Source organism: Falco biarmicus, chromosome 9, assembly GCF_023638135.1.
Source record: "Falco biarmicus isolate bFalBia1 chromosome 9, bFalBia1.pri, whole genome shotgun sequence".
Classification (NCBI taxonomy): Eukaryota; Metazoa; Chordata; class Aves; order Falconiformes; family Falconidae; genus Falco; species Falco biarmicus.
Genome location: NC_079296.1, coordinates 29,276,114 through 29,337,061, shown reverse-complemented (window position 1 = coordinate 29,337,061; position 60,948 = coordinate 29,276,114). Strand labels below are relative to the sequence as shown.

General features: G+C 37.0%; 2 protein-coding genes and 1 long non-coding RNA gene across 9 annotated transcripts in view; 1 reads left to right on the top strand and 2 right to left on the bottom strand.

Moving 5' to 3' along the window:
• Nucleotides 1-4,639: 4,639 nt before the first annotated feature.
• On the bottom strand, nucleotides 4,640-35,165 carry LOC130155025 (uncharacterized). 3 transcript variants are annotated; one of them, XM_056351902.1, is made up of 13 exons: nucleotides 29,232-35,165; nucleotides 28,535-28,729; nucleotides 28,244-28,320; nucleotides 17,827-17,902; nucleotides 14,033-14,164; nucleotides 13,051-13,174; nucleotides 10,645-10,705; nucleotides 10,498-10,544; nucleotides 9,973-10,048; nucleotides 8,925-9,026; nucleotides 7,469-8,392; nucleotides 6,526-6,636; nucleotides 4,640-5,370 (listed from the first exon to the last, which is right to left on the bottom strand). In XM_056351902.1, exons 3-13 carry the CDS (start codon nucleotides 28,270-28,272, stop codon nucleotides 5,058-5,060), a joined length of 1,995 nt encoding a protein of 664 aa, XP_056207877.1. In that variant the 5' UTR covers nucleotides 28,273-28,320; nucleotides 28,535-28,729; nucleotides 29,232-35,165; the 3' UTR covers nucleotides 4,640-5,057. The 3 variants fall into 3 exon arrangements, with proteins under 3 accessions (XP_056207877.1, XP_056207876.1, XP_056207878.1); XM_056351901.1 differs by lacking the exon at nucleotides 28,535-28,729; XM_056351903.1 differs by lacking the exons at nucleotides 28,244-28,320; nucleotides 29,232-35,165 and having other exon boundaries at nucleotides 28,535-29,215.
• A 12,418-nt stretch (nucleotides 35,166-47,583) lies between these two features.
• On the top strand, nucleotides 47,584-51,414 carry LOC130155420 (uncharacterized). Its single transcript, XR_008824070.1, has 2 exons — nucleotides 47,584-47,665; nucleotides 48,719-51,414. It is a non-coding gene; the product is annotated as an uncharacterized LOC130155420 (long non-coding RNA).
• Nucleotides 51,415-52,820: 1,406 nt separating this feature from the next.
• CCNJ (cyclin J) overlaps nucleotides 52,821-60,948 on the bottom strand; it is a 10,287-nt gene continuing 2,159 nt past the window's right edge. For all 5 annotated transcript variants that reach the window (XM_056352377.1, XM_056352381.1, XM_056352378.1 and 2 more), the window contains 4 exons: nucleotides 60,602-60,812; nucleotides 57,874-58,173; nucleotides 57,623-57,782; nucleotides 52,821-55,946 (listed from right to left, as the gene is read on the bottom strand). In XM_056352377.1, coding sequence (XP_056208352.1) covers nucleotides 55,535-55,946; nucleotides 57,623-57,782; nucleotides 57,874-58,173; nucleotides 60,602-60,812 — 1,083 coding nt within the window. In that variant the 3' untranslated portion in view covers nucleotides 52,821-55,534. The remainder of the gene's footprint in view (nucleotides 55,947-57,622; nucleotides 57,783-57,873; nucleotides 58,174-60,601; nucleotides 60,813-60,948) is intronic.

Below are 60,948 nucleotides of genomic sequence, written 5' to 3'. Positions count from 1 at the left end.
TTAATTTGTAAACACTGTTTCTCAGAATATAGTTTAGGCCTATTAAAGGTTTCTCATGTGTAGCTTTTGAAAAATCAGAATTTACCATTCACCATATACCAGAATTGCTATTAAAAGCTCCAACATGATGTAGGTACCAGGATATGGTGGTCCCATTTTTCGTCTGGGGTTCACAGACAAGGATGAATCAGCCATAGCATTCACTTGCCAAAACCAGTTTGTGTTTTCTTCTATGTACTAGGTGCAATCTCAAAGATGGATTGAGATGTGATTAACAAATATCAACAATAGCTTGTACTCTCTTGTCTTCTCCTTAAAGGGTTAATTTTACTGTATAGACTTTTGTTTGATAGTATGACTTGCAAAGTGAAAACTTCTGTTTACGTTGGAAGAGGTCCTTTGAAGAACTGCAGGAGGATCATCTTCATCTGTGCCAACCATTATCTGTCTTGGGGGGCTTTTTCATCTTCCTTCTTACAGAGGCAGTTACTTCAGATCTGTTTGTTACACTTTAATTAATTCATAACTGTTAGTTTTGCTTGATGGGTACAGTAACAGCAACATTATAGTGTGTTTTGATACTGTCCTGAAAGTGTGCAATAAGACAGGTATGTATCGATAATAAACAAATTGGATTTGATTCTCAGATTCCTCAAATGATGCGATTCCTGATACCCAGTAAAAACCTAGCTTGTTTTCAATGTGTGAAACTGATTTGCAGAGTAGTTTCTTCCTTGTCTGAAATTCTTGTTGGATTCTGGAGGGAATATCTTCAGGATATTATACTACACATAGACTAGATTTAAAGCTTAAAGGGAAGCCTTAATTAGTTTTAAGCTCCCACATGACTTTATTGCAGGATTAGAGGTCTGAGGGCTCCTGTATTTTTTTGATAATTGTTATTTACATCAGCATGGTGCTCACACAGAGCCGCAGGCACAGCTTAGAAAACCCAGATAAGAAGTTGCCAGGAGCTCCTCCTCTAGCATGTGCCCTCTTTTCATGCCCAGTAATCTTTCACCAGCTTTTTATACGTGCGTCTTTTGCGCCTTTCTTCCTTCACACTGATAACTCTCCCCCTGACATTTTAATTCTCCCTCCTCCATTTTTCTCTTTGAAAATACTTTTTTGCCTGTCCTCTCCCCTCAATCCTCCCCTTGTCTTCTCATCTCAGGAGGAAGGAGAATCAAGTTGCCTCCTCACTTGGTTCCTTTATGTCATCTGTTTTTTTCTGACTCCCCACAACAAGAAGGAAGGGATCTGCAGGTTTGGTAATTGCTGTCCACTGGAACCAGTAAAGCACGGTCCACTGGCAACTGGAACAATTTAAGAGTCATCCTGGTAAGGAAGCAAGCAGTAGTGGTTGATAAGAGCATGGAAGCTGTTGCTTTTTGTTTGCATGCACATTTTAAATAAGCTGCTGTTCAGCAAGGGGATATGAATCTCTGGCCACTTGTGAACCCCGGAGGGGGAACACATTTCTTCTTTCCCAACACTGTGCAGATTCTGAACCACACATGATCTTTGGGCATCTGCATTTCTGGATGCCTCATGTGAGACATCTTAAGAAGGAACTGATCTTCAGAAGATAGCGCTTGGGTCATTTAACTGCTGGTCCTGGCACACTGGTTGTAGTAGTGCACCCCAAATTCAAATTGTTAACACATCACTGATCACTTTTGCACCTGAAAAAGCCTGCAGGTTGCTAGCAGTTACTTTAGATGCAAAAAACCAGGGAAGGATCCTAATCGTACCTGTGGCTCCTTGTAGGTCATTTACTTTTTGCCCCAGCTGAGAGAAAAACAATCACTGGCAAACGTTTCTAGCCCTTTTTTAGCTAAGTGATTGAACTTGATTCTTCACATGCAAAACTAAATTGGCTGTACAGCTGCAGGTTTCTACACGTAAATTTAGTCATATACCTGTGTTCTGCTGGAACTGACCTCTCTTTTTCTCAAATCCGTCCTGGGAAATCAGCCTTCTGCATAGAGCTCATCCAAACCTTCTCCCAGCACTTTCCAGGAACCACCCCAATATTTCCTAACTCAGTATCATCATACCTCAGGGCAAGCTGGCCCCATGGCTTCACCACCGGGTAACGATCAGGCCTCCAATTAAATCATGACTTCAGGACAGCAACAGAAGAAGTCTTCTGTGAGTTCAGAGTTCAATAGTTGTATGTGTTAAAACTCTTACAACTCCATCAAATAATTTTGTACTGCCCCTGGATTTTCTGTATCCTTACACTTTTCTTCAAAATTTCACACTCATGGCAGTGGGAAACCAACACTGTCCATCCAAGTCTTGTTTTTTTATTGCTCTGTGACAGAACAGCATCTGTTTCTAGGTTTGCTGAGAACATACACAAAAAAGACCAAGAAGATTTGATGACGTTTTTGTAGAACTGTAAAATAAATAACAGAAAAAGTGTTGGGAGTTATTTTGTGTGATTTTTTTTTTTTGAGTGCAAGTGTAATACAATATTTGGCTAAAAAACAAGAAGCATTTTATTTTATTTCATTTCATTCTCTACCATGTGGATCAATTAGTAATTGAATACTACAGATGCAAATATGCAGTGATGACTCAGCTGTGGAATTTGAGATAAATGTCAGTAACAGTTTGTAATGTATTATGTAGGCTTAACTCTACATAATTCCATTAGGAACAATAGAGTGAAAAGCCTTATCCTAAAGCTAAAAAAAAAAATAAAAATAATCAAACCCAGCTTTGACTGTTTTCATATAGTAATCTCAAAGTCATTTGTGGAAACATTGTGTCTATTAATTTTGCTTGAAAAGATAAATCCAACAGTTATGAAAGGGATGTTTATTAACAGGAATTACACCATCTGCCTGACTGCATCTGAACCCCGCAAGGGTCCTGCAGGAACGGCCCAAGGACAGGTAACAGCTAGTGCCGACCCCAGCTCCTCTACAACCTTTCCCTCTGCGCTGAGCTCTCCGGTGCACCAGCTACTCAGCTCCGCAGGGAGCCCCAGCACCCCCAGCCTGAAGTAACAAAGGATTCACTGTAGGGTCACTGCAATCCTAAAAATTGTATTTCAAACCCCAGAACAAAAATATGAAGGGTAAATGTTTGCTCTTTATTCACTTCATGAATACTGCATACACTGTATAAAAAAACAAACAAACAACCAAATGCTTGTAATACCAGTCCCCACTTCTTAGCTCCCTGCTGAAGAATACCAGGGTTTTTTTTGTTGTCGTTTTTAAAAAGAATCTGGCAATATAGTAGCCCATGTTGCAAATTTTCCTTGCCTCCAAATAAGCCTAGATAAAGATTCTCATTACTCATTAAAAAAAAAAAAAAAAAAGTTAAGGAACAAATGCCTTTTCTTAACATTTAGCACTCAGTTCCACTGGTTTTGAGAGCTTCATTCCCAAGACCCCATGAATGAGGCTCGCAATCAAAGATTTAATGGGAAATACAATTGACTAGCTGCTGTGAAAACGAGAAAACTATTTTGTACAATGAACAAAGCCAAAGTTGTTCTACCAGTTGCAAAGGCAATGAAGCATTTGCAGTTTGAATTTATATCCACAGAATCTTTCAATTTTGGGAACTTTTTGCATGTGTTAAAAAACAACAGAATTGCCAGATGTTCCATGCTTTTCAAATCCAGTCCTCACCTAATGGTCATAGAACCATGAATTCAGAAGTCTGGGGTTTATGCTGCAGCTAAAAGGCAAAAAAGCTCTGTGGATTCTGGCTATGAACACTGCCTCCCCCCCAGGTTTTCCAGTGTGTATCTACACTCTCTTGCTTTATACTTTACAGCTATGGTGCTTTTGAGACAGTTTAACTGCATGACTTTATTATCTAGCATTCGTTTGTTTATTTTAATATCATGGTCTACCTTTATCCTTATTAACTGTGATGGCTTTTAAAATACTGATTTATTACACTGTAATAATAATGAAAAATGTAATTTTTAAAAATTTACCTAAGTATTACATTAATACTGTTTTCTATCCTATGAACTAAGATTTCTATCCTATGAACTAAGAAATAAACTATTGCTGCTACTGTGCAGCTGCTGGCAAGAATTTAGTTAGTTTGTTGTACTTCCTTCTTGAGACCCACTGAAGTGGCAGTTCAGAGGAGACTCTTCAATACATGACTCTTAAAAGTAACTTACCTGAAGAGGTTATTCTTCTGTTCTGATTACATTACTCTGTTGTGCTGTGAAAAGAACCTAGTAAACAACAGAAGCGGAGTGTAAGACAGATAGGGCTGACAAGCAAGGTGTAAGTACATAGGCATGGGTGACCCTGGCCAGGTGAGACAGGTAAGCTGATACGTGAACCACCTCATCTGGATGTGTTGCTGAGGCTATTCTGAAACATATACAACCTATGGGACCAGGACAAAATACACAGTCAGGATGGGATATTCGGATTACTGAAATAATACTCTGCCAGTTTGACAGAGTATTCGACCTCCATTTGCTTCCACGTTCTTAGCAATCTGGGAAAAATTCTGCTATGAAAAAAGAGTGCAACTAGGTAGTTCAGTTGATGGTACAGAAAATCTGGAATTCAACTGCAATGCTGCAGAGATTGTTAGAAATAATTCAAACTGCTACTTTCAAATTAAAGGATGAAGTGGACATAACTTTTCTTCATTCATTTCATAGTATATTTTTCTATAATCTCAATGCTAGTCTGCCTGATAGTGCAATATTTTATTTTGACTTTTGCATCCAGAAATTACATACATTTAAAAGAAATGAAAAACAAAAAACACAACTACAGTCACTCAGTTGTTTTAAGGTACAGGGTTCCAATTTCACTAAAAGGAAGGACTACTTTAATTCCATGTGTACTGAGACCTTGTCTCCAACTACACTTAACAAATACACCCTAATAAATTTAAAGAACCAAACATCAGTAGAAGCTAATCTTATGACAGAGACCAGTTCTCTACTACTGAAATTTGTATTTTCCTGCTTTGTTTAAAAAAAAAAAAATTGGTCCACAAACAAAGTAAAGTGGGCAAAAGTAAGTCTTAAGCTGAGCAAACATCCTTTTAATTCAGTTCCAGTTGTAGCGGTCTCTTGGAAGTAAATCGTAATGTGTTGTCTCTTCCTCTTCAGGTCCATAATCTAATGGCAGGCCATAATTGTAATCAACTGTGACAACTGGTAATCTTTTGCTTTGTTCCATCTCTCTGGTAGTTTCACCTTGAAAAGGTTTTCTTTCATAGTCTACTGAACTATCTTCTTGGTGTACAGATGAAGATGGATGCATTGTTCGTGAAGAATATGGTGCGAATCTGTTTTTTCCTCTGTTAAATTCATTTGAGGGATGCATTCTCCTGTTGTCTTCAGGACAATTTGATCGATTGCTGTAAGAAGAACAAACATGAACAATTAAATCCTTAGAGATAAAAACTGTTGATTTAGTGTTGGTGGCCACCATTAGAAATTAAACTTGAGTACCGTTGGGAGAAAAAAATTCAGAGCCTCATTCTTGTTTTTAAACTTTCTACTGTATGTTGCATATTTGTTTATATTAATGTTTCAATTCTAATGATTCAAATCACAGCTCTTTATAGTAAGTGATCTTACTAGAAGATGGTTTTTTTTTCAAGTGTTGTTTCTAATTAAAATTCCCTGTTTATTGAGGCTTTCTTTACCTAGGGACCATTTTTGTTCCTAAGCCCATGTTTTCATTTTTGTGAATAGTATGTAATAGTAGCCCTCTAGTACATAGTCTCAAGAGGCAGTAATATAATTTGGATTCATAGTTCCAAATACTTCAATTATTTATTCTTCTGCAATAGGAGGATCACTCTTCTACAAGATAATGAAGGATCTCAAAATGCATATATGATATATACTTTTTGTATTGGGTTCTCTTTACTCTCAAGTAACTTACTTTGTAAAATAGGTGGTGTATAAAGCCAATCCAGAAAAATCTTGGTAATTTTAGAACCTTCTCCCTCGCTGAACCAAAGACTAATTTAGAGTGGAAAGCATCTCTAGAAGCACCTAGGGCCACCTGCTCAAAGTAGGTCTAATCAGATGAGTTCTGCGGGGCCTCTATCTAGCTGAGTTCTGAATACTTCAAAGGATGGGGATTTCACAGCTGCTCTGTGCAACCCGTTTCAGTGTCTGTCCATCTCTCACAGCAAAACTCATCAGCTTGTTGTAGACAGCAGTTAAGAGTTAAATACAGCATCTGTATTTTGCTCTTTTGCTTATTGACAATAGCTTTTCATATTTTACAGCATGTTAGCTTGAACTGTGCTTGTCATGTCAATGACTTACATTGGGGATTCTCAAATCATTTCATAATCACACACAAACTCAATACAGATGGACCAAAAATTAGTCACATTATTTGCTTACTGTTCAGATTTAGTGGTTTAAATGGCATTTAAGCAAAAATATTAACATCAATTATACTGTGTAGTTTATTTGTATTTTTTAGCTGGGAAACTGGGGGAGTAACAGTGTAAAGGTAAGTCAGAAAAGAACACATGAAATCTGATATTTACCTATAAATTCTGTTAAATTCATCATTATCAGACCCGTAATCTCTGTGAAGTGAAGGAGATGAGGAGAAATGAGATTCTGGTACATTTTCATGAGATGAAAAAGATTGATTTCTGCAAACATTCAAAAGAATCACATGTTAAGAAGAGTACCAATGGTTGTAAGCTTTTGAAAAATATGCATTTATCAAATGATAAAAAAGATAAAAATCTTTTTACTTTTAATAAATTTTAATAAAAACTCTCATAATTGTATTTATTTAACACCTCAAAATGGTATGCTTCATTGTAATGATATCCTCTGTTTCAGCTGTGCAATGGAAGAAATTAAATTGAACTTTACTAGCCCGACAAGTATCTGAAACATGTTCTGAAATATTAAAAATATTTTGAAATATTATGCCAGAATCCAATAGTTTTACTAATAAATGATACATGTATTTTGGAGAATATGATACAAGTTCAGAAACAAAAGGATTTCTAACAAATTAACAACTCATGGAATAAACCAATGCAAGTCAAACTTCCTCGTAGTGTTACTGTCTATCTCTGTTTAGCTCAGGGCATAAATAAAATTTCATATCCTCTTCTGTCTTGATGATTGCTTTTTAAATGTAAGTTTCTATACAAAACAAAGGGGGACAAAGAGTTTTGTTTCAAGCTGACAGTAAAGAGGTCAAGGAAACGCATGAGCTTTAAAGAAGCACAACCTTATAATTCAGGAAACATTGTCTTTCAAAGCTGCAACACTCCAGCTTACAGCAAACCCTTCCATAAGTCAAAATAAAACCAAGTTAATTAACTGATAATTTGTACATTATTTAAGAAGGATGATTAACTGATTTCAATTTTTTAAAAAAATAACTAATTTGAAATTTAATTTAGAAGTGCTGAGGTTTATACTTTTGTTCTCTAATTCTGGTCTTACAGCTCAAGGATGCTTTACCTGTCTGCACACCATTGACGTGGCAAGTCATCATGACCTGGATGATCATGAAAAGGCCTTGGCCTTTGTCCATGCCCTTTATTAACATAATCAAAATCTTTTAACTGAGTCTGTTCCTGTAAGTCATCATAAGACTGATGGTCATGAAAAGGTCTGCGTCTTTGTCCAGGACCTTTATTATCATAGTCTTTTAGTTGCATCTCTGTTTGCAAGTCATTGCGAGGCTGGTGATCATTGAAAGGTCTCAACCTCTGCCCACGGCCCCTATTAACAAATTCAAAATCTCCCATTTGCCTCTGTGGCTGTAAGTCATCACGTGACTGATAGTCATGGAAAGATCTTAGTCTTTGGCCAGGACCTTTGCTGACACAATCTAACTCTTTGAACTGCATCTGAGTCTGAAATTCTTCACGAGATTGGTGGTCATGGAATGGTCTTCGGCTCTGGCCACGGCCCCTGCTACCAAAATCAAAATCCTTTGACTGTCTGCCTTCCTGCAAATCATTATGAGACGGATGGTCAGGAAAAGATCTCTGCCTTTGTCCACGGCCTCTGTTAAATTCAATGTCCCTTGGTTGTCTCTCTGCCTGTAAATCATCATGAAACTGGTGTCCATGAAAAGGTCTCAACCTTTGCCCAGGTCCCTTGTTACTGAAGTCTAGGTCCTTCAGCTGCATGTCTTCTTGATAATCATCATAAAACTCGTGATCAGGAAAGGGTCTTCGCCTCTGTCCTGGTCCCCTATTGTAGTCCCAATTTCTCATCTGCACTGGTGCTCTTAAATCATCCTGAGTCTGATGGTCATGAAATTGTCTTCGTCTTTGTCCAGGTCCCTTATTAATGAAATCAAAATCTCTCAATTGTATCTGTCCTTGCAAATCACTGTGAGAGTGGTCATCATAAATTCTTAATCTTTTCCCAGACCTGTAAAGAAGTTTTTGTCTTAAATAGAACATCATATTTATAAATGCTACAAGTCACTAATGAGAACAGGGGTTTTTTAACCATGAATTGATATGAAAGACATTGCAAATGTATCAAAGCTACTAAGAATCCAAACTGTAAGTAAGATAACAAAACTGTCAATGTCATAGTAGAAGCTGTGACAAACATTCAATTGTAATTCTATAGTGCTTGTTAAATAGGCCAAACTTCTGATTCCAAATTAATTAAAAATAACTGCAGATTACTGAAGAATAATAGAGAAGGACAGGTAAAGTAAAACTCTTAAGTTTTTTCCATGTAAACTAATTACTTAGGGACTTCTAATAGCACACATCCCTTTCTTTCCCTTATCTTTCCACTGTTTATCCAATTCTGTAAATATTTTGCATGAGTAGGCTATATTCATAAAATTTCTTTTAAATTAGAGTATCTATAGTATTTTCAAAAAGAAACAATTGTCTTTCCCTCCTGTGGTTTTCTTGGCTTTTAATTCCAGGTTTCAGCCTATTACCCCTGAAAATCTTCATTTGGGAACCGCTCTACAGGTCCTTCCACTGCATGTGGTGGCGGAACAGTATCTTCATCTGAATCCCATACATCCATTCCAAGGTTACTAAGAAGAATAAAAACATCTCACATAAGCTTCCTTTTTTAAAACATACTACTGAGAGAGAAAAAAACCCATTAAAATTCTTCAGTTCAGAATGACAGATATCTTTGCATGCTAAGTTAAATTTGCAGACATTCATAAGTTAGCAGATTTTAATCTTGTAAATTCATGTGGGGAAGGGCTGCAGGGAAAGCAAAAAGAATACCTAAACTTCATAAGCTTGAAACAACATCCTAAAGGATATGGAGACAAGCACCATGCCTATTCAAAATCTGACACGGGACTAAATCATGCACAGACTGTAAAACAATGATAGCAGTAAAACTAAGGGCATTCAAATAAACTAAAAAGACACGAATCAGGTATTAATTTTAGAATCAATTTACTGCTTCAAGGTATCACTGGCACAAGTAACTTAGGAATATCTAAAGGTTAGTTATCCTTAGGTGAATATGATAAGCATAACATTGAACATACCAGGGATACAACTACTATGAACAGAGGAATTGAGAACAATCTTCTACTTTCCCATGCCTTTTTATTCCTGTTTTACTGTTCTACTTTTTATTTTTTTTAAAAAATATCTGGTTCTACCATGCCAACAACAGCAGGCAGATCACAGAGCTTACAAAGATATCTTTGCAGATATTTCAGCTTATAATGTGAGAATACAGAATCAATACACTTGTCATAGTATGATAAAACCACACGAATGCTCAATAGCAGTTGTCAGATTAAAAAAATCTTTTGAACCACATAAATTCAAAAGATGAATGAAGTTTTCTGCACTTCATGTTATTCATATCAGAAGTCTTACAATATATGTGTAGTTGCATATTAAAGGTTTAATAGGGTACAATTTTGGCTTATAACTGGAAGTGAACTTATATAAAAATACCAGTAGACAGACTGGAAAATCTTAAGCATACAACTAAAAGCATTTGTTTACCTTCTCATTGGTTGTGTTCTGAGATCTGTGAGATAGACAAGACCATCCATGCGATGACCTCTAGCATCACCAAAAGCTAAAGAAAAAAGGTAAGTCTAAAGAAATGTGCTCAAACTGAGTCACAAAAATGTGAAAGGTAAGTTTCTGTTCACCATGAGATGCTGAATTTGAAACAATTCTAAGTTGCTATTAAATATTTTAGCAAGCTGTCATCATTGCGGCATATATATTTTTTTTTAATCAACTGAAACTAGTAGTGGTAGCAACTTTTGACTGGAAACCCTTCAAAGCAAATGAAAAAAAAGAAGAGATTTTAAGCAGTTGGAACATACTTGTACACTATCAATCTGCTAATGCTCAAGTCTTGCCTGGCATATAATCAACAGTCAGATAAAATCTTCTATGGAAGCCAGCACATGAAATAACTCTAAAAATACTAAAACAGAATTGTAGTATTTGTGAATATAATTGTAGGAAACATGAATTACAACCTGCCATGTGCCTTAATTCAAACTGTATAAATACCTTGAATTGCTGCCTCTGGATCCCAGCCTTCAACATCTATAAGATATCTAAAGAAAAACATGATTATATTATTGTCCCAAAGGGATTACAGAATATAAGGACACTATATTTTATGAAAAATGATTTCTGGTTTTATACAACCCTTACCTGCATATTAGGTAGCCAGTTCTATTAATTCCATTAGTACAGTGAACGCCAATGAGTTTCTCTATTAAAAGGAAAACAGTTTTCATAGTTCAGAAAGTGAAATTACTAAAAAATTAGTGAAGACAAAAAAAAAGCATTGTGCTTTTCTAGCTAAGTAATGATAAACAATTCTTGCTTTTTACAAAATTATACTGTCACGCCTGTAAAAGAACAGACACATCCCGACTCTGTCCTCTTCATGCTGGATCTCTAGCAGCAGTTAGCCCACTGTTTCCAAACCTGCAAAGACTGAGATTAACTCTGCAGAATGTCGGAAAAAAGAAAGAGGAGTGATGACAGGTAGAGCAGCTGGCCTCAACCAGAACTGCAGTAACAGGAGAAAAAAGAATAAAATATGATTTTGAAAGCAAATCTAAACAAGAAAATCTAAAACTTAGGAACTTACAGATTCTTATAAAACTTACAAAAAGGAGAAAGTACACATAATGTCCCTAGTGTCTAGGAGTATGAAATACATGTAGAAAAGAAGCCGTTGTAATGTCTAAAGAAATCTTGTCTTTATTGGAAAGGTTATACTATCAGCTAAAGGCTAAAAAGCAGAATAACTTACTATTACTAGGGTGTTTCAAATGAGGTGCTTCCAACAGAAGTAGAGAAACACTAATATGGTCGTGCAAGACTGATAAAACCTCATCCAGACTATCCCACACAATTCTATTTACTCATATTTAATGGGGAAAAAAGTCAAATCAATATATGTATAGAAAGGGCTACTATGACGGTCACAGAAGAAGTTTATGAGAAGGGACCTTGGAAGCTTGTCTTATTTAGTGTGTAAAATCAAATCTGAGGTGCTGACTATAGTAACGGGAATGGAGAACAACAATACTTCAGGGCAAAGTTGGCATAATATAAATGTATATATTAACCGATTGAGAGTTTTAGGCTAGATTTTAGAAGAAAAACTTTAATCATCACAAGAACGAAGTTGTGGCAGAGACAAAGTAGTGACAGATGGTCTTTGAAATGGGACTTTGATGAATTTTTCAATGAGATAAAACATAACAGTTTGCCACTGATCAGGACAGTTGCATTGCCATCTGAGCTTGTTATAAGTTGATGTCCTAACAATTCAGACACCAAAAAACCCCACCATCCCAAAAATTATCTGCAAGAAGAATCCTGAGAAATTTTAGAGATAATCTAAAACAAGAGGGCAAGTTACAACAAGTTAGTAAGCATAAAAACGAAAGTTCTCCCAACTCTGAAGTTACATAAACCCTGCCAAAATGGTCTTACTAGCTGGAACTGCAGGTCTTCATCCAGCAACAAATTAGCAATTGATTCTCTCAATTCTGAGAATCAGAAGTATTTAGATCCAAATACAGACTATTCTTTGTCACACAAAAAATCACTAGATCAAACCCAGAAGTAAACTAATAATCTCCAACTAATCTCCCTAAGCCAAAAAAGAACCAAGGAAGAACTTACACACTAACTTCCTGAGCAGGACAAAAGTTGCTTCTTAGACCTTTTAGTTTTCCCAGCGCTTCTAATTCAGGCTCTTATACCGGAGATTTAGGTAAGAGCTCTCTCACAAAACAGAGTTGACCATCCACAGCAAAATCACAGTTATGCTATACAAGAACTGTATGCACTTGGGAAATTAATATCACTACTTTCCCACAGAAAATGCCCAAGTAACCACAGCAAATAGCATGAAAAGCTTGAAAGAGTGGTCCTCCTGCCTACAAAGAATCACTAGCAAAAAAAGCGAGAAGGTAAAAGCTGCAAACAGGCTGTGGCAAAACACATGCATTTATTTCTGAAAAAAGCACCTTATGTCATCTCAGCAAGAATGGTACTATTGTATAAACACTAAAACAGCAGCAGAGCCACACTCTAGAAACATTGACACTGTGTCTGGAATATGATTTCTCAGAATTGCTAGGATATGACAGTAATAATGGACTCATCAATCAAAAAACTGCTACATCAGACTAAATGGACTTAAGTTGCTCATATGTATCGGTGCCCAGTGCCATCAGAGAAATACTGTGTTATTTAGAACATCCATAAAGGGCTGGCAGCCACAACACTAAGCTGATGGTAGACAATTTGGGTCAGACAGATTAAAGTCTTTGACAGTTATTTGACACATAATGCAAATATAATACTATTACAAAGGGCATTTAAGTTACTAGCTTTTTTTGAAAAAGGCATGTTTTGAATGCAAAAAAAAGATAACTAGTGGTTTACATAATGTATCTTAAGATAGTAAAGTCAAAGTGCTATGGAAAGTCTGAGATCCCTGGTGTCATAAATACCTAATGAAATCAATAAATGATACAGTTAGTATTGAAAAAATATTTTTGGGTTTTTACAGCCTAAGATGCCGATACGTACCATTTCCTGCATTCTCCCACAGGAATTTTCTGACCCATTTTTTGAACTGTAGGATAGTAGCATTATCGGGAACTTCAAGACCAACAGTATAAAGTTTCTTATACTGCACACTTTTTGGTAAATCCTAACAAGAAGGAAAAGAAAATGGTAATAATGATTGAAGTCTTGCTTCAATGAAAAACCTTAAGAAGAGTTAACCTTAAGCAACCTTAACCTAACATAATGCCAATGTGAAACAGTAGCTCAAATCCTGAGTAGAAATTGAAAACAATCTTGACATAATTCTATAGAGATACACTCTCAGAAACTACCATTTACATTTCCACTTTAAAGACCTGATCTCAAAGAACAGTTTCTACAAAAGACTTACTTATCCCTATTAAGGCAGCACATTATGTAAAGAGAGCAGATTCTTGTAATTCAATTTTAACCCATTATTAGCAATATTTGTCCCTCCCACTCACAATCATATATATACTCACATATTTACCCCCTCAAAGCTTACAGCCCACATATATTCAAAGATTAGCATTCAGTTATAATACTGCTATTTATTCTGCTTATCAAAAGGAGACTGATTAATCAAAATTCTTTAGACCATACTGGTAAAAGTTGGAAACTGATGAAGTAGTTCAAAAACTACAGTTTCTTAGTGGAATCTACTGAAGATCAGTAAAAAAAAGACATCAGGAATAAATGAGAATGTCTTCAGGACACAGACTAAGTTTTCTGCTCCCTTTCTGTGGTGCCTGGCACTGCAGTCTTTATCCATTACTCTGAGTTACCATAATACAAATAAGCCACAAATGAAACTAGCTGGGAGGAATTATTTCCTTTGTGATAAAACGTTTAGTTTCTATTGGAGACACAAAATAAGTCCAGATGGCTTACTTGTCTGTTCCAATTCAAGGTAAGCAAATGTGTAAATACTTTAACACAAAGATTGCACAAATTATTTTATTTTGCTACATGCTCATATTACCTTAACTTCATAGTATCGTGTGGTGTATGTTAAATCGATAACTAATCCAAGCTCCACATTTAGGGCTTTCATTGCAGCAATTAAGTCTTTTGGTGTAAACTTCTGGGTTGGCGTAAGCCTCTGGTTAATTGCCTACAATGAAAATGGAAAAGAAAGATTTTCTTTTTACGTTCTAGTAACAAGACATTTGTAATACTCAGCTATTTTAATTAGGACTAGGAGACATCAGTATTCAAAAGGGAATGTTTACAGTATCAGAACCACATCCACGTATTATATGAATAATAGGAACCAAATAAAAAGAAAGCAAGAATTTGTTGTGTATTCTATTCAGATGAAAATGCAAGAAAATGTGTGAGAATTTCCACTTTGTATAGTGTTAACAAACTTTACTAAAATAAGCACTAATTTGATAGACACAAAAATCCTGCAAAATGTAGCATAAATACACTGATTTTAAGTAACTAGACATCAGCAAAAAGTGAAACACCACAATTCACTTTCCCCCAAACATACTTTGTCTTGCACAGTAACACAAAATTAACAGTGTATTTCACATAAAACATTAGAAGTTGTGACGCAGGAGTTCATTTCTTCTAAAGGTTTTAACTTACTCCCCACAAATGTTTTGCAGACATTTTTATCCCTGCTTCATCTCTTGGCAGAGTGTACGTGCATGTCATTTAGCACCGGGAAATATTAAAGAAGACTAAAATACGGTGACTAAGAAAGCTACATGTTGGTGGGTGATGGATAATTAATTTCATTTTACAGAAACAGCAGGAAAAATTTTCACCCTATTGTAGCTGTGTTTTTTGAAATGCATTCTTCACTCTAGCTATGAAAATGCCTCATATACACAAGACTGGATTTTCTCCGAATAGTGCACATCCATTGTGAGAGCTTTTTGACACAGGCTCAGCCACAACCAATAAAGACAGTGGCAAAAGATGCAGCAACCTCAACCACCGCTCAGTTCCTTTGTCAACAAGAAATTCAAGCAGACTGAACTTAGACCTAATGGAAAGGAAGGCAGCCACAGACCACATACCTCTTAGAACCACAGATGCTATAGTGTAACTAACCAATCCTTCTTTTGACTGTGTGGATTATAATCTAAGATGCTAGCAAGCACTTATCTCGAGTCTGGAAACACAGACAGGAAACCAAATTAAAGAATAAACAGCAGGACAGTTCTATCAAAGCCAGTATATGATTAGGAAGCTTGAGATAAAAAGAGTAGGGTAGAAAGCATATAGAAGTATTCAGTCCTAAAAAAGAGTAGGGTAGAAAGCATATAGAAGTATTCAGTCCTATATATTTCAGATACCGGTGCAATACTAAAAATCAGTGGAGGTTGCTGAGGTTCAAACAAAATGAACACAAGTCACTTATCTTGCCATTATTCAGCAGTGACTTAGTAAAATCTGAAACTGAACTTACTAACTTTGAGGTGACAACAGTGAATCTGCAAAAGGTCTATGGTAGAATGTTAAAGAATTTTTCCTATTACTATACAAAATCACACAAACTGAGGTGGAATACAATTTTCAAAAATATTGCTTGACTGAGTAAACAGTTAAATGTGTTACAAAACACTGTTTTGAAAGACTTTTCAGGATTTTCTGAAAAACTCTTGTGGAGTATTCATTTTTTACGTGTTTAATTGGGCTTTGACAATGTAAGAAATCTGTTATCAATTCTAAATTCCTTCTAATGGCATGGGCAAGAACTTGCCCAGTCCTTACTATACTACAATGTTACTCTTAGCATTATAATGATCATCTGAAAGGACAGGAAATCCTTGCAAGTAAACCCATAATCTTGAAGCCTTTACTAGCAGTACATCTTCTGCTAAAACAATAACCCTTGAGTTTTGAAATACTGAAAATATGTTTTCTTCCTTTGGGTGAGGTCACCTATCATCAGTTTCCCAATAGGCAGCAAAGAAAGAAACTCCTGTATATTTAAGAGGCCTGTTCCACAAATCTAATAACAGGACTTCTGACAGACTATGGCCAATTAGGTCTCCAGCATTTCTGGACAGATTTACTGACCTCCACCATCTTTGCAAAGACACCACAGTTATGCATTTTATGTGTATTCTGCCACAAACTCCATGAGCTTCAAGCACAGAGTCTATGGCAGACTTGTCATTTCTCTATCTTGCACAGTTGAGACTGAACAAACTGGAGGGACAGAAATGTTAACAGATTTTGCTTTCTTGGGTACCAGATATTATATCTGTCCAAATTCAAAGACAGGGTCCCAGAACTGGGATCTATGCCCCAACGAGATCAGTAGAACTGAAAGTAAGCAACACACTGAGGTAGACTACCTACTTGTGATGCTGCTGGAAAGGTTCACTGACAGTGTCTGCCCTTTTTATGATCTCTGGTGGAGCTCCATATAATCACAGGAGTTACAAGGAAAGAGTAAAGTTAGCAACAAAGTATCTTCCTCAACAATGGAGTGACAGGGAACTAGAAAATGACACGCTAAACAAACAAAACCAGCACAGAATAGTGCATCTATGCAAAAAATTGTTGCTAACTCAAGTGGAATTATGGGAGCTGATGATACAAAAAATCCTCTCTCAAATATCCCAATAGCAAGGAAGATAATTATAAATCTACTGAATTTTGTATTCACTGCTAATTCTGTTCACTGGCAGTCTTGGTAGAACGAGACATGACTATTGTGGAATCAGTCAGTACCACGGAGAGCATGACCAATGTCACACCCCAGAACCTTGGTGTCAAAGGAACCAAACCATCATACTAAAGCTGCAAAAGCAGCTGCAGGAAGCAAACTCTACAAGCATTCCACTTCAGTCATTGCTGACAAAAGCAAACCGGATGGTGACTGAAAACACAATGGCCACTACTATACCTGAAGAAGCAAATCTTTTGTATATGAATACTATAGCACAATCTGTAGACAACTGCTTAGACAGAATTGCCAAGGTTATGTCTAGTCACTGAACTTTAGATGAGCTCAGAAACTTTTACTTCCTGTGTATCTGAAGCAAGGACTTGTAAGAGTTAATTTATACAACGTTTGTGTTATACAGAAGGGCAAATTTGCCCTGCTTGGCCCTATTTGCCCAAAATTTCCCTATGCATCAATCTACGAAAGAACAGAAGAGCCTAAAGAAGATAGCCTCCACATTTTGTATTGTCACAAAGAACTAAAAGATCTGACTCAGTAGAATAGATTAAGATGGCAGTCCATGTTAGTAAGGACCTAAAGGAAGAACTAACACATTAATAAAAGAAATATATGAAGACTTCTTTTATAAATATATTGAATGCCTCCAGATCACTGAAGCTTTTTGCTTATGAAATTAGTAATCTGAATCTATAATTTTAGAAGTACTGCAGTGGCTGGTATCCTTTAATGAGTGATTGATTTCCATAAAATTACATTTTGACTTAAATTGCCTAGATGTTACTCATACCATAACCCCTTCCATATGATTTTCTGACAATAGTCATGAAAAGATGTTATATTATATAATGAATTTAGGCCACTTAATAGTGATCACGTTAGAGATGTTATGATTTTTAAAACATAAATAAAAAGAGTAACACCAAATACAAGTTTTAAAAGAAAGAGAAGAGATATAGAATATTATGTAAAAAAGCTACTAGTAGATTACTGGAAAGGCAAAATCTGAATAAATTATTTTTTCATAAAACTTTTCTGAAGTTTGTATGAATATTCATGCTATTCTTCATTATTTTTTGCACTGTATCTTATAGAGCCAATCTGTAGTTACTTTTTATACATACCCCTTTTAAAGGTACTTTGAATGCAATAAATCTGGTTCCTGGTATAGGCTGCCCAACTGGTGTCAAACTCCGCCATCTGTAATGAAACAAATATTTATTTAAAATATTTTCAAATTACATAATTCAACAGAAGACATCTGCAGCATCATGTAAAACTTTAACAAAAAAATAATAATTTCCTCTTCGTATTAAAACTTTGGTGAAACAAAGCACATAAAATTATGCTCCTTTAAAATTATACTAACAGTTATTTTGAACTATGTGAAGTATCTTACAAATATCAGGCAAATCTAGTGCCATATCACATAGTTTAAATATAATTATATCAAACTTCTCCAAGCAGAAAGGTTTACAGTTATCTTTTTTCCTACGATGAGCCATACAGCTACTAGCATATTATATTAAGAGTTAGATTTCCAAACAGCAGGATCCAATAGTTCCTAAAATTCCTTGACGACAGAAGCAATCGCAAGTGATGTGCACCAGTTTGAAAAAATGACCAATTAAATCCTGATACGTAAGTAAAATCTTTTTTAAAATCCATCTTCCATTAGTAATTTGCCTGTTTCACCAAGAAACTAAGATATTTTTAGGCTAACTATAAAATTTTGTTATTATATATTTGAATAAAATTAATATGTCAGCATTATTTTGGGATAAAAGAAACAGGGAGTTGCCTAAGATGCTGGAAGAATACCAGCAGAATATCACTACAGCACTGATCAGTGCAGAAGCTTGTTTAGCACACTACACAGCTTACATAAAGACATTTTTGTTTTCAAGTCTAAAGTCAGGAGCCATAATAAAATTAATCTTTCTTCTTTATAGAGGATCACCACAAAGAAAATACTTCTTAGAGATAATGTGCACCGCACCATCACTGTTATTCTAGAGTAAAATTTATCCCCAACCCTACAATTATTCTATGAAGTGGTTTCAAGGTATCATCAGGACATTTGGAAACAGTCTTTTTCCTTCCTTCCTTCTTCCAACTTCCAAAAAATTCCTCCCCTCAAAATGGTAGGACAGCACTTACAAACAAGTCGCACCAATATAAATCAAAGCAGATGGGTAAGGTTCAACAGGTAGAAAAGTACTTTCCTAGTTGGTAAAATTTTTCGACTTAGCTGAAACAAACACCATTAAAAATCATATGCTCGCATCAATCATTTAATCGACAATGTAATGCGAAGTTTACTTTCATTAAAAATACAGTTTCTAGATTTTAGGAATGTGTTTACTTCGTAATATGCTGCTTTTTCAAAGAAACACTCTTGACTGTACTATCTGTTGGTACTTTGAAAAATACAGAGAATATTCCATCACACTAAAACTTGGCAAAAATCATCTGCTGATATGAATGAAGATTTGTTACAACACTCAAAAACACTAGTAACTCCAAAACCACAAAGAATTCACAAATTCTACACTGTACTGAAAAAAATCTTGATGCATCACACCTCAGAGATTTCAGGTTTTTTAAAAATTATGAAAAGCTTTATCTGAAAACAAGTTAATTGGCAGATCAATTTTATCTTCAAAGAGTTAACTTACTAAATTTAGCACTTTTATTTCTTCTCCTCCTGTGAGGACAAATTATCTCTATGACCTCAGAAGAGGCAGCTAGATGACTTAAAATCTCCATAGTCTTTTTGCATTTTCAGCTAGTACCTCAACTATTAAAATACAAAAGATTTTAATAAGATTCTTTAACAATGGTGTAAATTCATTTAAATTTTTGGAATTAATGTTTAAATTAATCTCTCCCTTTAAAGGGAGCTTCCAACAGCTTCTAGATTCCCTTCTGATTTTTATAAAACCACATTATTTATGAAATTAATGGAATACCCTATTTTAAAATAATTCTAACCACTCAGTATTTTGCTTTGATAACAATTCCCATATGGGACCATAACAAAAACTAGATGTTGGCTGGCAAAACTCTCAATTAAATATCCATAATGATACTTATCATAGTATATAAATATTACCATTCACAGATGCTTGGAAGTAACAAAGGAAACATTTTCAGCATGGTGACCTGAAGCATAATTGATACTAACAAATTATGTAACAATCTACTACATCAATGTCTTTACCACTAACTTGCCCTTTTTGTCTTTGTCATGACTTAAAGAAAAGATTGAGGCTCACAATATAGACATACAGATGCTTAGTTTAATCAATAACAAATGAAATAGCCAAGGAGTAATAATAACTCATCATTAGGAAGGCTGCTGCAAACAGCTATCACGTAGAAGCCAGTAGGAGGTGAGAAAGTATAAGGGCAAGCTAGAGACTAGATTACTGAGAGATGGTTGCAGTAAAATCTTTTATTAAATTCCAAATGATTGCAGGAACTTTGTACCTCATAATTGTAAAGAGCGAACAAAACCAGTCTCCTACTTCATATATTCCCTTAGCTTAGCATAGTTGCACCCAAGGGAAAAAATAAAGCACCTTCTGAGTCACCGTAGTTTGAAAAACATTGATCAAGAAATTACATATTGTGTATCATAGAATAAAAGTGTTCTAACTTGGTAAGTTTTGCTAAGAGAATTTTCAAGTTTGTGAACTTTGGACTCTGCTAATTGTATGTCAGTTGTAAAACATGAAAACAAAAATCTGAGACTATGTTCCATTTATTCTGGTTTAGATAGAGAAGTTGTATATTAATCAACTAAGATCATGGTGTAAATGGACTGAGAATATTACCAAAGCTAACAAAAACCACACATAATGAAACATCTTAGTTACCAGCAGTGTTCAGTCAAAATAAAATAAAATTAAACGAAGTCTACAGAAAAACTGTGAAATATGTCCTGTGCATGATTTCATTTTATCTCATTCACTTCGTCTGAGAATGGCACTAAATGTGGTGAACCTTATTTAGACATATATTTAATCTGAACTATTGTTAAAATTAATGACAGTCAGGTTTAACATCAGCTCCTGCCTCTTGCTAATTTTAATAAACCTGGAAATTATGTGTCTATTTAAAACAAGGAGATACTCTTCCTGCTTTTGCTCTGAAACTTCCAAACAGGATTAGAAAATCAGCTGTACTTATAGATACAGAAACTAGTGCAGCAGATGCTGAGATGCTGTCATAGAGATAAAGCAAACAAGGATACAGTATTTGTTGTTCAACCTAGTTCAATTACTCTTTGGTATTACTTCTATCAATAAAATCTACACAATGCTTTACAAAAGTAGGATTTAATCTGACAGCCAGCCATACTCACATATACATGTTTAGAAACATTTTGAAGGAAGGCAGGAGTAAAAAATCCCAACTGCAAAAGACCAACTACCTTATGTAGTAAGACAATTTTAAAAGATGTCATATTAGAAATTCAGATCTTTTTTAACCTGTTTCCTCTTGGAAAACTATGAGTGGAAATCCACCATGATTATCATAAATGTGAGCAATTAAAAGCCAATAAGAAATGATCAAAAAAGGCTTAAAAATCTTATCTTTTCATTAGCAATGTAAAAAAGGCTTTGTAAAAATTCTGAACTTGGGATTGACAGAGCAATGCACCAGGATTACACAGTTTGTTATCAGACCTTAATAAACTTGTGTTTTTATTCTCCTGTATTTAACTCTGTTTAAATCCTCCTAGAAAAAAAACTACCTGCAAAATCAGCAAGAAACAAAAGCTGCTGAGAGTTCTATGGCAGAAAATGAGCAGAAGGCACTCTTCATCAAAAAATATAAAGGGTTTATGTTCAATGTTATCTTTAAAATGGTATTTAAGCAAAGAAATTGCAGCATCCTTCTGCACAACTAAAAATTATCTCAAAACCAGCAGACTGAAATTAAGCAAAGATTGGCTAAAGAAATTAACTCAAATTTGTTCTGTTATCAACAACGGAATATGGCTGGGAATTTATAGGTGATGGGGACTAAAGAAAGTAAAACTCTTCAGAAGTCATCTAGATAAAGGCAGAAATGACCAAAGACAAGTGAGCTGCAGCTGGTCACATAAACAGGTGTCACAGGAGCAAAGACATAAACAAACATTTTAACAAGTATGAATGAAAACTGTGACACTTGATTTGTGTCCTGCTTGAACATAAATGGAAGGAAGAAAGCCAGGAGTCAAAGGTGTTCTCACAAGACAGCACCATCATCTTTCCTGTACCAATGACTAAAAGGTAACAGAGGCTTGGGTGACAAACAAGCTGGACAAGAAGTAGCTGAAAAGATGGCAGAAGTTTCCTGAAAGAGACAAGGATATCTTACTGAGACACAGACACGACATTGATTTCTATGCCTAGAAATAAATCTAGGCATTTGCAGCACAGAGGTAATAGCTCTGGCCATAGAACCAATGGCATTCACATTAGAAAGATGTTGTGATAAGAATCTAAAATGCAATCATGTAAATTCAGAGAAACGCTGCAGCTTCCCAACACAATTAATAGTCAGAAGATGACATACGCAGGAAGAAATTGAAGCCTGAGAACTTCTGTACAAAACACAAGGGTTGTCAAACTGCAGACAATCCAGGTCAGCATACATTAAAGCAAACTATCACCTTTAAATCTGTGGTATTTCTGGTCCTTTCACAAAACAAGCCTCCTTCAGAATCTCAAGTGTGTAAAAAGAACTGCAAAAATCAAACCCTTAAGTTTGCATCAAAATAGCTATGATAGGCTTTTATGGCCAAATGTTAACTAAAATTTGTCTGAACTGTAAACTATCCAAAGCCACAAACCCCCCAGAATTTGCATATTCAAATAGAAAAGTAACAGAGAAAAGAGCACTTTAAAAAAAAGTGACATATTGTGCACATATGATAAATTTTCAATTAAAGCTTTATTTTTCTAAGTTTTCGAACAGGTAAACAATCCATGGACTACATGCAGATCAAGGCCTGAAAGTCAAGAAAACTAACTATTTAGTTATACAACAATTATTTAACTATTTAGCTACTGCAGTTCCCACTTCGCTATCATGTTTTGTCCTCACCACTTCCCAACTACCATCAATTTTAACACACAGGCAGAATTTTGCCTGCTATTCTAAACAAGAATCACCTCTTGGTTGAGAAAAAGTATTAAAAGCAAACTAAAAATATCATTCTCCTTTCCCTCTGAAATTTCTCTGATCTTGAATGGTTTCCAGTTAAATAAATACAACTATTACTGATACAACAGACTCTAGTTACCTGATCTGTTAGAGGTTTTTAAGTCTAGTTTACACGGAAATATATATCTCTGCTTATACATTTTATTTAAATGAAAAGCAAGCATGCTTAATTGTCTTTTTCATTAATCTAAAAATTTCAGTTATATTCAGTGGAACAACAGAAAAGAAACTAGCTTCATGCATTCTCATAAGAGTATACAAGATATGTGATCTAGATTAACACAAGAATTTAGCAGCAATATGCTTAGTAACAGCAGCAACCAATGAAATGGCCTCTGTTCAAAACCAAACAGAAAAAAAAAGTTAGAAAAATACTTTAAAATAACGATCAGCTTCAAGACCAATCAACTGAATATCATCAACAGGGCATGCATAGCAGCCTCCAGCTTCAAGTGGGATAACAGAAGACAGTATAGAAATGCCTACGATAAAGACAAGCTTACAGTAAATTTGAGTAAGGCAAAATCTACTATTCATGATGAAGCCTCTTTAGTTAAGCTCAAAAGCATGTTGAACAACAAGGTAATAATCCAAGCAAAGAACATTAAAATAGCTATATTTTGCATAAATCTTGCTATTGAAAACCCCCCAAAAATAAATGACAGCAAAGATGTTTATGTAAGTTTTTAAACATACAAAACTACACATCAATGAACTGCAAAACACAGCACAGATTGTACATACCAGTTCTATCTGTAATTATTCAACACAACTTTGAAATATAGTTAAGAAAACTTCATTCATTTGACATGAACATAATTTGTAGTTGTCAAAGTATCTTGCTATGAATCAGTTCTAAAACTTAGAAAAATATATTGGAAATTATAGCTACTATATCCCCTTAACAGAAATGTTAAACTAAAGCATGACAAAACTGTGTGTACCACAGCTAGTGGTACTAAAATTTTTAACTGAAGCAGATGAAACATGCAGCTGTATGTAATTCATACTCAACCATTTAAACAAATGGATATCTTAGTATTTATTTTCTTCTGTGATTTTTTTAAGAGAAAAATCAGTATGCTTCAATAAAGACATTACATACATTTTTAATGGCAAGCTCGACAAGGAAGCTACTAAATAATTGATAGGTACAATGTGATGGAGCCACCAAATTGGAAATAATTTGGAAGTTTCATGTCTTTAGTTTGTCAGATCTCAGTGATAAAGTTCTATACATATATAGAGCACAGCAAACTGTCAACAGATAACCTACAAGTTCTTTATGGCAAACAGTTAGAACTCATTGGTCTTTCTGAAGCCTAAACCCACCTTAGAACACAGATGAAACTGATGTTTACATTAATATATGCTAAAAAAATTACTAAAATGTCTATATGGTAATACCTTTACAGAGTAATTATGGTATTTTTGACAGGAAAAAAATCTGAAGTATAAAAGCAAGTAAGCTCTCTTATCTTACATTTCCAAGTATGTAACATTCAGTTCAGCAATAATGCGATCCAGTATTCCTGAGTAAAAGAAACTAGTACTGAACTTCAGATATTCATGGAGAACATTTTTCATCCAATAGTTAAAAATCCATGTTAGTAAAACTGTGTAAATAGGTATACATTACTCAAAAGCTACACTGGGTGGAGAAGCAAGTTCAGAGAGCAATATCTGAAGCTATGCTTAACAAATCAAGGGTTTCTACAATTCTGGAGCCCCTCATGAGCACCTATGATTATGAAGCAGTTGTAAGTTTAGAACTTACCTGGGAAAGTGAGTTCCAAAACACTCAAAAAAGATAATTATTGTAACTGTAGAGAAACTCAAGTTTGAAATACTGTCAGCTGTAGCAAGATCATTTAGAAAACACTACTTGGAACCTCTTCTCCTTTTTTTGGCTACTGATACTTCATGATACACACACAGCTTTATTTTCCAAGTGGTTTCCATACCTCTACAGACATACAACTATTCTGTTGAAGAAAAGATAGCTGTACAAAGACAATGACACGCTGTCAAGACAGAACACACACTGAACAGGTCAAAAGTGGAAGGGACGGAATATAGCTCTTAATCATCTGTTACTACACAGATTTCTAACTTTGCTTTTCTTCAACCCCTGTAAGTGGGATACAAGTAAGTCACAACTTGTAAAAAAGTAGTGCGGATGTAAAGCATGGGAGAAAAGTTTCCTTACCATGTCAATAAATAACTGCATAGCTTTGTACTTGTTGTGGTATATTGTAACTTCAACTCTTATAGCAATGTTATCATTACTCAGATATAAGAAGTAATTTCTCTCCATCCCAAATTTTTCAATGAAAATGCTCTATGCGTGATGGTATGAAAGACTTTTACTTTACAAATAAACTCTCACCTTACAGTAACCCTTCTCTTCCATCCACCCTTGAACATGCACAATCAGTTATGCCATGGTCTTTAACATTCCTGTCTAAATGAAAAAGCTGATGCTTTTACATCTGCACAGGAACAATTCAGTTAAACAACTATGTTTATGGTGCATAGGCAGAAATAATTCAGCTTTGTCCCTATAATAAAAAGACCCCAGTCCTGGTATTTTTCAGTACATCTTAAGGGACACATACAAGAAAGTGACATTTCTGCAGATGCTTTTCAGAACACAATCTGAGTTTATGAAATTACATCCACAGCAGGATTTTGGATACCGAAACACAAACATGTATAAAACTGTAAAAACATCATAGTATTCTATGACTTTGTTATGTAACTTGAATTCTTTTTACTTCCTGGTTCTCCACTAAGACTTCATAGTATACAGCTACGGAAGGAGTATACCATTTCAGACACCATGAAGAACCAGAACTTGACTCCATAGTGGGAATGGCAGTGCAAGGCATTACTTCAGTCCCTCTCTTATACTGATGTCTCACTTTGTTACGGAGTTACTTCTCCGGCACTACTTCCTAGAACTGAGACTGCAATGGACATTACCGGGAAAACGGAGAAATGCTTTTTGCTGTGAAGGAATACAGGAAGTCTTTACTACCAGTCCACCTCCTCCTTTTACTGATGGAGCAAAGACTGTGTAAATAGCATCAGATCAAATATTCTGGGCTAGGGCTGAGTGACAGGGACATAAGAACAAGAACGGGCCAAGAAGAACAAGGTACAAAACTGGCAGTGCAGATCCAGTGGCAACATTGGCAATTAATACCACTTCAATATTACTTTAGGTGCTGAATACACTCAGAGTGCTGATACCTAGCAAGGTTGCGCAGTGCTATAGCACAACCCTTACGTAATGGCAACTTTAATTATGCTGCAGACATGGTACTGTGAAAGATGATACTAATTAGCTGATCAGTAAAAAAAAGAACCGTTTCTTCTTTAGTTGCACTATTGCTAGGTACTTCTAGCCTAACTGAAACCTCAAATTTATTATATAGCTTTCATTAGCATAATGGAATTTGAACTAAAACTGTTAAGAACAGTATAAAGAATTGAAGCAGTAATAGAAAGACAATCTTAAAAAACATCTATATGTACCATGTCTTTATCTACTACAGTGTTTCTCTTGCAGTGTTGCAAAAACCAGAACAGTCACTGTTAGATTTATTGCTATTGCAACACCGTGATATGATTAAGGTTGTACTTCCCTAGCATGCTACCACATGGAGACTGGTCCTTATGCTACAGTGCACCACAATCTCACTTCTGCCAACAACTATTTCCAGGGCCAGTAAATTGCATATGCAGGTTCACCTAAGTTAAAATTAGTTTTTCTTAAGTCCTCTTCCAGGGTTCGCTGCTGGTTTTTTCTGGTGTACTAAAAGAACTACAACATGCTGTGCTAGCACAAGGATGACATCAATATACTGCTGCATGAGATTGGGAGACTGACAATTCCTTAAACTCCTTACTTCCAAAAACCCAATACTGCAGATGTCTAGCCTGATTTGTTAATAGTATCAAAAAGTTAAATATCTGGAGAAGCTGAAAGCACTTCAGTTATCATAAGCTTTGTCAGATCATAATACTAGCTTTGTAACTAGTTAGTTCACAGTAGATGTTTCTCTCCTTGAAAGATACACAGGTATGAGTTTCCAATCATAGAAACCAAAAGTACAGTCCACTGTGTCTTCCTTATTTAAAGGAATGCATGTAGCCTGAAAGCTGCTCCAGTTCAAATGCAAGAGGGAAAAAGAAGGGAAAAATAAGCACCTGACTTTCAATGTTTTAGTAATAACTTCCAAGTATGAAGAAAACAAGGAAGACAGTTATTCTTACAGGCTTTCTGCATTACTGCTTGCAAACCTAGCCCACTTTGGTTCTATTTTGTCCAATTGAAAACTGAAATTTCACAGAAACTTTCAGAGAAAGAAATGCTTAAATAGCTTTTCTTGAATTGTACTCCAATTTCAATCCCTGAATTTGTCAACTATGGAAAAAAAGTTCAGTTTAAGTTATTTTTAAAATATTTTCATCTTGTTTATAGCTTTTAGGCCAATGTATTTTGCAGGAAAACATGCTTTTTGTATTCTATTGCTCCTCCTAAGAATGTTCCTAATAAACTTATTTAACACTTCCTGTAAAACAAGGATAACGTACAAACTGCAAGTTACTGTCCCAGTAGAGTGCCTTTGTATCTCAGCACACCCTCCTATCTAAGAAGTTTGTACTGATGTCAGCAGTAACACATAGGTTAAGCTTCTAAACTTGGGATTTCCTCTTTTTTTTTTTTGCCCCCAGTAGAGCTGAAGAATAGATCTGTATCTGTTTTAAGTGATACCATTCTGTAGTCCCCATATGCACTCCCAATCAAATCATCGGAAAGCATGTATAGTGCATTTGGGTTTTAAAATTATTTTTGCCTATAAAAATTTTTTGTTTTCCTCTGGTTAAAAACAAAAATGCAGGATGTTTCTCGACTTGACTCCATGAAAATATTCCTTGACCACATGCATGCAACCACCTGCTCCCATCTTATCAGCTCTTCCTCCACTCCTGGTAGCAAACATCTGAGTAGTCAGAAGAATGGACTACTGTCCCAATTCCCCAGTAAGCATACACCTGGGGGTAAGAAGGTTAGGAAGAAGGGAGTGTGTTTGGCTGCTGAAGGAGAGGTGTTCACAGACAGGCTGGAGCATCATACTCACCTGGGGGATGAAGGGCTGAGTTGTTCCTGTCTTGGAGAAGATACCTACCTTACCTTGCTGTAGGTGGCGAAGATACATGTGGCAAGAAAGCACCTAGGGCAGTCAGAGCCCCTTCTCTGTGCAGGACTGTGCCCGCTCCTGCCTCTTGCTTAATCTGAGAGATACTTACCCATCAGGGATAGTATTCTTCTTTACCATGCTGAAAACAGGAGCAGGCAGAGCAGGAGACAGCGGTGAAAGTGGGCACTGCAGCAAAGGAGAGAGAACCGCGCAGTTAACACGGTGCTAATCTCTTTCTCCTCTCCATCAGCGGGCCTTTTCACAGGGCTGACTCTCAAGTAAAACAAACCAAGCGGTCAGCTGGGGCTTGAAGCCATCCGGAACGAGTTCTGCAGCTTGCAAGCCATAGCCTATTTTCTCTGCTGCTACAGCATGACAAGACGGAAAGACAACAACTCACCTCTCCTCTCCAGGAGATCAAAAGAAACAGAGAGGAGAGGCAGCAGGTTTCTCTCTAACTCTAGCAGCAGCACTGCGGGGATGAAGATCTTGCTGGCAGTCCCTTCTGCCCTCTCCTGTGGCTCGGAGCAGCCTGTTCTGCCCTCGCGCTCCCACAGCTAGAACTCTTGTCTCAACGGGCAGAAACTCCGGGCAGCTGCAAGAGGCGAGGCCGGCACCTCAGCAAGGAAGGACCATCACCTGCCCCACTCTAACCTAGACGGGCCCGCTCCCGCTCGATCCCGGGCACCGCCAGCGCCCGCCGACCCCAGCGGGCCCAGGGCAGGGAGGAGAGAGGCGAGGGGGACGCTCCCCCGCCGCGGGGGGCCCATATCCGCCGCTCCGGAGAAGACGCTTGAGGCTGGCGCCGGGCTCCCCCCTCAGGGCCGCATGTCCCCGCGAAGGCGGGCAGCCCAGGGCAGGACCGGCTCCCAGCGCTCTCCGAGCGGGAAGCGGCTGAGCTCGGGGTTAGGAAAAGAGACCGGGGCAGGGAGGGGGGGGAGGTCGCGGCCCGACGGCGGGGGGCCGGGCGGTCGGCTGTGAAGAGGGGGTGGGCTGTGCGGAGAAGGACGAGGGCTGCAGCAGGAGGCGGTAACGGGGAAAGGCCCGGGCGCCAGCGAGGCGGGGCGGGGAGGACCGGGGCTGCGGGCGGCCCGTACCCTGACAGGATTTCCCTTGCAGAGGAAGGTTGTTGCGAGACAGAACGTTCCCGAAATGATCTCAAATACGCCTGCGCAGCACCGGCCACCTTGCCGGTACCGGGACTGCGCCTGCTCCTCTGGCGCCGCGCCGGGGGCACCGAGAGCGCATGCGCGGCGGCGGGCGGCGCCGCACCAACCCTGCGGTGAGCGGCCGGCCAATGGGACGGGGGCGCCTCTGCGCGTGCGCGGCCGGCCCGCGGGTGAAGGGGCAGCGCGTGGGCCGCATGCGTGCCGGCCGCGCGGGGCAGCCCGCGAGTGCCGCGGCGGGCGCGTGGTCGGTGTGAGGGGGTGTGGGGGGTGCCTGTGGCGGCGGGTGGTGAGGGCTCCTCCGGCTCTGCCTGGGCTCCGCGCTGGGCGGGTGAAGAGAGACGGGTGTGTTTTGTTTCTGCGGGAGGTTTTGTGTCAGGTGCAGCCCCGGGCGTTGGGCTTGGCGGGCCCGTGCCGGGCGCTCGGTGGGGCTGAGGGGGCCTGTGAGGGGGGCGCGCGCGGGAGGGTGCGTTCGGCCTCGTCTTAACGTCGGCAGCGGCGCTCCGTCCCCGCCCGCACCTTTGGCCTCGGGAGAGCTGCCAGCTCTTGCGCTTGGGGACGCTCTCGGCTCTTTCTTGCTGTGTTTTCTTCGGTGGTGTTGACTGCCGATCGCTGCGCTGCGCCGGGCCCGCTGCCTCTGGCCTGCGACGGCGCCCGGTTCGCTGCTCAGGAGGCGGGTGGAGGAGAGGGCATGCCCTCTGTTTTAAAAAACCGAAGGCATGTGGGAAGTGGAGAGGTAATCGGTGAGCCAGTGCTGGATCACTTATTTCAATGTGCAGTCTGTGGTATTAGCTTTAACTTTTTAATTTTTAGGTTGCTCCCATGTGTGTGCCATTTAAAAACACTCAAGTTGATAACTTACAGTGTACCAATGTACAAATGCTGTGAAGTAGTACCGGCTTTTCTGCACTTCCCATTCACTCGCTTATATGAGATGGAAGTTGCCAGTGTTAAATTTCAGAGTAGAAGTTCTTGACCACATGGTTGATAAGGCTGCTTGTTAATTACAGGGCTGTAGTACAGTCTGAAATTATTGTGCTGGCATTTGGGAAACAGCAACTTTATTACTGTTTGCCAAGACAGTAAACATTAAACATTTCTAAGACTGGAGTATTACAGATTTCGTACTGGAGAAAAAACCTGACTATTAACTCCTGAATAAACATCAGTGTTTTACTGCTTCTTTCACTCCTTTATTGCACTCTTTAAAGCACTATTTATATAACTTCTTGTTTACTCTGCTGAATTGAATGTACTCTGAAGCAGTACTCCTTTTTCTGGTGTACATGTTACAGCGTACTTGTTTTTTAATGCAGACACTTCAAATAAATGGATCCTGATCAGAAACAAAATGAAAAGTCATCAAATGAAATAAGGGAAATAATTTTGAATGTGCCAGGTTTCATATTTTTGTTCACACTGGTGTAAAGTGAGAACTAGAAAAATACATAGCAAATATGTAAGTTCTGTAAGTGTTCTTTTTTGCCAGAAATTCTTCATCTTCTGCCTTTTTCCACATCCGTGTAGGAAATGTTTCATAACAGATTTCATTAAATGAGGGGAGAAGGTCTGTAGTTAATGCTTCAGAGCTGGGAGTTCAGGTTAGAAAGGCTAGTAGTCTCTGATACACGTAAAAATAGAAATAGCTTGATATTCTTTGAAACAAAAAGCAACACCCCTGGCCTCCCCCAAAACTCGCATTGAAGCTGAAAGATTGTGACTTAGTTCCATGTGCAATTTCTAGTCTTAACTAAATGCATTTGATGTGTGCAGGAAAACAGTTCTTCGGTAGCTGCTCATGCCTTCCATGAGGCATTGTTAGCTTAACCAAGCAACTATGCATACAGTAGGTTTTCTGTGAGAGCAGTTGTGTTCATTCTCTTTGTTGAAGTGATGTCTGAACATGCCTGTGCAGTTTATTTTGAGAGAACGGGGACACAGCTATTCTGTGGGTTTTTATCACTTGCCTTTCTGCACTACTGTTTTGTGATATTGCAGCAGTTGGCTCATAAGCACCCTGAAGCATTCAGTATAGAGTGGAGTGGGCCACAGGGTGCCTCCTGCTTTTAGAGAAAAATGTGATGTAGGAAAGTGGATTGAACTGCTTCTATGAAGACATTTGTGTTTTAACTGTACTGGGGAAAAAAAAAGTGTGCTGAAGATGTTATTAAATTTGTATCTGATGAGAGTAAAATAGTGGGGTTTAGAAAATTACATTGGCATTGTATCTTAATTATTTGGATAGTTGTTGGATTCTGTAAAACATTTGTTTCTTAAAGGTAACTGATGATCTCCATGCTTACCACAATTGTGGAAAAGTTTATTGTTGTGAAACCTAATCAATAGGTGTGCAAGAGGGTTTGGTTTTTTCCTGTTTTTTAGTATAAAATTGTTTACAGACAGAATAGTAAAATGCAGATTATATCTTGGGTTTTCCTCAGGTTTGTGAGTGTTGTGAAAGCTGCTCATATTTTAGCCACCAAGTGTAACAGCCATCAATGTCTCATAGCAGTATTGTCAAGAGTTTATGCAAGGATTGTTATATGCTGTCTTTTTCACTTCCAGAAGTTAGACAAAAAATTAAATAATTGTGTGTCAAGAAAAAAACCCCAAAATCTATAGTCCTAAAATATTTTAATCTGAGAAAAAGCCAAACACCACAGTACAGCAGGCAAACAGCTAATTAGCAGTCATTAGGCCAGCTAGTGCAAACCAGTAAAATCAAGACCGTAATCAGAATGCCTCAGCTCCCCAGTTTTTAAGTAGGATGGCAAGGCACTGATTGATTTCAGGGACCTCTGAACTGTTACCTTGTGCATTATAGCAATTTCTTATCAACCATTGTAGTCTTCTACTAGTCACGTGTATTCTATAAACAGTAAGCTTATAGGCCATCTCTACAACACTACTTTTTATTAGCCAGAAAGAATAAAGTATCCTGGGGGGGTGGGGGAAATTTAGGATCATTTAAAAGATGAGTGCTTTGTTGATATTACCTTTTCCTATAGTTTAACCAAATATCACTGTATTGGAAGGTAAAATTACTACTTCTTTGTTGTTTCTCAGATAATTAAGATACTGTGATTCCTGTATGTAGTTTTGGAATGCCTTATTACATGTCAGTATGAATGACTACAGTTACATACACAATACAAAGAACCAGTGATGCTCTTTTCTAGTAGTTACGCAGTTTTAACACATCTAGAGGAAAAAGATCCAACTGATCTATTAGTGGTCTTATAATTTAAAATTGGCTTTAAATATAATTTACTAAAACAAATAGTAATATTGCTATTTTCCCAACAGATTGTATTTGTTACTGTTAGCGGAACTATCCTCTAAGGAACTGAAGTTTTAAAAATGATATTTTGTAAGACAGTACTTTTGGATCCTTTTAAAACAACTTTTACTTCAAAGTGAATGTCATTGGATTCTGGTTTTGAACAAGCTTTGTTTAATGGTCATTGCTAAATTTTCTGTTTCTTTTGACTTTCGGTCATACTTGGACTGTAGTAGTATATATTTTTTTCTTTGAAAACTTGTAATATGGCATAATTTTGAACAATATAATAATAATTTTAGTCTAAACTTTGAACAACTTTAATTACTTTCTGAAACTGGAGAAATAGTTGCTAAATTCTGTTGTGTTTGAATTTTTTTAGGTTTGTTTCATAGATTCCTGCAAGGGGTGGGGGGTGGGGGTGGAGCATGTTGTTTTTCAGCATGGGTCCCTTTCTATCTCAGGTTGCTCAATTGGATTGATTTGCATCTATATTAAAAGTCATTTACAAGCAAGAGTCCTGCTCTATTTCTTTCTCTCTGGAGATGGAGAATCTGCTACTTCCTCTTAATTTATACCCATGCATAATCACCAACGTATTTTACTTATAGTTTGTATTCTATTTTTTGGCTCTTATTTCTCTTCCTTTACAAGAGTAGTCATTGTGGACATGGTTAAGTTCTTTGCTTAAAAAGATGAAATACGATTTGAATACTACATAATTTATTACAGTTCTCAGATCCCTCTATCAAAAACTTTTCCAGCCTTCTAATATTTTTTTTTGCAGCTTTTTACTGTATTGTTTCTTGTTTTCCTCTGTTGTGTTCTAAAATACAGAACCCTAAGTTGTGTTAGTGTTGGTTAGGTCAGTGCTATATAGATGTGCAATTCCTCTGTACTCTTACATTGTTACTGTTTCTGCAGCCAAAGATTATATCTGCTTTTTTTGATTTACATTTATATGGAATTTTATATGCAGTTTGATTTTTTTTTTCCTAACTTCTAGCTCATTTTTTACAGTGACTGCTTTTTCAGGATACCTTTTGTAGTTGTGATGTACTTTCCTCGTGTAGTGCAGCTTTTTTATTAAAATATCTTTTATGAGTGTACATGTCTTGAAGAGTATGCATTGCTTTTGTTCTGTCAGTATTTACCGTTCTTTACAGTTCTGGTCTGTCACCTGTAGAAGTTTTTTTTTTTAAAGTTTTCATACTTTATTTGGTTGAGAAAAAGGTGCTGGTCTGTGCAGTAAGCCTTTTCATCTGTAGGTCATGAGGGACTCTCCTGGTTCAAGTCAAGTTCTCATTATCACTCAACCCTATTTAGACGCAGTTTTCTGGTAGTAGCACTAAATGTACTTTGAAATTATGATTGTGTTCCCAAAGCTTGTGCTTTTCTTCGCTGACACTTGAGTGTAATGTCAGATATGATAGCAGCATGGATTAAATGGAGTATCTCCTTCACAGCTAGAGCTAATGCCAAATTCTTTTCTAACCAGATGTTTCAAAATAGACTGTCTCTTTAGTCAAGGATGTGCAAGTAATGCAGATTTAAAAAACAGCTAATCATCTTCCTTGCTTAAGCCAATTTATTTTTGTTTTCAGCGTCCTTGAAGTTTCATTGGATGGTGCTGTTTGATTTCCTTAATTATTCCCATGTACTCTCCCATACAGTACTCTGAGTTGTCATCAGTGGATAGCTGATAAGCCAGAACAATTGTCAGTACTAGAAGCATGTTCTGAAAATTTAAAACATGATTTACAGTGAAACAGCTGTGTAATGCTTGTCCTCGTAATTTGTTTATTAATATGTTTTGACATTACCTGATACTGTATCATTTAACATGAATCATGGAGCAAGTACATTAAATACTTTCAGCAAACATTTTGAGTTTGTTATTATTTGCTCTGTTGTATTGTATCCTCAAAGACTGTCTTCATTCTTGTCCTAGAGTAAGTGCTTTTGTACAGCAGTTTTGAGATGCCTCGTTTATGAAAGTTACAAATATGCTTTCCATATACTGTTTATGATACTTTTCATGTTGGATTATTCCTCTGGGCTTTCAATACAAACTGATAATTCATACCTGTTCATTTTTGCATATTTCTTTCAATATAACTTAACTGTTTTGATCTCCTGTGTAGTTACTAAACACCAGATGGACACTTATATTTTTAATTGAGTAATTCTTTGAAGTTGTGGAGTCTTTATTCTTTTTAATCAAAGAAGAGTCTTTGAGATATAAATGAAAATGGAAAAGTACAAAATAGATAATTCAGTTAATAGCAAACCTGGTATACATCTGTAATAGATTTTGGTTTTGAATATAAGTGTGGATTTGCATCAGTGTAGCTGACGAGAGCGGAGTCCATTTTGAAAAGGGAGAATGTGCATCTAGTGATTAGGCTTGAATTTTTTCAAAGAAATATTTGTGCATTTTTGAGGGATGTTTGCAGTTTGATTATATTAGATCAAAGGAGGATCAAGTACTCTCAGCTGAGCTGTGCTGTAAAACAAATATCTTGAAAAGGTGATTTCAGAAAAAACTTAAAACAGCCCTCTGAACAATACCTGTGTTCTCTTTTTAATGGTATGGTACTACCCAATACTCCTGATTAATATTAAATACTGGTTTGAATGTGATAGGTCCTTTACAGCATTGTACTGGTTATTAATCTCTTCTTGTACTGTGTAAACCAAGAAGCCTTCACTTCAGTCTGATTTTTTTTTATGACTATAATAAATCAGAAACAATGTAGATCCAAAAAAGTCATGATTTTTATTTTGTGTAAAGTGCTAGTCTCAATTTGGAAACGCCCTGCTCCACCCTCCCCCTTTGCAATCTGCTCTGAAACAGAAATTTGAGCTGTAACCATCAGAGGGAGCAAACAGCATGGTCAGGGCTCTTCACTAAAAATGTCTTTAGTTATCAAGAATTGTTGGCTAGGAACTAGCCTATGACTAATTCACACTTCTAATTTTTGCATCAGAAAATAATCCATTTGGAAATTAACAATAATTGTTAAATCTCAAATATCAGAAACTGGGCATTTAAATGCATTAATATTTATAAATACTGTTCAATTATTAAATATTTTAATTATTAAATTTGTATTTGCTAATAAAAATGTGACAGCAATTGGTCAAACAGTTAACATGTAGGAAAAAAATGTAGAGTTTTGTTTAAATTGAATTGTTAAAATTGAAAGCTTTTCTTGATATTTTTTTTTATAGTTTACTGAAGACATTGAGTATGTTGGTAGATGACAAATAAAAACCTGTAAATCAGAACCTACAGGAAGGTAGTACAATAAAGATACTAATTTACATATTTCCTGCTATTGTGCAGCAAAACTTACCCAGTCAGCTAGAAGTCTGTTAATTTTTATTCTTATATGAGTACATTGAATAGTCCCATTGAACTTGGTGGCAATTCCCATGGTTTAAGGTGGAGGTTTCTGAATTTAATTTCCTCATATTCACTCATCAGCAGTAACAGTAGCTCCAGGTGGTGTATCAGGCCTTGTTACTGAGGAGAGATCCCCCAAACCTCGGTAAATACTTGCACTCCGTTAAATGAGAAACCCATGCTGCTGTCTTTGCCATCCCCATTGCCTCAGCTCTGCACCTGCCTGAACAGTGTTAGTACAGTGGCTGGAAAATAGAGGGTGGGCACAAACAAGGTCTATTACCATGTACTGAAGGAAGCTGCCCTGAAGTGTGACGACATGCTGTTCTTACTCATGCCCTTTAGTGTTAGGTAGTCCTGGGAGGAGCAGGGAGTTGGACTCTGTGATGGTGATGAGTTCCTTCCAACTTGGGAAATTCCACGAACAGAAGTGGCCCATGTGGAGATACTTTTTGGGTTGTTTGTATCTTCATACAAGCAGGATTATGAGCTGCAGGGGCATGGCACTTTGTTTGTATGTCACACATGCAACTGTTACAGACAGACTAAAAATTGATTCTTACCTTCTTTCTAGCAGTCCTGAGTACCTGTGTAGAAACGCCAGCAGCACTTGCTTGGGGGGAATATAAAATCAAGTACTGTTTTAAGAGTGCATTGATTTAGTATACATTATCATTGTTTAATGGTACAAGCAGATGTCCTGGTCCTGCTGTAGCCGCAGTGCCTGCGTTTTAGATTCTGTAAGTGTGTGTTCACACACAATCTCTGTCTTTACAATTCCTCTGTTCTTAGAGCAAGTGGGCGATTACAGCAATTGTGCTTTTTTAAACCAAGTCAAGCTAGGTACTTGCCACGTATCCTACCTGTAAGCTAGGACCGGTAATAAACAGTGGTTCGGAAAAGCTTTTAAAAACTTCTCTGGCTTTTTACTTCTGGGCTTCTAGGCCACCCTACTTATAAATTCAGTCTTCAGCAATTTCTAGCTGACTTTCTTCCCCACTGCTCACTCTTCTAGCCTGCAGCTATTCGTTTCTGTTTCCTGACTAAATCTCTTCATCTTACTTTCTCTCCAGCTCCTGTGAATTATAAACCACATGTCTGAGCACAGAATAACTGGAAATGAACTCCACAGTTTAGGATTTATGCCTTGTTCTTTCTGTAAAGAGGACTATTGCAATTTACAGTCTTGTCCATTTTTCTGCATCTTTGCTTCCTCTGGAATTAAGTTGTGGTAGTATACAAAGAAATCGGCTAATATAAGGGTTCTTGGGTAGTCCCAAGATCTTTCACAGCAGAAATTATTCTTGAGTTAATATGTACTTTATTGTTATCACATGTTACAGACCAGAGAATTTTTATAACTCATAGAGATTAACAAAAAATGCCATTTTAGGTACTCTTTGCAGTCAGTGTATGGTAAAAGGAAATGGAAATAATTCCTTGTGTAAGTTAGTTTCAGCTATAACTTGTGTTATAGGAGGAGTTAATCTGTCCATTAAATTCTGAATGAATGCAAAAGGAATGTTTGGATCCATTCCAGAACTGTCCTAAAGTGTGTGGCTTATGTGATTCTGTGATTATACAGAGATTTGTGGGCAAAAAGAAATAACATGGCGAAGCATATACCTTGTTGTACTTATTAGTTTGTTCCACCCTTTGCCATCTACAACAAAAGATGTGAACAGAGGAGAAAAACAAAGTTCAGAAGCTACAAGTATTTTATAAAAATATTTTTAAATGGAGAGGAAGTTGCCAGCACATCAGTGTGTTTTTTAGTGATATCTGGTATTCATCAGATATTTGACATTTGGGTACCAAATTGATCTGAATCTTAAGATACAGTTATCTAATTTACTTTGACTGAATATCTCTGCCATGCATGGTCCCCATATAACTCTCTTCAAGGTTCAGAGAAATCCTATTGCTTGTTGGGAGGCTGGCATCAATCCTCAAGCATTGAAAACAAAAGATTCTGTCAATAACTGAATGACAGGAATATGATTAGTTCCACTGATATAAATCTTTAAAAAAATCACTTAAATTACACACCTGCTTGATAAATCTAATTAAATGTATTTTAAGAATACTAATGTGTTAGTACCAGATAATAGTTCAATAAAGGTTATCAGGTACAGTATCAGTGATCATACATTAAATGTATTAAGATCTGGATAAAAATTAGACCTTAAAATAACTGTCACTAAGTGGGTAAATTGTTACAGTTACACACAGAAACACTCTTAACTGAAATCTATAATAAGCCTGAATATTTTTCAGTAACCTGAGATTCCTGTACTTTTTTTCCTCAGTCATCTGAAAGTGATTTAAAATCTTTGCTGAGAAAAATTTACTGCTAGATAATGGCACTTGTACGTAATGGTGCAGATCTTTTCATGACTCAGTTATGAAAATGTGCATTTGCAGCTATCTAAAAGTCATTAAAGCTTAAAGAGGGTTGTATCTACAAAATATAACTGTTCTAGACAGTGATTTTGGAAATAATTTAGAGGTCAAATAAATGTAATGCCAAAGTGGCTAATGCTGTTATGGGTATGTCTTTCTGCTCTTCTATACTGAATGGCTTAGTGGTACTTCATTAACTTATGAGGTATTACTGGAATAACCACATGCAGGGCTGGGAAGTGCCCAGATGCTATGAAAATTGTCACCAGACAGGACGGGCCAAAATTCTTAGCCCTTACCAATAAATGGTGTTAAAAGCCAAGGTGTATTGAGAGTTTAGCTGTGGTCTGCAAGTTAATTCTTCCTACGTGCCAATTTGTAGGTTTCAGTTACTAATAGATACGTTGTGCAAATGCATTGTGCTTGCTTATGTCGTAATTTAAAGATACAATCTGGAGCTTAGATAGGACTATTAAACTAATTTTGAATTTCATAGCCCTGGTATTGAAAGCAATATCCTTTGCAGTATAGAATTCCGTGAATGTTACGTGCCTTAGTATGTACTAGGTGACTTCATCGTTTCAGAGATGATGCTGAAGCCCAGGTTGCAGGGCTATGCTTCTTTAAGTATCCAGTGGGATTGTTGTTTGCGTGCCTGTATTCTCACAAATCACTTAAGTTTGGCTTGCTTTGTAGCCTGGGATAACTTGGTGGATTAATTTGTAAGATGTATCTGATCAACTTCTTACAAACTTCTGAATGAAACACAAAGGAATAATAAATGTTATCCAGCCCTGTGTTTGGAACAGTTGGATTGTTAGACTACTGATCTGTATTAGCATGAAGATTTTGCTTGGAAATTCCTTTTCTTTAGCTTCGTCTGTCAGAATCAGGGACACTTTGTGGTTTCTTGTGCTTTTTCAGGCCATAGAAGATTTTTCTCCTCCAAGTTCCTTAAATTGTAACAGGGGTAGATAAGGCTTCCCCCACGCCCCGCTGCCCCCGTTTCCCCTTTTCTCTACACTATAAAAGAGAGACACCATCTGACAACCCTCCTTGGGATAGTGTGTATAATTCCAGTTGCCTGTGTTCAAGAAAGATGAGCATGGGACAGAACTGGTGTACCAGAATACTGGGAATTGCTGGTGGTGAGAACACGCAACTCTCATGAGCAGAAACTTCAGATCTGGGAGCAGTTGTGGCCAGAAAAGGATTTACTGAGGAGGCTGAGGTGGCTGCAACTTCCCCTTCCCATCTTTAGCATTGCTTACTGAAGCACATGCTCCAAGGCATGTGATGGGGGAACCAGCTATGCAGCTCTTCCATCCTGGCTTTGTTTATGTGGAGCAGGAAGAGAAACCTAGAAAAGGAAAGACTGGTTTAAATTAAGACAGCACTGGTGTAAGAACAGATGTCCATGGATGTGTTTAAGTTCAGACACGTGAGCTTTAAACCCTGTCAGGCCAGCGTTTCAGAGTGATTTGTTGAAAGGGGTTATATGGCATACTTGCTTATGATAATCATGTATTAACATAATGACCTGAGGATCTCGTGCAGCACCATGCTTTTACGAAAGCTTCCATCTACAATAAGTTGTCTTAAGATTTTTGTAACAGATTTCAGTCTAAATTTCCCTTGCCTTACAGAGTTCTGTAGCAGTCCATGGTTGTTAAGGCTCTGCCTTTTTCCCTAGGGATTCGTATGGAGAGCTGTACAGTTTGTAGAAATTCTCAGCTTTTTTTCTTAAGGTTCTTAAGAAAATAATTTGAAGTGAAAGTAACATGCTTTGTAGTAGAAGTGCCCAAGTCCATGACTGTACCATTTCTGTAGTAAGTTTTGTTACAGCTATAGTAGGTGAGAGCTTAAAAGAAGCTGATGAATTCTGGGTTGGGTTCTGAATGCCACTGTCTTTATCCTGAAAGGAGGCACCAAGGGGTATGTCTGTTTCCCCTCAAAAAATCCCTCTCTGAACTCTGATCTGACAGGCTGCCAATAACTGACCTCTACCTGTTCCTTCCTGTTAAATATTTGTTTGTGAATTATATGTTTTCTGGAGGTTTTACAGAATCCAGTTTTCCCCCTCCATTATCTCTGTATTCAAGACAGCATTCTCCTTCAGGAAAATATTTAAGCACGTGCTTATCAGTCATTCAGATGTTAAAATGCAGGTGAGGTGCTATGCCTGTGTGATTAGCAAAGGGTCGATTTTGTTTGAGAGCCATGTAGTTGCTATGGCCAATTAAAATTAAGTGGAAGTTTCACTTCGTTTGGAGGGGGGAGAGGGTGACCTTTCAAATGTATTTAAAAATATATATATACATGCGCAATTTTATTGAATGGCTTTTTCTATTCTGTCAACACATTTGACTTGGATGTACCTTTGCATCTAGATGAAAAAGAGAAACTACATCCTTTGATATCAGGCAAATTCATGCAAGCTTTATCTTGGGCAGCTGGTGAAGGAAGTACTTTTCTGCAGCGCCTGTTTCTCAGCTGATAAATTCTGCTTCACGCAGGTGGTAATGGATTGTGTATTTTTAAGGTTTATCAGGATTCTCGTCTGTTAGGGTTTCATGTTAAGAACTGTGGGAAATGTTTGTATGTTTAGGTTTTCTTAGTGCTTCCTAGTTGATTTTTTAAAAACAGCTATAACACTGAATCAGATAACCTGATGAATCTGTCAGAATTGGAAATGTGTTCTAAAAATTGTGTCCACTATAAGAATGCTCTGATTCAATAAACATTTCTTCCTTTAAATATTCAGCAATTAATGCTAGATGGTTTTATTTTAATGTGCCAGGAAACATAAATGAAGAAACAACTGCTGGAATTTGATGGCTCAGTAACACACAAACTTACTGAATGGGCCAAAGCAGTTGAGCTTGATCCCAAATATCCTCGGTATTCATGTATGTTGAAATAGATTATGGTAATGGTTAGCAGATTTTGATAACACATTTTTACATGTTTTCTAGGAGAAAAGACATTGTACTGTGTTAGGAGATGGGGTACTTTTAGATACTATTAATATTTTTCATGCAAGTTCTTTGGCTTCAAGATTCCAAATAACAGGGAGTTAAGGCTAACTGTGTTTTTAAAATGTTTAATAGATAAAAGCAAAGCATGGGAACAAACTTAAGTTGTTATCATAGTTATTTAAAACCCCAGTGCAGAACTGTTGCCTGAGATTAGGTTCTGTACCAGAATAATAAAACCAAATTGAGAAAGCTGTATCTTTTGCTGCAGCTACATAAAGGTCAGTTCCATGATGGATAAAGGTCCTGTCCTTTCCAGGATGCACAGGTGTCTTGTGCGTGCTCAGTAACTCTGGGATGTTCTGGATGCATTAAGTTTATTGCATGTACTCAGATGAGCCCTAGAGAATACAGGCTGTAATTCTGATGTGCGGGTGGGATGTTGGATTTACGCTGCATAGCCTGTATGGTTCATCTGCTTGTGCTCTGTACATCTGGTGCATCTAGTAACTGTAATGGGGATGGTAGATATCTGATAATCCAGTGAAAAGAGAAAAATTAAGTGAAATTATTTTGCCAGAAACATCTTTAATTTACAGTACTACTTATTAGAAAAGGGCAGTTGGTCATTTCTTGGCTGATTTTTGTGATGCAGAAAAAATACGTATATTTTCAAGTAAACATACAACAAAGGAAGTAGAACAAGCATTAATGTATTCTTTTAAAAATTCACTCCAGTAAAAAAAGTATGGATCTTTTTACAAGAAAACACTGGCCTGATGAATAATTTCTGCTCAGATAAACAAACTAGCATATGTTTATGCTATTGGTGCCAGTCAGAAAGATATATTATCAGAAGTCCTGAGGAAATTTGTGCAAAGGCCGTTAAAGGTTCATTTAAAAAAAAAAAAAAAAGTTATTTAGAAATAGAGACAATTTGTAAAATCCTCCAGCCTTGCTCTTGCATTCTCATAGTATGCAGGATACATTCCAAAATACTTTTGTCTTGAACGCCTGCAAGAAAGATTTAACTTTCTTACTGAAGAAGATATGAAACATAAGTCTTAAGTGCTTCCAGCTATTGCAAATTACAGCTTCAGGTAGTTAAACTCCTGCTATTTTCAAGCACCCCTCTTTAGAGGGAAATACGACATAAAATATTTCAGGAATTTAGTGTTTCAGATACAGTCTTTGTTTTAACTAATATGTGACAAATTGTATTAACTTTACTCTCTGACTTTTAAGTATTTTCTCAATCCAGCTTTCTTGTTCCTTTATGTGTTTATATAGCAAAGAAATTAGTTGAGTATCAACTTTGGTTCATATCTATGTATGCTATCTCTTTTACTTCCTCCTTTCAACACACTTGAATTAACTGTATGTAATTAGAAGCATATTAGATATATTTGTTAACAGTACAGATTATGTGATCCAGATCCAATAAGAAATCTGTTATAGCTTGCAAAATTTTACTTATAGGTATTAGGGCTAGATACTCTGATACTTTAAAGAAAATAAACTATTTTCCCCTCAGCTTTTATGTCCTCAAAATGAAGCCATGGGGAAAAACTTTAAAATGTAGTTGAAAACGAACATTTTCATTAGGTACTGCATCTAGCATGCAGATTTTTGTAGACTGGAAGACTTCTCACACATTCTCTACAGATGGGACAGTATATCCCCTGAAATGTTGTGACCCCTCATGCTGAACTGCCAAAACTTCTCAAAAGAGATGAAGCTGTGAGGCAGAGCAGGAGTCAGCAAAGGCAATGGCACTGAAGAGGTATGGACATTATTCCAGTTAAATGTTTCGGTTTTGGAAAAGTTCTGGGTTCTCTAAAGTGTTGAACTTTTCAGCTACAGTTAGAGATTTCCCAAGAAACCTGACACTCACTGAAATACTTCTGCTGTTAAAATTCTGTGTTAACTTTCTTCGACAAGCCAGCTGATACGAACTTCTGTCTTTTTTTTTCATTAAAATACGAACTTCTGTCTTTTTTTTTCATTAAAATGTCTTACAGCTCCTCTTTCAGTTAATCAATTTAAGAATTGGATATCATGATGGAGTATCTATCACACCCCTAGAAGAGTTGACCTAATAATTAGTTATTCACAGTGGTTTATTTCTGCCATGTACATCCCATTTAAATTTATCAAGACTCAACTTCCTGGAATTGTTTTTTGGTATGCCCATATCTGATATTAGAACCCCGTTCTAGATAAGTTCTTGCTGTACAGATACTGACAAGCTGTTGGTAACACTCTCTGTATTTATATTAAACTGACTTTCTTCAGTCTGTCTCTAGAATACAAGTTTTCTTGTAGATTTTTCTTGTAACCCTTTCTGAAGCTTTCCTATTCATTAAATTCATACATTAGGGAATTATTTTTTTATGGTGATAAATATTTTCATAGCAATCTGTCTTTATGCCAAGATTAGCAATGAAATTCCTGTTTCTTAAACTTTGTTGTGCAGAGGGTGGGTGTTTTCTGGGAGTTAATAGCTTCTGAGGTCCATTTTAATGGAGATTTTCTGTAGAGTTTCCTACCAATGTTTGTGTTTTTCTTTATTGTTGCCCTTAGGGCCAGAAAATTTTCTGGTGGATTCCCAAGTCGTACAGTGAACTTAAATGGAAATAAAGCCTGTGATAATGATTGGTATAAACAACTGACACAAACATTAATAAAGCGGTGTAAACAATTGACGTAAAATATATTGATAATATGAGGTGTCCGTTATCTCAATTCTCAAACCCTTTGTAGCATGGTGACCTTTTAAAGATAATTTCCTGAGTAACTACTTCTCGTTATGATCATTGTAGTCATTATAAGATTGTTTCAACCTTTCTTGTAAACATATGTATCCATATACGTGCTGTGCCATCAGTGACAGCTGTGCACAGGGCTGTTCATTAGATGCTTACTTAATGAGCTGTGGATTTTTAAAATTCTAGTAATTTCAGAGAGATGTATAATTGCATGTGCAAATGCCAGAAGCAGCAACTAGCTGAGTCGCCTACTCATCTGTTGAATATCTTGAGTGAACTGCCAGGTAGAAGAGGGAGCTGAAAAGTATCAGTAGGTGGCAGAAAAACACTAGTATCGTAACAGAAAAGCGTTGCTTTACCTGTGTAACCAGAACATGATGTCTCTGCCTTTAAAATATTGTAAAGCTTTGATCTTCTTTCTCTTCTTTGAGCTCTAGAGCCCTTATCAACATTGTCTTGACAACAACCTTTTCCTCTATTGCCATATTACTGCTCTCCAGCTAGTACAAAATCTGCCATCTGAGGGAACTTTTCAGATGCTTTGATGCAAAGTGGACAGCTTCTTTTTCTGTGATGCTCAGCGAGGACTGAGAGCTGGTGAAATGAGAGTGTTCACAACACTGAGAACCCTTTATCTAACACAGGAGTTCCTCTAGGATACTGCAACTGCAGTTTGGAATAGTTATTTTGCTGTTCTGTGGGTGTGTTTTGCTAGGTCATTTTTGTATCAGTCTGAAACAGTGAACTCTGAGCTTAGGACTCGAGTCTTTAATCTGCACAGCATGGTCTTGCATCTAGCAGTGCTTATTAGTTCAAAGGGCAATGCTGTATGAAAATGATGTGTCTGACTTCCATGGGCTCTGGAAATGATACGGCTGTGTCAACACTATGCTGTGTCTCGGGCTAAGAAGATTGGCTAGATCCAAGTTATATGAGGACCCAGTTCTGGAATTTATACCTGCAGCACTATTGTTGCTCAATCAGTCTGCCAACAGTTTTAGCCTTGTGTCCTCAATTATCTCATCTTTGCATTTTGATAGGACGTGTCTTAAGTATTGTAATGGTTGCTTATATGAGAAAGGACTGGCTTGGATCAGTTACAATTCTGTTCTCAGCTCCTCTGGAGCAATTGAAAGTAATATAAAATTAAATATAAAATATTCCTGTGGTATTTACAAAACTCCGTAGGAGGTTTAGGTGTTACAAAAGCAGGGTGGTAGGATTTTTAAATGTTACGAATGATGATACTGTACAGTGTCCAGTAGTACATATTATTTACAACAACTACAGTGGGTATTATTGTCTGTGAGTACTCTCTGTGTCTGTGTATGTCTTAGAGCTGATGTGAGGACAGCCCCCCACTTTGCTACCATGATTCCAAAATAGCCTTTTCCTGAAACCTTTTAAGGAGACACTTCTTTTGTCTTACTGTGATGGCCAACAGTGAAAGGTGGGGGCATGTTTCCCTCATGATGAGGAGAGCACGAAGACCTGAAGGAGGAACTGAAATGAAGTTTGTCTGAGAAACACAAAGTTAGAGAAGAATAGAAAGTTCAGTTACAATATTTGGATTATTCTAGTCAAGCTCCAGACTCTGCATTCAGCCATAGCTGATGCCTATCGTGAGAACATACACTGTAGGAAGTTTGGGAGAAAAGAGTGACTTAGGAGGTATTTGGAATATAGCTGTGTTTGCCATAAAATGCTTAATCTGTTACTTTACAGGTTACATTTATTTACATTACCTTTGTCAATTTGAATAGGATCATGCAAAGCGAATTGCAGAATACTCGAGGTCTTAACATCATAGAATAGAAACATATAATCATTGAGCTTGGAAAAGACCCTTAAGATCATCAAGTCCAACTCTAAACCTAACACTGCCAAGTCAATTTCATTTTACAAGTTCCTTATATTTTAATGTTTAAGTGCATTGGTCCAGGATTTCTCTTCTGTTTCTGTGAGACTACAAGACTATAAAAGACTGTTTCCCAAGAGAATTTGTCACAGGATGTGTCCTCCTGGGAAAAGTCCTCTACTGTTCTTCTCTTCAAGTGTTGATATCCTTTTCCACAACTTAGTGAGTAGAATCCTTTGAGGAAGATATAAACAGTTATTATTTCCTTTTATGTCTTATGATATAATGTGATTCGAATGGATTTAATACCTTAAATATGATCTCTTATACTGCATTAAAGTGATTTTATGTAATGCCAACCTTTGAGAAATATTACATAATTGTAGTGCATTTCATGTGACTGTACCACAAGTTTTACTTGGATAGACCTTGAATAAGACATACATTTCTGACAGAAGTGTGTGATGGACAGAATTTTAAAGATAACACAATTTTTAACCATCGTTGCAACAATCAACCCTCAACTATCATCCACTGAAAACAGTTCAAAATAATTTAAACTGAATATCCATTTAGTAGGTATTTTTATTCACTAAGAATTGCAGTATAGGATGGATTAATGCCTTGGAGTACACAGTATTATCTACCTATATGATTTTCCTCTGTAGTCAGGCTTTGAAGTTACAAATCAAAGTGATTTGTATGTTCTGGTTTGTAGGACACTAGAAAGAAACAGTTCTTCAAAGAGCATGTATTTTAAAAGAAATGTAAAGCACAACTTCCAAACAGAAGAAATAATAACTTGTGGTTTTAACAACAAAGGAAGAAGTTTAGTAATGAACTGTATTAAAGGCCCTGAATCTGCCGCAACAGCTATTGGATGTTTATCCTAACTTAAGTATGTATGAGTTTATTTTATAGCATCCAGTAAAAAAAAACAACTTGTAAAATCAGTCTTTGACTCACAGTTTAACACTGTAATTGATAACTTGCTGGTAGTGACTATGGAAGCTAATCCAATAAAGCATAATTTTTATTGTAATTCCTATAGATGCTTTTTAAGTAATGTGGATTGTGGTTCATTCACTACTATTTATTATGTGCATACTCTATTTACATGTATTTTAATTTCTGTAGTTCCTTTTTGCTTGATTTGTATCTTTAATACCTTATGGATTAAACACTGGATGAAAATGATGTTGGTATTTAGAGGACATCAAAAGTAAAAATTGCATAATAAATGTAAATGGGGTGGGAGATTACTGAAACAATCTGTTTTAAGTTAATTTAAATTCTTGCAGAATAATTATTTGCTTTACAGAGAAGAAAAAAGCAAAATCTTTAATTGCTAGCTAAATACAGACTATATGGTTTGCTATGACAGTCAAACCTGTGTATGGAAATAACCATGTAATCATACAGTTCCAGGAGTTTTCAAGTTGAATTATGCAAACCCTGGCAACTCTTTCCGCAGAGAGCTCTAGAGGAAGTGTGTGGGGCAGAGGAAGAAGGGGGTTTTCTTAAAAACACACAAACTTTTTATGTATCTGGGAGAAAAACAATATAACAGAGAGGGGACAATTTCTGGTCAACAGTTTATTCCTTATACTTTTGCATATAGTATTGCATCAGTTTGGCTGTGGGAAATAAGAACAACATGCAGTACTCTTGTGTAAGTATTTTCTGTATTTTGGGGAAAAAACCACTGCTGCTTTTGGGAATGTCTATTTTAGAAGCAAGTCTTCAATAAATGTTTGCACATTTTTACTTTTGTGCTTCAGAAAAGCACACAACATAGGCAGTGCTTAGTGGAATCAAATATGCATCTAGTATACTACAAAAACTTATTCAAAAGTAACTGCTTTACTATATGAAGTCTAGGAAAGTCCTCTGCTTTCTGCATTTAGTCAGATCTGTTAAGTGGAAGGTGCAAGAAGTCCTGTCATAGACTAATTTGCATTAAGAGAGATTTCTTCCTTATCTTCATTAGTATTTGGCTTAAATCCTGAATGATTTCATTAGCTATGTAAATGCTTAATCTCTTGAAAATCCTGCTAAGCTCTTGCCCTTGTTGAAAGCTGTGGTAATTTGTTCTAGTTAATTTTGTGTTTAAATACATTGCCTTTCAGTTACACTAAATTTTCCTTTTTTTCTTTTATGACTTAATGGAGAGATGTACAGGAATACTAATTTTACCCCGTTTGTCATATTATTTTGCACCCCTCTGCTATTTGCTCTTACTAGATTATTCTTTAAGCAATACCAATTTATTCAGTTTGTCAGTGCAGTCACTGCAATTGTATGTAAGGTAAAACTACTTATGGAAGTCGATGCTTTTAGTCCTGTTTTTTAAACATACAGTGGTATTTATGAGACAGCTGTAATGTATGCTTTAATTATTCTTTTGACACATGACTTTGATCTGTTCAGAGTTGTTCTATACCTCTTTCAAAGGAAAGAACAGTTTGTAAAAGGTTGCAGAGGAAAGTGCTGTTATAAATCTGTGCTTGATAATCTTACTGCAAATATATAAGAAACCTAAATAGCCTTCTTTCTTTCTTTTCCACTGGAAGTGTACAGCATTGCCGTTACCTATTTTGTGTTGATATAGGGGAAAAAATGGCATTTATACTAATTCTGGAAAACTTGTTTTGAAGTCTTTTAATGGGGCTGTATTGTAAGGGGATATGTTACAAGCAGTTGGATAAATTTTTATCCCCTCCAGGATGCTGACTGCTTCATCAATGGGGAGAATGTAAGAATGTGGAGTTAAATCAGAAGGTAGAATGGTTTCCTAGTTTAAATATAAACCAATGCATGTACTAACATAAGTATAAACAGGAATATATAAACAGGGAATGGCTTATGGAAACAAACAAAACAGGCAGCATTCTCGAAGAGAAAGTGGTGGTGGAACTGCCTTCAAGCTACTTCTGTGTTCTCACGATCTAGTGGATTGAGAAATTAGAAAGAATCTTGGCCTTTGTGGTCTCTTTTAGGGTGCAGGGATGCATGCTTGCTGCCTTTTTACCAACCAGTTCTCCCAAGTCTTAGGAGACTTTACAAGAAATTCTCAAAGCGTATTTACAACCATCTCTGCGTTGAGGAAGGATCCCTTTAGAGCACATAATCTAAACCTGGGTATAGAAGCCTGGTAGGGACTTTTCTACTAGTAAAGAACCTGTTTCCCAGTTGGATCTTATCCTGTTTTCACATCTGTCATTCAACCGTCTTTTGGATGTGTGGCTACACGCCCACTCCTTCATCTGTCAGTGGAGATAGTCTTCTAGGTATTTATAATCTCTGCTAGAAAGGATATGGAATATCCAAGTCCTTGGAGATTATCCTTACTGTGCCACAATGAGCAAGCACTAAGGTAAGACAAGAGCAGTGAGATATGACACAAGGCCAGAACCACTCTCCAAAATAAGGGCGCTTTCCCTGGCAGCTCAGTCTATGTGGCATTTCTGGAATTTCTCCATCTCTGGAGATCTGCAGTGATGCCACCTGGAGTGCAGTTTTTCCTTCTTCAAAATCTATTCATTAAATATTGCAACACTTAGCAAAGCATGACTGTTGTTAGTGTGTTAGAACAAAAGAACCAGAAGATTCTTCCCTAAGTAACATAGTTGATAGGTGTTTGTTTGAAATGTGCATATGGTTGGCCTCTGAAGAAGAGGGTAAAGCAGAACACCATTTCGCAAAATCTTTCACAGCCTGTCCTCTTCTGCTGCGGAGTCCCACTAATAAATCTGTAGGTCAAACTGAAAGGAGTGCAAGTCTCAAAAGTACCTGCTCTGATCGGCTCAAGTATTGGAACATCCGTAGTGTAACTGCGCTGTTGTGTCAATACACGTACAATAATTTATGGTTCTTTCTATTCAATTGTCTGTTTTAATTTTCTGAAAATTTCTAAGCAATGCTTTAAGTATCTTTCATTTCTTTGAATATGATAAAGATTCCTAGATACCTGAAGATGCATAGAAAAAGATGTTTAAGGAGAAAATAATTCTTTATTAGAGCTTGGTTACCAGATAAACCGACTGAGTCCCCAGAAGGTACTTGTAAAATGCTTTGTTTAAACTACAAGCATTGCACATTAGTAGAGCATCTTTTATATATTAAAAAGTTTTAATTGGAGAACGGTTCTTGATAAAGATACATAAGTTGTTTTTTTTTTCCTCTTAAATAATCCTTCCCATCTGCAGTTACAGCTGTAATTCCCCCCAGCCTGTTACCAGATACCATATCTGGATACCATACATGCATTTGCAGTCAGTAACTGAAGCTGTATATCAAACCAGCACTCATTTCTCAGCAATCCCCAGTAAAGAATTTTCTCTTCAGGTGTGTTTTCATGCATTTGTTTTTGTGGGTCTACTTAGTTTCTCTGATAAATCGTGAATTAAGTATCCTTTAGTTAAATTAAAATGTTAAAAAACAAAGTTACTGTTGCTTACCTCTCATAGAATTTCAGTTGGAAGGGACCGACAACAATCATTAAATAAGTAACGAAAAGTGGAAAATGAAGCTTTTTGGTTGCAAAATGTAGCAAGACCGTAGCACATCCTTTCAGTACAAGAAATAAGCCACTGCATTATGTTGTTATAGGAAGACACTTCACTATGTTATCTGTGGAATAAACTCTAAATTGGCATTCCAATGGCTGTAAATCTCCTAGTAATTAATGACTGATTAGGATGAAAAAATTTCTGCAGGATATATAGCCTTACAGTGGTCTTCTAAATGATACCTAGAATACAGAAAATGCGTGCCTTGAGAGCGCCTTAGTGGGTTGCTCTATGGCAGTGCTCTTCCATCTTGCTTTTCTCTGAACATTTGAATTTTCTCTCCTGAAACAGCAAGTAGTATTTTTAAACAGGTTTAAAATGTGTATACCAGCTAATAGGTGTAATAACAATTTAAGTGACTTGCACTGAGGAATATGAGCATTACATACTGCATCTAGGTTTGCCGTTTTAACACCTGTATGTCTTCCTTAAGTCTCGCTTCTTCTCTTGGTAGGACTGGGACTGGCAGCAGGAGCCCACATCCTTAGTTGCACTGAGAATTTTGAAAACCTGAAGCTATATAGTTACTCTTTAAATATTCAGTTATAAGTTTGGGTTGGTTTTTTTTTTGGGGGGGGTGTGTGTTTTTTTTTTAATTTTTAATAGCAAATACTTTGTCAGAATGTCAGTCTTGTTTATTGAAGTTACAGAAATTTATTATGTGACACATTTTGCTCTTTCCCTGTAAATTAAATGTTAATTTCACAAATGAATGTGCTTGTGCTGTAACTTCTACAATACTGTTGGAATGGGGACTAAAAATAGCAGTCTGTATTTTGTTATTGCTGCTTTACTTGGTGTTTTCAAAAACTGCCGTTGACAGCCTTGTAATAAAGTAAGACTAACTGGGCACTTGTGTTCTGTCAGATAAGGCCTTATCTACACAAGAGACTTTTGTTCCTGTGAACATTCAGCATGTAGAGCTAATAAATTATTAAAGGAGGATGCTACATTACTTTCTGGCTTATATATTCCTAACAGCAGTATTACAGTTGCAAAAAAACTTTATTTCTAGTGATGTGCCAGTCACTAAATTGTTAACTTTAAATTTCATCTTTTATGCTAAATTTGCAATGCTGTAAGAATATAAATATTCTCATATTTAATGTAGATCATGAACCTGGGTCATGGAAAGCAGAAATAAAGCATTTCTAGTTACCTACAACACAAAAAGCTTCAAACTTGCAATTTAAAATCTGAAGCTGAGACTTCTACTGAAATATTGAAAAGTAGTTGGCAGTCCTTGCTGTTAGACTTGCAAAGGTCAGGGGTAGTTCCTATTTTGTAATTACAGTGAAAAATACAAAAATTCCAGATTTTAATGAGACAGTCTAGACAGACTTGACTTTTGCTGCCCTAAGGGTGGGGACCAAATGTTCCAGATCAAAGTATCCATGTAATATGCATGCCACTATCATACTGGAGCATTGCCCTTGTTTTTTTAGTGGGACAGAGCAGAGCTTGCCTCTGCCTCTAGGCCCTATAGAAGGGTTTTCACAATCAGGAGTTTATTCCTAAATGGATGGGTGCAAGCTAACAGAGACCTTACAATTCCATTTTCTAACTTCAGAGGAATTAAGTTCTATGCAACCTGCTTAAATTTTGGAGCTCTAGGCATAATCATATAGCCTTGCTACAAATGTGAAATGTGCATGTTGTTAGGAAGAACTAGAATTTCTTTTGGTAAGAAGCAGTTTTCAGAAATTTGTAAGCACTGAAAATCATCTCTGCTAGGATGCAGCACATGATTTTATGCTGCCTTCAGCATGGTTGAGCCTTCACAGCTATTGGAAGTAACCTAAGCACTTGTAGCTCTTGACAAAAGGCTCTTCCCTCATCATCTCCTAAATGATTTCTAATATTGGAAGTACAAGATTGCCAGTTATCACTATTTTTTTTTTAAATGAGAACAAAATTAATTCACCTCCACTCTTTTTAACTACTACAGTTCTTTTGTTCTTGATCTCTTTGTTAAAGCTGTGTGCTAGACCCACTGTTGAAGTGTGCAATGTTTAGCATATGCTGTGGGTGCAATTAGTTTTAGAGCCCCTTCCTGCATGATTTCCTTCCCGTTTTACTTTTTTTTCATTGTGAAGTTAGAGTGTTCCTGAAGCTTATTATAGTGTCACAGAAGGGGTGGGGAAGAAAGAAGTCCTTACATCTTCAGCCCATACACAGGGATGACGCACAACAGATTAGGGTCAGTTTACATATTTTTAAAAAACCACAAACACAAAAGCATAATACACACTGGAGCCTTCTTACTCAAAACTACTTTTATTTTTAAAAATAAAAGTTGAATGCATAGCACTCACAAAGATTCCATTGTTTTGGACATTTTGCATTTAAGAGCACCATTCTTATTTATCCCATAAAAAAACACATTTTGGTTCTAATAGTAAGAACAGTGTATTTTTCATGTACACTGGTAAAGCCCTTTTAAATAATATATTGAAACTGTTCAGTGTACATTTTCTCTGTAGTCATTATGCAGCTGTAGTGTCAGAAAAAACTCAGAATAAGTAATAAATTAAAAACAAACAGTATGTAGTGGATCTTTTTATGGTTGAGCTAATGTCTTAAAATAGAAAAAAAAACCAAACCCTATTAAATGTAAATTTGCAGTATTAACTAACTGAATAAGCCCCCCGCCCATTATAATTCCAGTGTTAAGTATTAGTTAAATTTTTATATATCAAATGCCTATGGCATAAATTTACTAATCCCCCAAAAAGAAGAGTCTATACTGCTGTGTCACAAATAAAGATGACAAATTAGCTGATGTAAAGATTATACAGAAAAAAATGCTACAGGCATCTGCTGTTATTTCAAGTCATGGTCTATTACAAGACTGTACATTCATAGCATCAGAGGTAGTTAGAGCACTGAGGACTTGGATATAGCATTGCAACAAAATGAAACTGACAGAAAGAAGTCCATTTCCCTCTTAAATAGGTAACGATACTGAATAGAAAGCATGGCATCTTATGAGGTGGAAAGTCTCTACTTAACACTACTCTTAGATATGGGGAAATATTCATTAAGAGATGAAAAAAGGAAAGGGGGAAAAAAAACCCAAACCAAACCCAACCTGCACTTTTAATTAAGAATTGACCACACTATGCCTATTTCAAAGTTGATTCTCTAGCATAAAGCAGAGAGGGTCATCTCTTTCTTTCACCCTTCTACCCTTCTTGACTGGTACATATATGCTACAGAAGCCCACAACAAAAATTGGGATTTATGCAAAGAAAAACAAAACAAGATAAACAGGATTACTTCTCCTCAACAATAAATAGGTTTTTGTAGCATGTTATCATTCAGCCCCAGAAAGAATGAGCACAGCTGTCCTACCATAATTTTCAGAATGGAGGGAAGGCCCCCTCTCCTGTGATAAAGCATGCCTCTTGATAATGTATCTTAATTGCCCCTGCTTTCAAAACAGTCTCTCTAAGATTCACAACACTTCAGCGTTATTAGATGGTACATGATTTTAAGTGCTACCACTAAGATGGGAGAAAGTGGTAAAAGAACAAACAAAACCAAAAAAAAAGCCTTAAGTCCACATAAGAATCCTACCTCTCCCTCCCATATTCTACCACAGGAGAAAGTCAGGTATCTTCTTGTATTTAAAAAACAAACAAACAAAAATCCTCCATTAATACCTCTACCACCATTTTCATCCAAGAGTTGGATGAGTGAAGCGTTCTACCCTCAGATGATCCACTCCACAGGAGATGGTGTAATTCCATAAAGTCATGTAATTAGCACCTTAATTGTGATAAAGCAGTTCACTCTGTAATATATCGTTGATCCACCCATTTAGAAGAGTAAATCTCTCTGCATCTTCTAGAACTCCCAAACAGTAGAAGAAAAAGTTGCCCCACTATTACCTGAGAATTTCCCTCCGCTATAAGCCTGACAGAACGGGATATTGTACGAGTGATCCTGTCAGTACAGCTGGAGGATGCTTTCTGTTGGTTTATAATATATGCGTTTGTGTGTGTGTATACAGAGGAATTGCAGCCACTGTAGTAGGTCTGGTACAGTACAGGTTCAGCTGAAACTTTCTCTTTTCTTCAATTACTCAATACCATGCTGCTGGGCAGTTCTTCACATCTACGTTCGGTGAACACTAACATATCCCTTTGGTACTCTGCATATAGATGCCCTGAAGAAAAGCCACTCCACTTGCTATGGTCTCTTCCCTCTCTACCTTCCTCCCTCAAGTTATACCTAATTAAGTGTACAAACCAGCAGCACAGAGTAATGAGCAGAAAATTCCCTGAGTTAGTATGAAAGAGTTACTTTAAACATAAGAAGGATAGGGAGGAGAAAAGAAGCAAAAACATAGTGTCTATTCTGTGAGGTACAAAACTTAAAACTAGCCAAAACACCAGTTAATTCAAATGCCTTAGCCTAAAACAAATATCCAGCACAAGTGCTGAAAAAGGGGCAAGAGTATGGAGTTAGCCAGGTGAGATCTATTTCTTCCTGTGGTCCCCATGTATCTGGAGAAGTCTGGCATCCAATGGATAAGTTTCAGTAAATTTAAAGGAAGTGTTAATACTGTATGGTGGTATTACATAAATTTCTTCAAAATAATACTGTGTATCTCCTTCATTAAAAAGTAAGTCTGTAGTTAGTCCACAGCTATTTTTCTTTTGACTAATATTTCAAAGACGTGCATTAGAAGCACAGAGTATTCCAAGCGCCACAGTAAGAACTTGGTACCCCCAGGTATACACATTCTTTTCAGAGGGTGTTCTGTGTGCTTATTTTCTGCAGTCTGTATTTGAGCTATGGTACTGCTTGCCAATCCAGTTGCTTTTTTTCTGGAAAGACAGTTGGTTTTTTATTCCATTTGTTGCCCTCAAACTTACTTGAGGTTTAACAAAAAAACCCAAAACAATTCCCCTCAACGCAAGTTCCCACCCCAAAGAAACAAGCACAAAACCATTTTGTACTTATCACCTCTCAAAGCAGGGAGTAATACAGGAATATCGTCCATTCACTTGGTAACTCCGGTTGTAGGAGACACTTATACATGGCTTCACTTCTAGCGGAACAGCTAGTGACATTGCAGCACCAGTCTGTACGTGGCCTCGAGCCTGAGCACTAGACTGTAAGGCAGCAGGGCAAGTCTGAAGTGGGTAAGAGGCTGTGTGATTAGATGATGGTATCTGTTGACAGTTTTGCTGCTGCGATGTCTGGTGGTGATACTGTAATGAAGACTGATGACCTTGGAGATACTGTGGTACGTGCTGTTGAGCATTAGCCTGCTGGGGAGTTGGAGCTGGGGTCTGAAATACAGCGTGCTGGGCAGACTGAGCATGTTGTCCTTTTTGCTTGTTTGCTTCCTTCACGTCATTATCGTGTGCACTAAAACAAATTGAGAAGACAGAGTATGTGAAAAGAGATAATTCATTTAAACTTTTTTGGGTTAACTTTTAAGATCACTCTAAAAAATGGTGCAATTATCTGAAAGCTTCCAAAGTTTTAAAAAAAACAGAAAGATAAAATATTAGCCAACCCTTTAAAGTAATCTAAGGTTTTCAAATTTCTTTAGGTTAGTTTCTTTTCAGAATGTCACCTCATTGTGTAGCAACATAAAATGCAGATAAAAGCCAAGTACAATAACAATAATACAGCAGTATCTAAAATTACCAGTGCAATAAAGTCTGTTAGTGTACTGCAAGAAAGTGCCAGATTACCAAAGACTGAAATTAAAACTTGCCGCTTCTAACTCATTTAAATTGGGTAACAGAGTATAAGCTTTTTGAAGACAAGATATTAGAGGGTTTTTAGAGATCTACATTACAGTACTTAAAGATCATATGTACATTGAATATTGGATCCTATTCTGGGGATTGGAAATGCGTATTTTTTTTTAATTCTTCTCACCTGTATTCTAGCTCACCCAGTACTTAATTTAGTTCAGCTCACCTAAATTCCCTTTGATTTACACCTGTCTGAAACGTACTCAGACATACTTTTCTCTTGCTTTTATGCCTGAGGTTAAGCAGGTGCCATTTACACGCTTCAGTTGGGCCAAAAAGCATCTAAGTTTTTTGGTACTGCCTACACAGGGCAGATCTCTTGAAGACAGTTGGGGTTCAACCCCTCACCTAACCCTTTATGGCGCACTGCAAAGATGACCGAAAGGCTTCACCCTTCTCTGCCCCCTCCCCCTGCCATTCCAGAGCAATACTGAAAACACTTCTGCAACAGCACTTGAATGCTTTAGGTACTATTCCTTTCATTACACGTATTAGTGAAGCCAAAAGAGGCCATCATCAGGGGGATAATGTCGCACTTATAAGGAAGATGTGATTCTTCCAGATACAGCTGTTCCTGTGCTTCTACAGAACACAACTGTGTTACATCTGGGCAAGAGCAAACTTCTGTAGGAGGAAAGCAGTTATGGTGGGCATAGGTTTTGATCTTAAGATCTAAACAGAATAAAAGAACCGATTGTGTAACATCCCTTCCCAGAAGGCTCACTTGGCATTCCTTGGCATGTTTATTTCATGTCAGCTGTCTCTCTCCGCTGCAGTGCAAAAATGGATACAGCAAAAATAGATACAACTTCCTGGTCGTTTCCTCCCCACAAAAGTTGGCCACTCAAAAAGTCTGCATCTTTGATCCATAATCCATTTGATCCATAATCCCTTGAAGTTCCAAGGCATAGAGTCTTCAGAGTAAGAAGGAGCTCCTATGCCTTCAGTACTCTTCACTAACTCTTTTTGCTCCCTCAGACTATAGAGATTGGGAACAAACTATTTCACAGATTCTCAAAGCATACCAGAAGATCTTCAGTGGAAACGCAAGGCCGAAGTTTGTTTGTTGAAAGAACAGGGAAGAAGTTAGGTCTAGTAAGGTTTTCTTTTTTGGAAAGAAAAAAAACAGTTATTACCTAATAATACTACCAACACCTAAGTATTTTTAGAATAGAAAAACTGAAATTAAAAAAGAAATTTACTTTCAGTGCTAACAGCAATTAGGCGTGCCAACAGATGTGGAAATGGGCTTTAAAAAAGCTGCTGCTGTTAACTTACATTAATAGTCGCTCAATACATGGCACCAGGAAATCCCAGGAATATGCAGTAAGATGATGGAGTCGGGTAGGCCATGTCGGTGAGAGACGCAAGATAATCCTTGAAGAAGCTACACAAGCAGTAGCAACTAAAGAAGGAGCGTAATTTAAAAATGCATGATCTAGAAAGAAGGAATAAGGAAAAGATTCATTTAAGTTGGACACTGTCTGTCAAGACAGCAGAGGAGTCATTACCTGAAATACGTAACTCACCTTGCAGTGAGACTTCCAGAAAGTAATCAGCATATTTTGCCATATATAACTTAGTCTTCTCTAAGCAAACCATTGGCCAGCCATCATGAAGATCGGTCTCATGGACAGCAATAGAAAGATAATAGTCGATGAAATGAGCAGCAGTTGGGAGGCACAAATTCCACTGAAATGTTTCTAGCAACAACAACTCCATATGAAGTAAATTCTGTTTTGTTAGTACCAAATTCATGTTAGTCATACAACCCAAGCTGTTCAACTGTTCAAGTTTGGGAACACTGTCTTCCTTTTCTTCAAATTTACCTTCAGGTGAACAGAAAGAGGAGGGGGGAAAAAAAAAAAGGTTTAGCACAAATGAACTATAAAATAGACTGTATCTAACATCCGTGTTGGTCATATTTCAATTCTACTATGTCAAACAAGTTTGAGACTTTCCTGCAGATGCAAAGCTCAAATGGAAGATGTCAGGGACAAAAAGGGAGTATGTTCTATAAAGGGCTAAATTTCAACAGATAATGTCAAACACTGCGTAGGATATTGTGCAGTGCCATGTTTCCTGTTGGTTTTCCCACCCCAGCACACAGAAGCTTACTGCCAAGAGCAGAAGCTCTATTAGGACATCACTGGCACTGCATATGCAAGTTTTTGTCACCAAATTATTGTATAATGTGTACCCATCTTCAATGAAATACCACTGTGATATGACTTGGCATACAAAACAGCATTTGTCTTTAATAACCCTCCTGCCCCCCCCCCCCCCCCCTTTTTTTTTTTGTTTCTAAAACTCATCAGAATATAGAGCTGTAGCCAAAGAGGCCGCTCTTAATGCCTGTTACAGTAGGTATCGTTTCAGATTTGATAGCTGGTAACCTGCTCCAGCAGTTCAAAACAAGTAGATTTCAGCAATGTGCATCTGAAAACACACACAGCCATATACATGGTTTCAACTTTAACACTGCTAGCAGCTTACGCTTTCCCTGCACTTTAACTTGTCAGGCCTGTATGGTTTTAGCCTGAAGCAAAATTGTGTATGTAGAAAACCCATTAATAAGAGAAACAAGTGTCACATTTCCATACAGTTTGCCATATGGTTGTGCTATTTCAATTTCATTGCGAATTCTTTCCATCTTACACTCTCTATTCAGTAGTACATGATATGTTGTAAATGCACATTTTTAGAGTTTTGCAGGACTGAATATACATTTGCTTTTTTCCAACATGGAGGTACTTCTACAGGACTTAATCTAACACCAGTTCCAGACCGTTAGGTTTTGTTTCCCATAATACAGAAATAAAAGCTTCAGGAGTCACATAATAATTTCTCTTATTACTTCTATAACTTTATCATATATATCACAGTGTGATTTGTCCACCTTATTGCACCACTGATTAAACTGCTTGTTTAAGCCCCACAGGGCAAAAGTTTAAAATAGCATTCTGGTTTGTGCTTTCTGAAACAATTCATACACAGCTGCTCAGAAGAGCAAGTACTCCAGGCTTTTGGAGCTCTACTTGCAGTTTGTCATGAAAGATGGCAAAGGTGATTTTTTAATTAAAAAAAAAAAATATCTTCAGAACATAAATTTCATTTGAAAAAAATCCAGCATTAGTTCAAAGCCAATCCATTTTCCTAAATGTATCACACTGGTTTCTGAGACAAGGTTTTCACACTCAACACCTCATCCTTTGCCAAGAGAAGATTGCTGGCTGGTAGCATCCAGTCAAAGTTTACCCCCAGAAGAATCTAAAATAACCCTTTTCTTGTTTAACTGTTATCCTGAATAGCTCTCTTGGTGGAGACAGGAGATGCAATAAAAGGAAGCAGTATACCAAAAATAACCAACACCTCAGTGCTCTGGTGTCCTAGAGAAGAGGGCCTAGAGCTACAACCTGATACATCCTATTTGAGAAAATGGAAATGGATTCAGAGAAACAGATTGGCAGAATCTGAACCAACAGTTAGTTCTGTTACCAGGACCTGTTTCTCTGAATCTGTCAGTTTAAGAAGTGCCAGCAGGTACCCCAGCAAACTATTAACCATATTGATCTGAGGACATCTAAAAGGGGTCCACAAATGTCAAAAGATGGATACACATCACAAGAATCTAGGTCAATATAAGCAGCACTGTTCATAATGAGTGTTTGTAATTAATTCTGTCTTCAGAGTACTGTGCATTCACCAATATTTCACCCAAAACAGTATTTCACCACTATTACACTTCCTATGTGAAATACAGGATTTATGTTAGCCTTCAGCTTACTTCACTTAACACTGCAGTTTATGAAATCTGAAGTATTCCAGAACCACACAGCACCATCAGTAGGGTGCAGTGCAGTCTACATAGGGTTAATTTCTTCCTTTATCACAGGTATGCAAATTTCTCACTTCCAGCACTGGATCTACCTATTTTGAAATGTCCTCACAAAGGCATTTCCATTCTTACAATACAGCTCTGAAAGTTTACCTTAGAACAATTTGTTTCCAAGCATAAACATCAGTTTTTAAAGGCAGTTTGTTTTTTCTCCCCTCAGTTTCATCAGGTGCCAACAGGAGTCAAAACAAGAGTCTGAAGAAAGCCTCTACCAAGTCGGTCAAACTGATACACTCCAATGTGCCTGTCTTTTATAACCACTTTGTTTCCCCTACCTGCCATATTCCATCAAGACATGCCTTGTATTTGGCAGTAGAACCTACATTGCTCTAGTTAAAAGTTTCATGCTACATACTTACTTGCTAAAAGTAAACAGGAAAGAGCAACCACATGCAGCTGCTGTATAGATATGTCATAACGATCCATAAAGAGGTCCAATAGATACACAGCTAGATGTCGTGCAGCAGGACAGAGTCTGAACCGATTGCTCACAATAGCAATCAGATCCGCAAAGTATCTTCTCAGATGTAACTGGGGAGATTGGCCTTTGTAGGAGGGCAGCTTCAGCTCCTAGATGGATAGCAGCATGTAGTTTTATTAAAACAATCATTTAGTCTGAATTGGTATCAGATCAATATAGCTGACATTCTCAATTTTATAGTGGAAATTTCAAAAGATTTTTGCCCTCTTCCTTCTGTTCCCATAA

Coding starts and splice junctions, on each gene's coding strand:
- LOC130155025 (XM_056351902.1), bottom strand. CDS start 28,272: ATGGTAAAGAAGAATACTATCCCTGATGG. Junction 14,165..17,826: donor TCAAAGTACCTTTAAAAGGG/GTATGTATAAAA, acceptor TTTTCATTGTAG/GCAATTAACCAGAGGCTTAC. Junction 10,706..13,050: donor GTGGGAGAATGCAGGAAATG/GTACGTATCGGC, acceptor TCCTTTTAATAG/AGAAACTCATTGGCGTTCAC.